The sequence below is a fragment of the Cannabis sativa genome, chromosome 5 (assembly GCF_029168945.1).
Source record: "Cannabis sativa cultivar Pink pepper isolate KNU-18-1 chromosome 5, ASM2916894v1, whole genome shotgun sequence".
NCBI classification, from domain to species: domain Eukaryota; kingdom Viridiplantae; phylum Streptophyta; class Magnoliopsida; order Rosales; family Cannabaceae; genus Cannabis; species Cannabis sativa.
The window spans coordinates 70,180,380-70,252,468 of NC_083605.1; the positions used below are offsets into that span (position 1 = coordinate 70,180,380).

At 33.2% G+C, this 72,089-nt stretch overlaps 6 protein-coding genes and 1 long non-coding RNA gene across 9 annotated transcripts; 3 read left to right on the forward strand and 4 right to left on the reverse strand.

Annotated features, from left to right (window-relative positions):
- Positions 1-5,651: 5,651 nt before the first annotated feature.
- LOC115715864 (RGG repeats nuclear RNA binding protein A) lies at positions 5,652-8,764 on the forward strand. The gene is made up of 7 exons (XM_030644532.2): positions 5,652-6,147; positions 6,775-7,087; positions 7,172-7,237; positions 7,356-7,488; positions 7,869-8,024; positions 8,114-8,170; positions 8,298-8,764. Exons 1-7 carry the CDS (start codon positions 5,970-5,972, stop codon positions 8,475-8,477), a joined length of 1,083 nt encoding a protein of 360 aa, XP_030500392.2. The 5' UTR covers positions 5,652-5,969; the 3' UTR covers positions 8,478-8,764.
- A 20,448-nt stretch (positions 8,765-29,212) lies between these two features.
- LOC133038475 (uncharacterized) lies at positions 29,213-29,545 on the reverse strand. The gene has a single exon (XM_061116639.1). It carries the CDS (start codon positions 29,543-29,545, stop codon positions 29,213-29,215), a length of 333 nt encoding a protein of 110 aa, XP_060972622.1.
- Positions 29,546-30,059: 514 nt separating this feature from the next.
- On the forward strand, positions 30,060-32,528 carry LOC115715600 (pentatricopeptide repeat-containing protein At4g16835, mitochondrial). Its single transcript, XM_030644244.2, has one exon. It carries the CDS (start codon positions 30,442-30,444, stop codon positions 32,458-32,460), a length of 2,019 nt encoding a protein of 672 aa, XP_030500104.2. The 5' UTR covers positions 30,060-30,441; the 3' UTR covers positions 32,461-32,528.
- Positions 32,529-36,321: 3,793 nt separating this feature from the next.
- LOC133037998 (uncharacterized) lies at positions 36,322-40,325 on the reverse strand. 2 transcript variants are annotated; one of them, XR_009687982.1, is made up of 3 exons: positions 38,439-40,325; positions 36,863-37,029; positions 36,322-36,574 (listed from the first exon to the last, which is right to left on the reverse strand). It is a non-coding gene; the product is annotated as an uncharacterized LOC133037998 (long non-coding RNA). The 2 variants fall into 2 exon arrangements; XR_009687981.1 differs by lacking the exon at positions 36,322-36,574 and adding an exon at positions 36,607-36,781 and having other exon boundaries at positions 38,439-40,316.
- A 1,717-nt stretch (positions 40,326-42,042) lies between these two features.
- On the reverse strand, positions 42,043-44,750 carry LOC115716518 (GTP-binding protein YPTM2). The gene is made up of 8 exons (XM_030645328.2): positions 44,489-44,750; positions 43,698-43,770; positions 43,407-43,454; positions 43,261-43,308; positions 42,959-43,030; positions 42,691-42,846; positions 42,507-42,610; positions 42,043-42,422 (listed from the first exon to the last, which is right to left on the reverse strand). The coding sequence occupies exons 1-8, from the start codon at positions 44,500-44,502 to the stop codon at positions 42,329-42,331; spliced, it is 609 nt and encodes a 202-aa protein (XP_030501188.1). The 5' UTR covers positions 44,503-44,750; the 3' UTR covers positions 42,043-42,328.
- Positions 44,751-49,690: 4,940 nt separating this feature from the next.
- On the reverse strand, positions 49,691-51,334 carry LOC133038060 (protein ALP1-like). The gene has a single exon (XM_061116072.1). It carries the CDS (start codon positions 51,154-51,156, stop codon positions 49,840-49,842), a length of 1,317 nt encoding a protein of 438 aa, XP_060972055.1. The 5' UTR covers positions 51,157-51,334; the 3' UTR covers positions 49,691-49,839.
- A 651-nt stretch (positions 51,335-51,985) lies between these two features.
- Positions 51,986-53,540, forward strand: LOC115694982 (glutathione S-transferase T3-like). Of its 2 annotated transcripts, XM_061116074.1 has the most exons (3): positions 51,986-52,488; positions 52,573-52,783; positions 53,030-53,540. In XM_061116074.1, exons 1-3 carry the CDS (start codon positions 52,198-52,200, stop codon positions 53,134-53,136), a joined length of 609 nt encoding a protein of 202 aa, XP_060972057.1. In that variant the 5' UTR covers positions 51,986-52,197; the 3' UTR covers positions 53,137-53,540. The 2 variants fall into 2 exon arrangements, with proteins under 2 accessions (XP_060972057.1, XP_060972056.1); XM_061116073.1 differs by having other exon boundaries at positions 52,573-53,540.
- Positions 53,541-72,089: the final 18,549 nt, after the last annotated feature.

A 72,089-nucleotide genomic window follows, 5' to 3' on the forward strand; every position in this document is an offset into this window, starting at 1 on the left:
CTGGACCGTCCGTTTACCAATCGTGCGGCTGAGGATGGCGAGTGTAACTCACCCCAGACAGGCGCAAGTGAAGCCTGCAGCGTGGTCCCCAGCATCAGCTCCCTCTTCTCCTTCCTTCCACGCGGGTCCCAGCCATCAGCTGCCTCCTTCCCAGCTGGCACCACTTCCGTCAGCGCCCAACCAATCAGCAAGCGCCACGCAACCGCCTCGTCAGCTTCTCCTCCAATCACAGCTCGCCAGCTGCCACCTGCTGAGAACAAAGAAAAAAAGCTGTTAAATTAATTGCTTTATTCTTATTTTCTCATACACATAAAAGCCAAAAATCCATATTTTTCTCCCATAACTTACACCTAAATACCTATTCACTCTTTTCTACTTATTTCACCTAAATAAACATTCCTATTTTATTTTTACCCTATCTTTCACTACTTTTACATCCTTACAAAACATTTATTTTTTCCAATACTCTTACACATACTCTATTTATCCATTCTCTTCCCAACACTAATTAAATTAATCATTTTATTTATTTATTTTGAATAATTTAATTCTCTAATTTTGCCTATAAATATGGTGTTGGAAGACCATTTCAAAAGACATCTCTTCACCCCCTAAACATCTCTTCACCCCCAAGACATCTTTTCACCCCCTAAACACCTCTTCAACCCAAAACACTTCTCCATTCCACACTCTTCATTTTTACCATTTACTTTCTACCATTTTTACACTTTGAAGAGCATGTCAAGTATGTTTATCTTTTGTAATTTTTATCTAGTTATGAGCTTCTAATCTTTTTTCAAGATTATTAAGATGATGATGAAGCAAAATGTAACTAGATAGTGTTTATGTTTGTATGTTGATTTCCCATTTGTGCTATAAAGTTCATGGATTTTTCTATCAAAAATATGTCTTTTTAATCTTCAATATCATGTATTTTTGATTGTTAAAGCATATTTCTACTTAGTTCTTCATTATGCAAAAAATATAATACTCTTTGATTAAATGTCTTTCATTAAATTGTTTACATCTAATTCTTAGAATATAAGTGTTATATTTTGCCTAAACATAGTTTCTTTGATTTTGTGTAGTTTCATTAAATTGTAACACATTTAATGCTTAGAAATTATACATTTTATAAGTGAAGAAAAATCCTACCTTTTTGAAAATAACTTGTACTTAAATGAAAAATATATTTTGGAAAATATGGTGAGATTTATTTCAACTATATCTAAAACTTGGGAATCAATATACTTATAAATATTATTGAACTTGCATTTTGTGGATTCTAATATCTTAATAATCTTATTTTACACATCTTATTTGAAAATCATTTTCATACTCACTCATCTTTAATCTTAAGTATTTTAGTTACTTGTCTTTTATTTTATTTTGCAAAACCAAAATCCTATCAAATATTTGGAGCTAGGTTAGAATATTCTTATTTTGTTTGAAATAGTTTCTTTTGATGTTAGTCAACTCCCATGGGTTCGACCTTGCACTTACATGAACACTATATTCCGAAACGATTCGTGCACTTGCGAGTATAAATATTAAAACACTCACTTTTGAGGACAACATATACACGTGGTACAATTTTATTGGTCCACTTAAATAATTATATTAAAAACAATTAAAAAATTAAAATAAAATTAATTTAAAATTAAAAAAAATTAAAAAAAATTATAAATATTTTTTTTTTCTTTCTTATTCTTTCTTTTTCTTTCATTTTTTTTTCTTTCTTTTTGGTTTTCTTTTTTGTTGAGACTTAAGATATAGTCTCTCTCTCTCTCTCTCTCTCTCTCTCTCTCTCTCTCTCTCTCTCTCTCTCACAATGCAGGTACACACCCACGGCCGGTGCCGTCGCCGATGACCACCTGCCAGTCGCACGACGTTGCTGAAGCTTACCCGAGCCCTCTTCTCTTTCTTTCTCTCTCAGCCCTCTTCTCTGTCTCTGTCTCTGTCTCTGTCTCATCCCTCTTCTCTCTCTCTCTCTCTCTCTCTCGATGATGCAGAAAAGTCTAGTTGCAGTCGACGAGGACCACCGAGCCGGCCACGAGGACCCCAACCTAGGTATTGATCACCGATACCTCTCTCTTTCTCATTTAGGGTTTTTCATAATTTTTCTTTGCAATAGATCTGTGTATAAATGTTTTGGGTATTATTGTGATTTTTATTTTTCAGATCTGTAGAAAGATAATGGTTGTGGAGAAATAAATTTAGGGTTTTAAGGTTTGTGTTTTTTGACTGAAATTTTGTGTATATATATGTGTGTTTGTTTATTTGTTGGATTTGGATTTATTTAAATTGGTTTGTTTTGTGTATATATGTGTATATCGGGGTGGTGTTTTGTTTTGATTTTTTTTTTTGTGATTTGGATTTGAAAATAGGCAGTGGTGGTGGTTTTGGCACCAGTAGGTGGTGGTGATTTTAGAGATGGTGGGTGGTGGTTTCGGTGGCTGTGAATGGTAGTGGTGGTGGTGGGCATCTGTGGTGGATGATGGTGGTGGTGGTGATGATATTTTTGAAGAGGAGTAATGGTGGTGGTGAGATAGACAAAGAGATGAAGGAGTAACAGAGGAGAGACAAAAAAAGAAAGAAAAGAAAAAGAAAAATAAAAAAAAGAAAAAAAAATTATTTAATATTTTATTTAATTTTAAATTAATTTTATTTTAATTTTATTTTTTTAATATAATTATTTACGTGGACCAATAAAATTGTGCCACGTGTATATTGTGTTCACGTGGACAAGCCAACTTGGCACTTAACAGCTAAATTTGGACGGAAAGGGTAAATTGCTAACAGAATAGTGGTTTTGGGGGTTTACCCGCAAAAATTTGGGTTGTGGGGGTTTAATGAAACCAAAACAAAAGTATTGGGGGTTTTGCCGCCATTTACCCTAAAATTAATCCAAAAATAATACTAAAAATAACCCAACAAATTCTCCCAAACTAAACATTTACTTGACCTCGAGTAAAACACTAAATGAAAAACAAATTAAACAAGTCAATCTCCAGAATATGAGTAATTTTCAAATAAACTCCATAACATGATTGTGAAAATTTTTACTTATGCATACAATCCAGAATTTCAGTTCAATTACGCCCTTGACACACTTCAATTTATTTTCATTTAGCTCACGAAACCATAGAACGCAATTAACTAACAATTGAACCACTTTATGCATGCCAATTACAATCATCAATCCACTAACCCAAAATTCCATATGCTTGCAATTCTTACTATTCTCCACTAATATAAATTAATGCACAATCAAGAATCAGAAGGTCTTTCTAGGCTTGTAGTGTTAGACTTAGGTAAGGGTAGTTGAAATGGTCATTTAGGCTTGTCTATACCATAAGCTTCTCCAATCATGTCACCCAAAAATATTTTTGACACAATCCCAATACCTTTTTTTTTTCTTTCTAATTACCTGAGATAATTTTTTTGACAAGATTGCAACAACTTTATATTGATTTTTTTTTCTTCTGAATTTGACATTGGTTGTTAGATTTTTTTTTTTTCTCAAGTTGTTGCCAATCAATTTTTTTTTATATTCTCTCAATTTTCACACTTATTCCCACACACACAATAAACTTTCCATCTAAATTCTCACAAACTAAATATCTACTTATGGTACAATATGGGTTAAATTTTGGATATTCATGTGTTTATCTTTTCTAGGCTTAGAATGTATAGAAACAAAGAATAGGTTAAGGCTCAAAAAAAGTAACTAGGATAAAATTACAGGGATGACTTGAAAGGCACAATCGATCCAAAAAATGCATAAATCACTTTCCCAGTCATGCATTATTTATTATTTCGTCTCAAATGGCAATCAAGCAAGTTCAAGAATTTTTCAAATAATTTTCCACATTTCACAATTAGCATACATAAACCACTTCAATTATTAGAAAATTACTTAATATGATTCCATGCTCTTCTAAAACAAAAATTGAAATTAGTCAAGAGTGTAATATCACCAAGCACACGGATTTTTCGAAAAATAAATAAACTTTTCAAATCATGCTATCTACCTACTTTCAGATTGACTCATAATTTGCAAATTGACTCAAAACAATAAAAACTAAAAAACAAAAATTAAAAGACTTAAAAAAATATGTTAAAACTAGCAAAATAAAAACTTAAGTTTACCCCCTCCCAAACTAAAGTGACACATTATCCCCAATGTGACATTAAAGAGAGAGAAAAGGGAACTTACCTGTGCGCCACATCAGTATGGCGACGGTGGTGGTGGTGGCTGGTATGGGTACCATGGCGGTGGCTGTGAGAAGTGGTCTGGAGCATGAGGGTTCATCCTCCACATAGAGAAAGCACAATTCAACTCCTAGACTTGCGTTTGAGCAAATTCATGCTGCTGCTGAAAATAGGAGTTATAATAAGCAACTTGGGCCTGGTTGGATTGGATAATATACTGATTTTGCCTTATAATGTAGTCTAGTCTATCGTAGGTGCCCTGAGTCTGGGAGCCCAGTGGCGGTTCAGTCTGAAGAAGAGGCGACACCATCTCACGACACTTGCTTCTGCTTGCTCTTCTTCCTCATCATCATCATCATCATCATCACCCTTCTGGCATTTTCTTGCTTCTTCTGAGGGTGTCAACGAAGTTGGAGGAAAATAATATTAATGTCGTCGTAGGATGAGTTGCATGGGTGGCTTAAAAATGTTTCCTTCTATCATTAGCACACCCTGCTTCAAGCAGAATGCTGTAATCAGGGCACTATGAGTCGTACCCGCTGTGGTCTTCATTTTAGAGACATAGTTTATATTTCTCAAAATTACTCACCAAATATCGAATGTCATCTTGGTCATGATAGCATAAACCATGACGCAACGCTCATAGTCTAGTGATGAAGCATGCGACGTCGGCATAATTCTGAAGTTGACAAAATAGACCTAAGCTTTGGCCTCCGGATTGAGTTGTCACTGGTATAGAAACTTTTGGTCCGATTCCCCTCAACATGCCATCTGGTCCCTTCTTGCCCCAGAACTGTTGTAATGGCTTGCATTTTGTTCATTTTTATAAACAATTTCAATGGTCTGTAACTCGATAGTTTACGTAAAAATCAAATAATATTACTCTAACCACAAATTTGATATCGTGTCTCCGTATTTTTAGTGTTAATGTTTAAATATTTAAGATCATTATACTTAGTTCGAGCTACTTTTTAAGAAATTTGTGGTATAAATAAATATTTAAAGCACCCTATAGCTAAAACTATAAAAATAGTGTTAAGAGGTAAAAAAAAAAAGAGAATACTTAGGCGCACCGCCTTTAGTTCCAGCTACATTAACTTACTTAAATATATCCTCATACTATAATTAATTATTCGCGTATTTTTCTCAAAATATTCACGAAATACAACCAAAAAAAGAAAATTTGTAAATACTTTTTTTTAATTTTATATTTTTTTACAAAACAATAATTCAAAGCAAAACCCTACCAATATCATAGATATGGAAACATTTAAAAAAAAATCTATTTATTAAAAATTAATTAATTAATATATAATAAAAGAACATAACACAAAAACTCAAATTGAAACACCAACACAAAACCATTATTTGTATTACTTACGTTAGATAAAAATAATAATAAAAAAAAAATAAGGCAGTTAAAGTGTACCCTGCCGTAACCTAAAATTGCCCACGAGTAGGGTTTTTTCTTTTTTTTTTTTAAGATTAGGTTAAGCCACTTCCTTATTTCTCTGCCGCTTTGGCTAGGGTTTTGTGAGACTACCATTATTTTCTTTCTTTGCTACACTTCACTCTCTCTTCTCTCTCTACTTTCCTTCTCTTTTCTCATCTCCCAAACACCCTTTTCCACCCTCTCAATCGCAGATTCATGGATTCGAATAAGCAATAAGGGTTCCGTGGTTGCTGTTTTAGGTTGGTGGTGAGGGCTTTTCAAGGGGTTTTTCGGATCGGATTCTTTTTCGGGACTCTAAGAAATGGCAACCGCGAACCCTTTTGACCTTTTGGGTGATGATGATAACGATGACCTTTCTCAACTCATCGCCGCTAAGCTTCCTGTTGTTGCTGCTGACACCAAGAAGCCTGTCTTTCCGGCTGCTCAGCCAGCTAAGCCTGCCAAGCTTCCCTCAAAGCCTCTTCCTCCTGCCCAATCTGGTGAGCCTTGCTTTTCTTTTCTTTACTTTTTTGCATTTCAGACCTGTATTTTTCTGATGAACTTGTTCTCTGTTTGCTTACACAAAAAAAATGTATTTTTTATTGCTTTTTAGCGCATTTCGTATTGGGTTTATATATATTTTTATTATTTTCTCGAAAAATACTAGGTTTTTATGGCTCGCGATTGATTTTCGTTATTTTTTTTATCTTCTAAATCTATGAGATTATGTATGTATTTATCAAGATGGTATTGCTTTTTTTAGTGGGAGTGATCATTTTTATGTTCATTGTTTTCTTTCTATCTTTATTTATTTGTGTCGAGAGTAAAATACTTTCAATATTTTTAGATAGATGATAAAAGAATGTACATATTCTTGGCTATAATTTTTCTCAGTTTCCAGAGTGATTATTGTTTTTGGTGTTCTTATTTTGTTTTAAAGGAGTTTCATATTTTTTTATCTGTATCTCACCTTTATTAGCCTCTTTTCTTATGCTTGAGGCTTTTTTATTCTTGAGAGATGCATTCAAAGGATTGAAAACATTTAAATTGTGTTGTGTGACTAATGTACTGCACTGTTGATTTGCCTTTGGCATTTTGTTTTAATCTTTGGTTGTTTACTTTTGTAGTGAAGGAGTCCAGGAATGAAGTTGGCCGTGGAGGTGGACGTGGTGGGGGACGTGCATATGGACGAGGTCGCGGTGGTGCTGGCGGTTTCAATCGGGATTCTAATGAGAATTCCTTTGGCAACAATGGGTTTTCTGGAGGATACAACAGACCATCTGAAGAGGGAGAATCAGGGAAAACCTCTGAAAGGCGTGGCTATGGTGCTCCCCGCGGTGCATTCCGTGGTGGACGCCGTGGTGGTTTTAGCAACGGTGAGGCTGGTGAAGGAGAACGTCCTCGAAGATCTTATGAACGTCGCAGTGGAACTGGACGTGGGTTAGTATTTTACTTCAGCATTTTTTTGTTGACTGATCATTGTCTATTAGTTTTATTTTAAAATTCATTCTATCATTTGTGTAGAAATGAGCTTAAGCGGGAAGGTGCTGGGCGTGGGAACTGGGGAACACCCACAGATGAAATTGCTCCGTAAGTTTTGAACTTTATTTTTGTTTTTGATATCTTGAATGTTGGACTCGTAATTAGGGAGGTAGTACTACTTTATGCTTCATTACTATCTGTGACATTTATTTCCCCTCTCAAACAGGGAGGCTGAGGAGCCTGTTGCTGAAACTGAGAAGAATGTTGATGCTGAGAAGCCATTGGGAGAAGAGGAATCTCCTGATGCCAACAAGGATAGTCCTGTAGCTGAGCCAGAAGAGAAGGAGCCTGAGGACAAGGTTGCTTTCATTATTCTTTTTTTATTCGTATTTAATTATTTTTAATGCTATAAGAGAGTTTATCGAGCAAGTGTTCTTAATTCTTTATTTTTGACTACTTCATGTTAATTTTGAGGTTTTAAAGATAAGATCAAACAATCAAACTTTTAATTTAATGTTGGGAGATATGTTTTTGCCTGTTAGGTTGATTAATGCTTAACGCAATCCAAATCAGAGTGTTGTTTGAGTAATGATTCTTTTGTTTTTGTTGATGAAAATCTAGTAATGAACTTGTTTGTGCATTGAGTTATTTTTCGGTATTGTATATTAATTTATTACTTGAAAAGGTAAGCCTTTATTGTTAATACCTGATCATGATTCCATGCTGTATATCTTGTCAGGAAATGACCCTGGAGGAGTATGAGAAGGTACTCGAGGAGAAGAGAAAGGCTCTGGTTGCTTTGAAGACAGAGGAAAGGAAGGTTGATGTTAAAGAGTTTGAATCGATGCAGCAGATCTCATGTAAAAAGGAGAATCATGACATCTTTATCAAATTGGTATGACTTTGCTGCTCTTTTTTATTAATTAAATGCCTTGTATAGCCAGCTTAAACTGTATTTGTATTTACTGGGTATTTACATTTCAGGGATCTGAGAAGGATAAGCGCAAAGAAGCAGCTGAAAAGGAAGAGAAAGCTAAGAAGGTTTCTTCAGTCTCGTCCTATTTATTGGGTTTTTGTTTTAAAAATATTCAAACGCAAATGCAGGGTAGTTCTATTTCATTTTTTCTCTTGTTACAAACATAACATTTGGATTATTATTTGGATGCAGTCTCTTACCATAAATGAGTTCCTGAAGCCAGCTGAAGGTGAGAGGTTCTATTCTGGAGGCCGTGGACGTGGTCGTGGCCGTGGTTCAAGAGGTGGATATGGTGGTGGATACACTCCTAGCAACGTGGCAGCCCCATCCATTGAAGATCCCGGACAGTTCCCAACCCTTGGCGGTAAATGAGATTCTACTAGTTTCTCCCATCAGCTCTAAGTTTCATTCGTTTGGTTACTGATGTTGCATGAAAGATTTTGAGTGGGTCTGCCATCCGGGGCTTACCCCCACATGATGAACTTTAAACCTCTTTATTGCTGTCGTTTTTGTTTGAGTGTAAATTTTAGATCTTTATGTCTTGAACCAAAGATGTCATGGAATCAGTTTTGATTTTAAAATAGGTTGAGAATACATTCAGTTATTTTAATATTTAGTATTGTTTTGCTCCTTTATTTATTCATGATTCTGTTCTCTCATTCTCAGAGTATTCCATTTAAGTATTGGCTTTTTATATTTTTCACTTTAACGTACCTAATTTTAATTGGGGCAATGCAATGGCAATATGTGATGATACGATTATTGAATTTCTATATTTATTTTATTTGTAAATTAAATTCGATGGATCATCTTACAATCCAAGTAGTTTTGTCTATTATTATAACAAAGAGTTGACACTTTTTGCAAATTGCTAATGATCAAATGTTCTAACTAAGTTTGCATAAGAAGATGGTGTTATAACAGTTGCATCCTCAAATAGATGTACCGGATCTCATCAAAATTTGTGCATGTTTGATGAACTCTCTTTGACGGTGGTTGACTTTGTGCAAATCTAGTCCTACTACGAATCTTTAATTGTGCTTCTTGTTGTTTGTTAAGGTTAATTATAGGGTAAATACTTGCAAAAATTATTAATTAGATGTTTTGTTAAATGACACAATAAGTTTTAATAGGATTTTGAGTTCAATTTTTAATAATTTTATTTTTTAATATAACTAAAGATAATTTTTAACTCGAATAAATATATGAAATAATTCAATTAGTAATTTTTTCAAAATAAATGGTCTAAAATGTTTTTTTACCCTTTATTCCTTTGGCCTTAGTGCCGTGTCTGTCTCTCGAGTTCTTTACTCTTTTTGTAATCGACGTGGTTAGATGTTTGGTCATCTCTATGAGAACTGTACAGTTATATTTTGCATAATCATCTTAGATTTTACCATGAATAAAATTTACCCTTAAAAAGAAAAAAAAAGTGCATAAATTTCAGCGTTATACACTTAAAAAAATCAGAAGGGATGATTATACATAAACATTTTTTATACACTCTAGTTCGAGTGTTTAATATTTTTATATTAATAATAACTTCGCAGCAATAAAAAATAGATCAAACCTTGACACATCTTTTTTAATGTAACTATGTAAAAAGTTAAAAAAAAGATGTCTAAATTTCATTTTCCTTTAAATAAAATTTAAAATTATTTTATATCTAATTCTTTTCATATATATAAATTATATATATTATTTATATTTTTGAATAGGTGACACATACTTTTAAGGTTCTAAAATTAATCAAGATATGTTTATTCACAGACTCAATTTAACTAGTAGATCAGCTCATGATGAAGTCTAATCACAGTTTCGAATCTAACTGCAAACCAACTCTAATCTTTATAAGGTTGGGTCCTTTTGGTCCCAGAAGGGCAACTCATCCAGAGAAGAAAAGACTTGATGGGACATATTCGGATGCCTTCATGGGGTATTCCAAAACAGGCAATCGAAGAGGTGTCCAGTCTTACGTGGCACCCTTCTAACACTGAATCCCACATAATTAAGGGGTTGTCCCTTACGTTAGACATGGGAAAGGCGCACAACATAAAAGCTACATACTTTTTGTCCAACGTCCATTGCACTGACATTTACTATACACCATCGGCGGCTGTGACAGTCAGAGTCCTGTGATCCGTAAGGGTAAAGACTAGGAGTTGTGCAATCCCACATCGTCTGGGGAAGGTTAAGTGTGATGATTCTGAGACTGTGTAGGTAAGAGACTACACAACAAAAAAAGGTTTAAATGGATTGATTTGTACAACCTATATCAACAAGATGTCTCTTCTTTTCAGGGTAATTTCAGGATGGGTACCAAAAGTGGCGTACTCGTGTATAACAGTTATAAGTCTCTGGAATTTCCAAAAATATAAGTAAACAATATATCTAATATATAATAAGACTCTTAATCACCTCCTGCTTGTTTTCCCTTTATGCCCTCAATATTCAAACTTTTTAAAACCTTTTAATGTCTTTTCATCCTTTGTCAACTTAATTAATAAAAATTTTTTAGTCTCAATTTTTTCAATTACTCTTAAATTGACACCCATCCATACACTCTGTCGTTTTATCTTTTCACCGCCTCATGAGAAATTTAACAATTATTTTTTTTTTGCTTTTTGAATTAGATCATTCATGACATCCTTTATACTACACCATATTTTATCATTTTAATGTTTAACTTGTCTTACTATTTTTATCCTAACTTAAAACCTTACATATGTAATATATTATATTTACATAAGTTGTTCACACCTAGATAAGTCTTACATAGTGGTGCCAGAATTGTTAGTAGTCTGTCTTTTATTGTTTTTGCAGGGTACAATTTCAAGTATGATGGCTCATCATTAAAAAAATAAGTTCTTAATTAGTCTTTAAAGAATATTATCCTATTTTGCATAAAATAAAGAAGCTGAAAATTTTATACATGTAATAAAGACCTTAGGCCATATGATCTTCTTTCTGTCCCTTTGTCTCTAAAGCTCTTTCTCCTCAAAGCTCAAACTCAAGATGAGGCTTATCTTTTGGTAAGCTCTCTCTTCTCATCTTGTGAATTTTAATTATTACCATATCTATTAAGTAGCTCTTTATTATTTTCATAATGTAGTAGCTTTTATTTTTGTTTTATTGGCTCAATTGAACTTCAAATGGGAAGAAAATTCTCTACCTCAGGCTGACTGGGACTAATGTCATTCCTTGACTATGGAGTGGCTTCTAAATATTTGTCTTGGTCTCCTTTATTCTACTTCTTGTTCTAGGGTTATGTAATGTAGTTTCCCATATAACTATTGTGTGCAGTTTAATTTGAAACATTAAATGAATGTCACATTATACATTAACTTTACATTTAAAAGAGCAAGTTATAGTTTACATTGAAAATAGCGCGCATGCAATGTGTGAGCCTTATATCTATATATATATATATATATGATAATATTTTTTTAAGATTCAGAAAAAACTTGCTGGACCTAACTAAATAAAATTGGCTTGTTAAGGAAAAATCACACTCATCTTATTAAGTGAATCAAGTATAAATTTTAATATAAAATAAAAAACTGTTGGATAAATTTCCATACTATTGTCCCATAAATAAGTTACAAGGAAAATAAATTAGACCTCTTTATAAAGCCTCAACAGACCATTATAACTCATAGAGTTGTCGGTTCTGTTTTCCTAGGCTTAGGTCTTTTATTTCTTAACAATAAAAGAAAGCAAATAAATATCTCAAGACTCTAACAACTTTCAGCTTTACAAGGAAAATATCTCAACAGATTACAACAAACTTTCTCATATCAGAAACAAACACAACAACAACAACAACATTATAAATAAGTGGTTCAACCTTCCACTTTGAGCAACACACCATTTCGGCCAGCAGAAATAAAAGGCAGCGGCCTTTGTTTTTCTTTGTGTAACCCACCTCAGAAACAAGAGAGAAAAAATAGAGAGAGTTAGTGAGAGATATTGTAAAGAAAACTAAGAGAAATAAAGTGAAGAGAAAGAGATTACCTGCTGGGTTTTGTAGCATGGAATCTCCATGAACTTGTAACCGGTTTTGACAATCATAGTGAAGAATCAAGCGTCTTTGAGGGAAGCTTGACGGAGATGTACTCTTGATTTCAAGGGGAACTCCGAAATCAAATTTTGTTGTGTTCTCCTTTATTTTCTGTAGTGTTTTTCGGGTTTCTATCTTCTAAACCAACAAAGATCATTTTAGATCTTTGTTGCTACTGTTTCTCTCTCTCTCTCTCTCGGTTTGTTTGTGTTGCAGGTGTGAAGGAGCAGTAGGTTCGGCCATTGAACCTACTGCTATTGCTCGAAGAAGAAGGTTAGAAGAAGAAAGGGGGGCTGGACTGGTGTCGGCTGCAGCAAGAAGAAAACCTGCTGCGTTTTTTCAGCAAGGGAGAAGGAAGGAAGGAGAAGAGGCTTGGCTGGGTTTGGTCTGCTGTTCAAAGAAAAGTTTGCTGTTCAAAGAAAATAGAAGAAGGAGAGGAGAATAGGAGGCCGGCTGTGTTATGTGTTGTGCTAGGGTTTTTTCAATCAAAGAAAAGAAAGCATTTATATTGAAATAAATGGTTGTAGGGTTTTGAACAAATTAGATCTGATTTAAAAAGGGAATATTCCCTTGAGATCCGCATAAAACCAAAAGTCGGTTTTGCCCTTAATTTGTGACTGTTGGGGTGTTGGGTGTAGGGACAATCTAGGCATTTCGGATTGCCAGCTGTGATTTCCTACAGTGGTATCAGAGCTCGGGGAAGCAAGAAGATTCAACAACACCTGGAAACAACGTCAAGAAACAAGAAAGATCATCAAAACATTGAAGAAGCCAAATCTGAAATTATCAAGAAGTTGATAAAAAGGAAAACTCTAACCTAAACTTTGTCTTGTTACATTCTTGCTTTTATTATCTTGTTATAACAATTAAACATGAGTAATATTAGAGTGGATGTTGACAAGTTTGATGGATCGGGGGACTATAGGATTTGGAGGAAGAAGATTAGAGCTCTTCTTGCTCATAACAAATTACTTAGGGTTCTTAGTGAACCCATAGAATGGCCAGAAAATACTTCTAAATCTACACAAGAAGAACTTCTTGAAACTGCTACTGGTTTAATCATTTTTAATTTGTCTGATGCTATTATCAGGTTAGTTGATAAAGAAGATACACCAGCAAAAATATGGAAAAAGCTTGAAGATCAGTTTCAAAAGAAATCTTTAATCAACAAGATCTTTCTTAAAGAAAGGATCTTTGGTTTCAAGATGAGCACTAAGACTCTTGATGAAAACCTAGATGAATTTCTAAGGTTACATATTGAATTGGCTAATTCTGGTGAAAATGAGGCTTTAAGTGATGAGAACCAAGCCATCATCATCTTAAACTCATTACCCGAATCCTACAAAGAAGTGAAGAATGCCATTAAATATGGTAGGACAGAAATTACTTTAGAAGAAGTAATTTCAACCTTGAAGTCAAAAGACTTGGAGATCAAGAATGAGAAGCATGGAGGTTCTAATGGAGAAGTAAACTTCAGTAGAGGGAGACCCAATCAAAGAAAACATGGACACTACAAGAGTAAAAGTCACAGCAGAGATCACCACAAAGGAAAGAGTCACAACAAGGGAAGATCAAACTCAAAAGAACCAACTGATCCTACAGGATGCTACAACTGTGGCAAGCCATGGCATTTCAAGAGAGATTGCTATTTTCTAAACAAAGGCAAACCAAATAAATATAAAGGACAAGGAGAAAATTCTAATTCTAAACCTAATTTTCATAAAAATAACCAAGCTAATTATGGTGATGGTTATGAGAGTGTTGATAGTGGTGAAGTATACATTGCTGCATCATCTTTTAAAGATGATTGGATTTTAGATTCAGGTTGTACTTTTCATATGACTAATGACAAGAGTTATATGTTTGATTATAGGGAATCTAAAGGAGGAAAAGTAATCCTTGGAAACAATCAGACTTGTGAGATTAAAGGCTCGGGATCTATCAGATTTAAAATGTATGATGGGATAGTAAGAACCCTAACAATAGTGAGGTATGTGCCTAATCTTTCTAGAAATTTAATTTCTATTAGTGTGCTTGATGATTTGGGTGTTGTGAGTAAAGTAGAGGCAGGTCATATGAAACTTAGTAGAGGAGCATTAACAATCATGAAAGGAATCAAAAATGGTGGACTTTACTACCTACAAGGCTCTCCTATTTCAAGCTGTAATATTACAACTCACAACGACAAAGAAGAAGAGATAGCTACTCTATGGCACAGAAGATTAGGGCATATAAGTGAGCGAGGCTTGCAACTCATGAGTGAGCAACAACTGTTGGGTAAGGATAAAGTGAGTAAACTAGACTTTTGTGAACATTGCATACTTGGAAAGCATCACAGATTAAAGTTCACAGCAGGTACTCACAACTCTAAAAGAATACTTGAGTATGTACATTCTGATTTATGGGGTCCTGAAAAAATCAGCACTCATGGTGGTTGTTCTTATTTTTTATCTATAGTAGATGATTATTCTAGGAAAGTATGGATATATCTACTTAAGAATAAAAATGATGCTTTTACAAAATTTAAACATTGGAAATTATTGGTTGAGAACTTAACTAATGAAAAGCTGAAAACTTTAAGAACTGATAATGGTTTGGAATTTTGTAATAATGAATTTGACCTCTATTGTAAAGAAAATGGCTTGCAGCGACATATAACAGTGAGGATTACACCTCAGCAAAACGGGGTGGCTGAAAGAATGAACCGCACCATACTAAACAAAGTAAGGTGTATGCTACTTCAGTCAGGATTATCTCAAGGGTTTTGGGGAGAAGCTGCCTTGACAGTTGTTCACCTAATAAATAGAAGCCCATCAAGAGCAACCGAAGGTAAAACTCCCGAGGAGAAATGGTCAGGTAAACCTCCAAACCTTTCTCATTTGAAAGTTTTTGGATGTGCAGCTTATGCACATCAAAGCATAGGAAAACTTGAACCTAGGGCTTTAAAGTGTGTTTTCTTAGGGTACCCCGAAGGGGTAAAAGGGTATAGACTTTGGGTAAAGGAAAAAGGGGGATTTAAAACTATGAATAGTAGAGATGTTATATTCCAAGAAAATATTTTTCCTTGTTTACCTAATGAAAAGTCTAGTGCAGGAATGGAAGATACTAACCCTGCAGGTACAAACCTAGAAGTTAAAACTGGTTCTAATCAGGTGGAACAAAACGAAGACACACTGGGAATGGTTCAGGTGGAACCTAACCAAAGTCAGCAGCCCATGAACAATGGTCAAGGGGGAGGAACTGATGCTCAACAAGAGATCAGGGATGAAGACACCGAAGAGGACCTTACAAACTATCAGTTGACAAGGGATAGATCTAAGAGGACTCCGAAGCCAAATCAGAAATTCAGCTACAACATTTGGAGTGAAGAATTGGCTTATGCTCTTCTAACAGATTTGGAAATGGATGATATGGAACCCAAGACTTATAATGAGGCAGTAAATGGAAAGAATTCTAAGGAGTTGAATAAGGCCATGGATGATGAGATGGGATCTCTCAATAAGAATAAGACTTGGGTTGTGGTACCAAAACCCGAGAGTAAAAGTATTGTGTCTTGTAAGTGGTTGTTCAAGCAAAAGGAAGGAAGATCTAAAGATGAGCCTATAAGGTTCAAGGCTATGCTAGTAGCTAAAGGTTTCACACAAAAGGAAGGTATTGACTTCAATGAGATTTTCTCTCCGGTGGTGAAGTATAAAACGATTAGAGTGGTCCTAAGCTTAGCTACTCAGTTTGACATGGAGATAAATCAGATGGATGTTACCACTGCCTTTCTCCATGGGGAATTGGAAGAAGAAATATACATGACCCAGCCAGAAGGGTATGTAGAGAAGGGAAAACCTAACCATGTTTGTAAACTGGTTAAGTCCTTGTATGGACTCAAGCAATCCCCTAGGCAGTGGAATAAAAGGTTTGACACCTTTATGATGAAACAAGGTTTCTCAAGGAGTTACTATGATGCATGTTTCTATCACAAAGGAACTGACATCAACACGGTCATCTACTTGTTACTTTATGTAGATGACATGCTTATCATAAGCAAAGAAAGATCTCAAGTGGATGAGATGAAGAAGCAACTCAAGGCTGAGTTTGAGATGAAAGACTTGGGGATAGCATCTAAGATACTGGGTATCACTATAAAGAGGGACAGAAAGTTGGGCAAGTTATTCTTGACACAAGAGGACTACATTCAAAAGATTATAGAGAAGTTTTCAATGAAAGATTCAAAGAAAACTTCTCAGCCAATAACTAGCCAGTACACTTTAACAAAGGAACAATGTCCTAAGACTGAAGCAGAGAAGGAAGCAATGAGTAAAGTGCCTTACTCAAGTGCTGTTGGGACTATTATGTACTTAATGGTTTGTACAAGGCCAGATCTGGCCTTTGCCATAAGTACCTTGAGCAAATACATGGCAAACCCAGGAAAGATTCATTGGCTTGCAATAAAATGGGTTTTCAGGTACCTAGTAGGGACACCTAAGGTTGGACTCATCTACAAGCAACAGAAGTTCAACACCAACATAGAAGGATACAGCGATGCCGACTATGCCGGGGACAGAGACAGCAGAAAGTCTACTTCATCTTACATGTTCCTACTTGGAGGAAACTGTGTGAGTTGGAAAGCCCAACTCCAACCTGTGGTTGCACTTTCAACAACAGAATCAGAGTACTTATCAACCACAGAAGCTATTAAAGAAGCCATATGGATGAAAAGACTTTTGACAGAGATCAAGTTACTTAAAGAGGTTCCTAGAGTGTACTCAGAAAGTCAAAGCTGTGTACACTTATGTAGGAACCCTGTGTTCCATGACCGAACTAAACATATAGAGATTAAATACCACTTTATAAGGGACAAGGTGACTCAAGGTGAAATACAAGTGGAAAAAGTTCCTACTGAGGAGAACCCAACAGATATGGGAACTAAGGTGGTCACTCTCAACAAGTTCAAACATTGTATGAACCTGTTGGGAGTTGACACAGGATGGTAAATGGACACATATTCAAGCAATGACCCTCAAAGACAGCAACAAGTAAATAAAGCAAAGGCAGAAACTTTTTTGGACTGCTAGTATGGAAATTTAGGTGGAATTTGTTGGATAAATTCCCATACTATTGTCCCATAAATAAGTTACAAGAAAAATAAATTAGACCTCTTTATAAAGCCTCAACAGACCATTATAACTCATAGAGTTGTCGGTTCTGTTTTCCTAGGCTTAGGTCTTTTATTTCTTAACAATAAAAGGAAGCAAATAAATATCTCAAGACTATAACAACTTTCAGCTTTACAAGGAAAATATCTCAACAGATTACAACAAACATTCTCAGATCAGAAACAAACACAACAACAACAACAACATTATAAATAAGTGGTTCAACCTTCCACTTTGAGCAACACACCATTTCGGCCAGCAGAAATAAAAGGCAGCAGCCTTTGTTTTTCTTTGTGTAACTCACCTCAGAAACAAGAGAGAAAAAATAGAGAGAGTTAGTGAGAGATATGTTGGAAATTATTTTACCAGGATCTAGATTTACTAACAAGTATGTTGGATTAAAAACCTAATATGAATTCTAAAACAATGAAAATAAACACATATAAAGTTAGAAAAACCTTACAGTGGGTGCAGCGGAATAATATGACTCCTTCCGTTCAGATCTCTAGCCCTTGATTCCTTTCTGTAGCAGAGCATCACCAAGATCTGAACCTGGATCTTCTTTTCTCCTCCTTTGATGCAGAAATTCCATAGTCTTCCATACTATGATTGAGATACCACTTGATGTGTGTGGGCACTACTCATCTCACAAGGATTTCGAAATTTCTCTCTATTTTTCTCTCTCAATTTCGTGGCTTTTCATGCATACAAGAGAAGAGAGCAAGGTTGCTTTATATAGGGAAAAGGGAGAGCACAACTTTCCAAATAAAACAGTTTCCTTAATTACTGTGTAATCAATTAACTGCCTTATTTAGTGTGATCCACCACTTTCCTATTATAACTAGGCTTTGATTAGCAATTACATGGCAATTAAAAAATAAAAATAATAACTGGGAAACACAAAGGGAGTGCTCGGCCATAGAGGGAAATGGGCCTCACTTGGATTTTGCAGTTTCCTCAATTTTATTTCAATTTCTCCAAAAATGCCATTTTTCCAATTCTAATCATTTAAATGCCAAAACTAATTATTTAATAACTAAAATAGATTATTAAATAATATTTTCATTTAAAATAATTATTAATTAGACATACAAAGTCTCTTAATTAATAATTAAACCTAGAAACCCTTTTCTTTACGATTTCATCCTTAAACTGTGAGAATTCATAAAGTAGACATAGTCTAACTTTTAGAATTATAATTGATTAATTAAAATCAATCAACTGAGTCTTACAAGCAGTATGGCCTCAACTAGTATGGGGACCATGGGTCTATATAACCAAGCTTCCAATAAGTCGAACCGAATTTACCAAGTAAATTCCCTAACTTATTAATTCCTCATTGAATCCACACTTAGAACTTGGAATTGCACTCTCAGTCATATAGAAACGCTCTATTTGTTCCACGATATAGACACGTCATTAGTTATCCATTGTTATAACTCTAATGTGATCAATGATCCTCTATATACATGATTTACACTGTACAGGATTAAATTACCGTAACACCCTACAATGTATTTTATCCTTAAAACACTTAACCCTGTATAAATGATATTTCACCTAAGTGAAATGAGATCTCCACCATTTATCTTCGTTTGGTTAAGCTCAAAGGAAATCATCCTTTACTTCTATTTGCCAAATAGAAGCTATAGATTCCATATTTATGTTAGCGCTCCCCCACTCAATTGCATTACCGTGTTCCCAAAATGTACGTATCACCCTGATACAAAACTAGGCTTAACTAACAAATCAAAGAACACGAATAACACTCTTGAAATTGAGCCTAACCATATCAGGATTTCGATCATGTGATCTAGGATCAACATGTGATATTGAATTGAATAGATATTACGGTAAATTTTAACATCTAATTCAAAGTTCAATATCAGTCCCTTCCGATGTATACTCCATACATCCGATACTGGTAAACTTTGCCAATGTCCTGGAAAGGACATAACACTTTTCCAAGGTGTAAGAATACCTATCGCTGATTATACCATGTCAGTCTAAATCCAGTGTTCTGACAAATCAGGGAATCAACTTTTGAACGTATAATAAAGATTATATTCCACTGTGCTGACAACACTATAATCTTTAACCAACTCATATGTTCTGGACTTAAAAAGAATTCATACATTATATACATATAATCATGAAATAAATCATGTGAACCATGCAACATAAAATGTTATTTCTGATCTTTATTAATAAGTAAATCTGATTATATGAAATGAGTTTTATTTAGAGCATAAAACCCAACAAACTCCCACTTGCACTAATATAAAACAAAAAGTGCATTTCAAATAATCATTAACACCTTGATATACCAATCAAGTGTAATAGTAGTAAACTCCTCGTAATGGGATCTGACAGGTTGAATTAAACACAACCTCTTCTCCACCATTACTCTTCCTTAATCACAAAATCCTTGATAATGTGAAATTCCTCTCTATATGTCTACTCTTTTGGGATACTGGATTCTATACTTTTGGGCAACTACTCTTTTGTTATACAGGAAGTAACCCTAGTAGTTAAGGCAAGTTGGAACACTGCCACAAATGTATAGAACTTTCCTTAGACGGAAAAAGTATCTTTCCTGCAACTTTTAACATTCAGTCTCTCTCTGGTAGACCAAGAGATTTCAGATAGGTTTTTACACTTCTCCAAAATCGCTACTCCACCCCCAAAGTAATCACCATCTCATCAGCAGACTTTCTAGCACAAAGGCAAGTCTTGAAATCTGATGTGGTGTAGTCTAAGAGTTTCAAAACCACCCTTATTGACTAACATATAGTTCCTCTTCTTAATCTTAAGATTTACTTGATTGTCTTCCAATGTTCCTCTCCTGGATTAATCTGATACTTACTCATTACTCCCACTCAACAACAGGTGTCTGGTCTAAGACATACTAAAGCATATCTGAGACCTCTCACTGTTAATTTAAGAAATTCTTTCATGGCTTTATCTTCTCTGGAATAGTTGAGACTTTTCCTTAGATAAATAAAATCTATATCTAAGAAGTTGTGAAGCTTCTATAGATTGCCATTGGATAGAAAAATGCTCCAGCATCTTACTAAAGTAAGTTGCTTGCATTAGAGTAAGTAATTACCAGGTATACCATAAGCCATAGGTTTAGATAAACTCAAACCTACAATACTAGGAACAGGAAGTTTTGTTAAGTCCATTGAATAGACTTATGAACGAAAATTTCCTTTCATGTCCTTGTAATAGAAAACTTAAGGTTACTCCATGTGAATGGATCAAACCATAGTTCTCTTGGCTTTCTTCTTAGTTTCTTATCTTGACAATCCATTACTTGTTTAAACTCACAATGGATTTTAGTCACTAGTGTCTTCCAAGTTATAACAAGGTGAGTTCCTAGAAACTCTCCCACTACAACAAGGTACCGTGAACTATGTCTAAGAAAACTAAATGGTATAGACCTCTTCAGTTGTGTTAAGACAACAGAGGCAGTGGGATCATCTTGTAATGAATAAGATGATAGAACACTTATGGAATCAAGAAAAAAAATATCTCCTTTATTTGCTACTTTATTTTCAGACTTAGTCATTTTCTTAGAAAAGTAGTATTTGTTTAAACAAACACTTTCTTATCTAATGACTATGGGATGCTCCACCCCTAATCACTTAGAATAGCTAACAAACATGCAAACCAGGGTTAGCAGTTCTAGCTTTTCTTAAGATTTCGATTAGGTCATCCATGAATCTAGTAATGATTTACATTAAGTATACAACCATTACATCATTCTGAAATTTTATTACCATATAAAGATTTAGGCAACAACTAGTAACTAATCATCAATATGCAACTCGATTTTCTGGGGAGGTAAGTTTGGATATAATTCAAAATCAAATTAATGATCTTTGAACTGCATATCTACTAACTTTTTCTCCACCCCTATCAGTTCGCAAGATCTTTAACCACTTACCTTCACCATTGCTAGAAATTCATGAAATTTTTCAAACATTTCAAATTTCTTTTGCATAAGGTAAAATCTAGAGTGATCGTTTTAAGAATACAACGAAAACTCATATCCACCCCTGAATGTACATCCATCTGCGAATGAGATGAAATTACTTTCAATGGATATAGGCATATTAACTCTTTGCAGAGAATGATCTTGTCAAAACCACTATGAACAAGATACAAATGCCATAGATTTATAAAATATGTGGTTGAATCTTTTGATGACTTAAGTTTAGTTACAACAAAGAGTTCTTAGAATAGTGCAAGTGGATTCTGGTCACAGAATACTAAACTCATACAGTTTAAATCCATTGAAAGAAAATGGTTATTAAACACTTGTGAAAGTGTAACTGTATAATTAGTAATTCTTTCTTGGACCACCACTACTAATCTAACTCTATGATTTGCCTATACAAGTAGGAGATATCTAAGATTGAGGATTTATATCATTTAGGGATAGAATTCCGGGAATATAATCATATGCGTCATCTAATTTCTTAAGAGAAAATAAGACTTTATATGATTTATAGACCATTCATCCAATGATATGTCATTAAGCTAATTCGAAATGAATAAGCTAGGAGGAATTAGGATAATTTCGTTTTAAATAAGAATCCAACGATGCTCCGATTAGCGAGAGTCAAAGTAATCTTATTTATACAATCTTCTTGTTTCATATTGTAAAACACTAGTCTAAGATGTCATCAATTGATGAACAACTAGACCTTGCATATACAATATTTATCTTTCGAGATCTAACACTATTATGTTAGTCTAATGGTGAAAATCCATTAGGGATTTATCTCATTAGAAAAACAAATCAAGTTAGACCAACAATGAAGATTCGAAATTAAACTACAATTTAATAACAGAAAATAACATGGTTCAATATAAATTCATACACAATTCAGAAATTATGAAGCACATAGCAAGTAGGAATGACAAGTGAAAATACTAAAACATACAATCCTAAATAATTTCTAAGGTTTTCAACAAACTGATATCAGTGTTCCGTTTAGGCGAGAGTCAAAGATATCATTCATTGAATAGAGTTGTCAACTCATCTAAAATGTCAAACATTCTAGCAACCTTTTATTCGATCAAGATGTGAATCTGCGTTGTCCCGTTTAGGCGAGAGTCAAGGCTATTCTATCTTATGAGCTTCCACCATTGTTTCATATTCTTGCAAGTCTTATACAGTCGCCACCATTAGGGTGGTCATAAACTATATAAAAAAAAAACTTACAAGATTACTTATCTTTCGAGATTAAACGGTGCTAACTTGCTAATGAACGTTCCTCCATTAGGGAGGATTACTCACTAAAACAATAGCTATGTAAAACCAACAATGGAGATCGAATATCCTTATCATAATAAAGCTCATTATTTAATGAAGGGTTGTATTTTCTTCTAATATTTATTTTAATCCATTTATTTTAAATATATATTTATTTAATTAAAATTTCCAATTTAGAATGAAAAATTCCAAATATAAATTTTAATTTTAATATTTATAAATTATACTTAGATAGATAAATAACGTGAATTATTTCCATCTTAATAATAATTTCCATAAATATTTAGAAAATTATTCAATTTAAGTTGTTTCAAAATTAATTTGAATTAATTTACAACTCAAATTTAATTTTCTATAAATATATATTGCATTTCGAAAATGCTTTAAAATAAAATAAAATAAATCCTGGAAAATTACTCTAATTTTATGTTGGTTTCAACAAAAAATATAATTTTCCTATTTAATTAAATATCTAAGAAAAATTTCAAATATTTAAGTATCATGATTAAAAAATCAACTTAAATATTAATTTTCTATTTAATTAAATATCACTAGAAAAATACTTCAAGCAAAACAGATAATATCTATCTAGACTTTCATAGACTAATTAATCCAATTTCTAATTATAATATATTTTAGTTCATTTATTTTAATTAACCATTTAATGAAAAAGTCAGTGATTTAAGTTGGTCCAAAATTAAATAAATAATTTTCAACTTTAATCTATTTTTCAAATAAAATTCGAAATTTCTGCATTAAAGAAATGCAATTTCAAAATTTTGGGAAATAATTAATAAAATAAAATAAAATATATTTTGAAAATTATTCAAACTTAAGTTATTCAGAAATAAGATTCCAAACTTAAAATAATTTTCAACTTTAATTAAATAACATGAAAATAACAATATTAAAGTATCATGATGAAAATCAACTTAGATATTGAAATTTTCAATTTAATTAAATGTATTAAATTCAAGAAATAAATAATTAAGTAAAGAGGAAGCTTAATTATTAATTCTAGTTTAATACTAGGAAAATATTCTAAACTTAGATTGTACCAAAATTAATTAGGAAACAATTAATTTCACAATATATGATATTTTTCTATTTAATATTAGAAATAATAACTAGTACTAGAAATAACTATCTAGAATATATCAAAATTTATTTTAGCAACCTAGTCCATTTACTTAGTAAAAACTTAATGAGCTCCCTATATGCATCTAAGCCCAAAAGCAAACATATAGGCTCACACAGGTCAAATGATTTGGATGGACCCTATCATGTTACTAGGTTTACACAGATGAAAGAAGTACAAAATTTACCTGTTACAAATTATTTATAAGATCTATCGTCAATTGGACTATGATTAAAATCAAATCATTGGATCATGATCTGTCAACAAGTTAATCATAGCAATTTAGATCAGATAAATAATAAGTTTGTTAAAAAGTTTTGAATAAACAATATAAACAAACAAACATTGTCCATGTAACAGATGTGAATCAAGATATTAATATAATTAAATTATTATTCTAAACTAACCAAATAAAGGAAACTAATTTTAAAATATCTAGGTTTATTTGAATCAAAATTAAATTAAATATCTAATAAGATCAATGATTTGAAAGGAAAGAATCTTCAATATCACTTTCAGATCTTATAATTTAATAAAATAAACTAATTTTAAAATATATTTGGTTAGATAATTATTATTTTAGGAATAAAATAATAAATGAATAATAATTACCATAATTATATGTCAAAATATCTCAAATTAAGCAATATTCAAATCTCTACAAAAATATCTATGTTATTTAAATATTTAAGATATGATTTATAAATTTCTAATAAGGAAAAAATGATATATATATATATATAGAAAAAATATCATTTTTAAACTTATAATTTATAAATAATTAAATATTTAACAAAATAACAAATTTTTGAATTTGAAAAACATTATGGTAAGTATATTTATAAAAATATCTATGTTAATTTCAAATTTATTAATTATTTGATTTACCATATAAGATAATTTTAATATAATATTTTAAATAAAAAGACAAAGTTATCTTTTAATTTAAAATATCTTAAATATCAAAATATCTAATCTTATAATTAAATAATAAATAAATATTAAAGAACTTAACAAATTTTTAAATCTGACCATAATAGGAAATATTTAAAAATTGGAAACAATCCAAAATAGAAATATTTAAAATTGGAAAAATTCAAAATTGAAAATATTTAAAATTGGAAACATTTCAATTTAGAAATATTTAAAATTGGAAAAATGAATTTTGGGAAACAATCCCATGAAAAAAATTGGATTTTTGGGGAAAAAACCACAAAAATTCGCAATTTGTGATAGGCTGCATGCAGCAGCCATGATTTCCAAACTTCCAAAATTCATATCTTTCTCAATTTTTATCGGAATCAAGTTCCGTAAAAACTAAAATTGCTTAATTTTTCACAAGGAATCCAAATAAAATATTTTCAAAAATTGAAAAAAATATTTTTCATGGAAAACGAAACTGTACAACATCAACATTCATCAAACAACAGATAAACCAACATGAAGCCATCCAAATCAACACAGAAACATGCAATCATCGTTTTAATTTATATTACATGAAAGTAAATCATTACCATGGCTCTGGTGCAAGTTGTTGGAAATTATTTTACCAGGATCTAGATTTACTAACAAGTATGTTGGATTAACAACCTAATATGAATTCTAAAACAATGAAAATAAACACATATAAAGTTAGAAAAACCTTACAGTGGGTGCAGCGGAATAATATGACTCCTTCCGTTCAGATCTCTAGCCCTTGATTCCTTTCTGTAGCAGAGCATCACCAAGATCTGAACCTGGATCTTCTTTTCTCCTCCTTTGATGCAGAAATTCCATAGTCTTCCATACTATGATTGAGATACCACTTGATGTGTGTGGGCACTACTCATCTCACAAGGATTTCGAAATTTCTCTCTATTTTTCTCTCTCAATTTCGTGGCTTTTCATGCAAACAAGAGAAGAGAGCAAGGTTGCTTTATATAGGGAAAAGGGAGAGCACAACTTTCCAAATAAAACAGTTTCCTTAATTACTGTGTAATCAATTAACTGCCTTATTTAGTGTGATCCACCACTTTCCTATTATAGCTAGGCTTTGATTAGCAATTACATGGCAATTAAAAAATAAAAATAATAATTGGGAAACACAAAGGGAGTGCTCGGCCATAGAGGAAAATGGGCCTCACTTGGATTTTGTAGTTTCCTCAATTTTATTTCAATTTCTCCAAAAATGCCATTTTTCCAATTCTAATCATTTAAATGCCAAAAATAATTATTTAATAACTAAAATAGATTATTAAATAATATTGTTATTTAAAATAATTATTAATTAGACATACAAAGTCTCTTAATTAATAATTAAACCTAGAAACCCTTTTCTTTACGATTTCATCCTTAAACTGTGAGAATTCATAAAGTAGACATAGTCTTACTTTTAGAATTATAATTGATTAATTAAAATCAATTAACTGAGTCTTACAAGCAGTATGGCCTCAACTAGTATGGGGACCATGGGTCTATATAACCGAGCTTCCAATAAGTCGAACCGAATTTACCAAGTAAATTCCCTAACTTATTAATTCCTCATTGAATCCACACTTAGAACTTGGAATTGCACTCTCAGTCATATAGACACGCTCTATATGTTCCACGATATAGACACGTCATTAGTTATCCATTGTTATAACCCTAATGTGATCAATGATCCTCTATATAGATGATTTACACTGTACAAGATTAAATTACCGTAACACCCTACAATGTATTTTATCCTTAAAACACTTAACCCTGTATAAATGATATTTCACCTAAGTGAAATGAGATCTCCACCATTTATCTTCGTTTGGTTAAGCTCGAAGGAAATCATCCTTTACTTCTATTTGCCAAATAGAAGCTATAGATTCCATATTTATGTTAGCGCTCCCCCACTCAATTGCATTACCGTGTTCCCAAAATGTACGTATCACCCTGATACAAAACTAGGCTTAACTAACAAATCAAAGAACACGAATAACACTCTTGAAATTGAGCCTAACCATATCAGGATTTCGATCATGTGATCTAGGATCAACATGTGATATTGAATTGAATAGATATTACGGTAAATTTCAACATCTAATTCAAAGTTCAATATCGGTCCCTTCCGATGTATACTCCATACATCCGATACTGGTAAACTTTGCCAATGTCCTGGAAAGAACATAACACTTTTCCAAGGTGTAAGAATACCTATCGCTGATTATACCATGTCAGTCTAAATCCAGTGTTCTGACAAATCAGGGAATCAACTTTTGAACGTATAATAAAGATTATATTCCACTGTGCTGACAACACTATAATCTTTAACCAACTCATATGTTCTGGACTTAAAAAGAATTCATACATTATATACATATAATCATGAAATAAATCATGTGAACCATGCAACATAAAATGTTATTTCTGATCTTTATTAATAAGTAAATCTGATTATATGAAATGAGTTTTATTTAGGGCATAAAACCCAACAAGATATTGTAAAGAAAACTAAGAGAAATAAAGTGAAGAGAAAGAGATTACCTGCTGGGTTTTGTTGCACGGAATCTCCATGAACTTGTAACCGGTTTTGACAATCATAGTAAAGAATCAAGCGTCTTTGAGGGAAGCTTGACAGAGATGTACTCTTGATTTCAAGGGGAACTCCGAAATCAAATTTTGTTGTGTTCCCCTTTATTTTCTGTAGTGTTTTTCGGGTTTCTATCTTCTAAACCAACAAAGATCATTTTAGATCTTTGTTGCTACTGTTTCTCTCTCTCACTCTCTCGGTTTGTTTGTGTTGCAGGTGTGAAGGAGCAGTAGGTTCGGCCATTGAACCTACTGCTATTGCTCGAAGAAGAAGGTTAGAAGAAGAAAGGGGGGCTGGACTGGTGTCGGCTGCAGCAAGAAGAAAACCTGCTGCGTTTTTCAGCAAGGGAGAAGGAAGGAAGGAGAAGAGGCTTGGCTAGGTTTGGTCTGCTGTTCAAAGAAAAGTCTGCTGTTCAAAGAAAATAGAAGAAGGAGAGGAGAATAGGAGGCCGACTGTGTTATGTTTGTGCTAGGGTTTTTTCAATCAAAGAAAAGAAAGCATTTATATTGAAATAAATGGTTGTAGGGTTTTGAACAAATCAGATCTGATTTAAAAAGGGAATATTCCCTTGAGATCCGCATAAAACCAAAAGTCGGTTTTGCCCTTAATTTGTGACTGTTGGGGTGTTGGGTGTAGGGACAATCTAAGCATTTCGGATTGCCAGCTGTGATTTCCTACAAAAACTTTTTAAATAAGATACTAAAAAAGACTCGAAGTGGTCTATGCGTTGAGAGTTGTTTAATCTTTCTTGTAGTGCAGATATAGTGCAATGACTTTTTAATCATCTATGTCAAAGTGATATAATTGATACTAGTACACAGAATTGACTTAACCATAAGGTAATTTGAGGCAATTGCTTAAGGCCTCACAATATTTAAGGTCTACATTTTAACAGTATACATTTTTTATTTGTTTAATAATATGTGTGATACATTAAATTCAAATTTGAACATTTTTTTTTATTTAAGCGTTTATATATTACAACTATATTTTACTTGGGATTCGAACCCACGACCTCCAGCACACACACCCACCTATGGTCACTTGAGCTAGCCTCAAGTGGTTCAAATTTGAACATTAATATATACTACTAAATGCCAACATTATATTTCAATTAATTTAATAATTTGAAACTATCAATTAATAATTAATGATTTTTTTAATGAAAAATTTTATATATAAATTACCTTTAAATAATATCGTACTATTTTTTTTTTCATAATTATTGATTATTGGTTTATTTTTTTTTTATGAAAACTTCTTATAAACGCATTGAAATTCATCCATGAAAGAATTTTTCACTTATACTTTTATTATTAATTTTTTATTCGTTTATAAAAATAAAAATAATACATGTAAAAAAAATAATATAATTTTAAAATAGAAACAATAGAACTTGAAATGGAAACAACTTTTATAAAATAGAAATAATATAACTTTAAAATAAAAATAATTTTTATAAAAATAAACGTAAAAGTGAAAATAAAAATACATATAAATAGCAATTTTTTTTTTTTGAGAATAAAAATTATTGTTATAAATTAATATGAGAGATCATTTACAAGAACAAAATGTATAGGCGAGGAATACAATCTGAACAAATTCTATATTTTCCATCCATTAACTAATGATCAAAATATACATAACATAATAAGAATTGAATAGTTACTTAAATTGGATTTCTTTTCTATGATGTTACAAGAAAAAACAATTACAACAAAGTAATTCTATAAAATCATGAATATCGTAATTAGTTTTTGAAGTAACCACCAAAATAAAAAATAATATACTCACTGAACAAAACGGATCATAAAACATAAAACTTTATTAATGAATTCCTTCAAGATGTCTATATAATACACTTTATATATAAGAAAAATGGTCCAAACATAGCTTATATATATGAGTAAAAATTTGTTAAGTACACTACATGATTATTAAACTATCTCAACTCTACAATTTGGACAAAATTTACTAACTTGTAGCCACTCGCATGGTAACTTCGCAACTTCCAAACCAACAGAAACATTCTCCAAACAAATCGAACAAAAAATTGGATTATCTTTAACCCAAACTTTTTCAAATTTCTCGATTGACTCCTCACTTGCCGCCACAAAACGAATAGGAACATCATTCATATCATAGTCCTCATCATCGTCGTCATCGTCATCATCATCCCAATCAAGTTGAGGTAGTTCATCAACAAAAACTTCAATGGAAACATTAACACCGACTTCTTCATTCAAATTATTGTCATAATTGTTCATCATTCTTCTACCGCAATCAATAATGCTAGGGCTTCAGTAACATCGCTCTTCATCAAAGTCTCATACGAAATTCGTCCAATATTTTCTAAAAAAGCAATTGAATTTCCCGTGTCATCATCGAATAAAGATTCTTCATCTTCGACTTCCATAGTAGATGGGTGTGGAGCAAGAATAAATTTAACATTTAAGTTAATGGTAAAGAAACAAACATTATGTGTGGCTCTTCTTCTATTGTGTTAGGTTGGTTTGTATAACTATGTCTATGAGGTGATATATGGTAATGAGGATCACCAATTACTTGTGGAGAAGTCATAATTAATCACTCAAAAGAAATGATTAATTTTGGGTTTTTAACAAAGTTTAAGAACAATTTGAGCTTTAGAAGTTTCGAAATTAGGGTGATCAAATGAATTAAATCAGCTAAGGAAAGAGGAAAAGGGTGAGAAGAAAAACGATATGAAGCACTTAAACGGCGGCTATTTAATATAATTTTAGATTCTATTAGGAGTAGGATTAATATGGGCCGTTGGATTTTGTCGGTTGATTGGCATTGCTTTGAATTATTAATTTTGATTTTTCATTGTAAGGTCATTTTTACCCCTGTCACGTTTTTTATTTTATTTTATTCCCACATTCTTCTCAACCAACTGGTTACAAATGGCGAATTCATCCACTCCTTCCAACGATGGGATTCCTTACAGTTTCTTTTCCGTTCCTATGTTCAAATACTTCATTAATTTCCACAAACAGATATGGCGACTGGATTATACACTGTGGAGATAAGATAAAACGTACCATTTTGATGTCATCTGTAACGCTTCTTTAGTCGGGTGTCTTTGCTACCATTAAAACTGTTTGTTGAAGCTTCTTCTTCTTCTTCCTCCCAGAAATCATGATAAATGAACTATCTTAGAACAAATAACAAAACCCAATTACCTTTCTTAGCATCGTTCAATATTTTCTCTCAACCCAAACATCAAATCCATTTTCTCTCCACTTATTTCAAAGTAAAGAATGGTGGAGGTGCCAGTTTTCCAACCCAACTGGTTTACCCCAATTACGTGAACAAGAAAATCACAACCGTTCAGTTGAATCAATCTCCATCGTTGGCTCATTTTGGTTCTGGTGATGTAGTCTCGTCAAATAAGTTAATCACGAATTATATTCGATTCGGGGATTTGGGTTCTGCTCTTAATGTGTTTGAGAGAATGCCCGTGAGGACTACAGTTACTTGGAATTCAATCTTATCTGGATTTGCGAAGAAGCCTGGGAAAATGAAAGAAGCCCATGAACTGTTTGATAGAATTCCTGAACCGGATACTGTTTCGTATAACACTATGTTGGCTTGTTATCTGCACAATTCTGGCGTTGAATCCGCCATGGGGTTCTTTAACAAGATGCCTTTCAGGGATTCTGCGTCTTGGAATACGATGATATCGGGTTTTATCCGAAATGGGAAGATGGAGAGGGCTCGTGAATTGTTTCTTGAAATGCCAGAGCAGAACAGTGTTTCTTGGAGTGCTATGATTTCAGGGTACGTGGAGTTTGGGGATTTGGACTCTGCAATTGAGTTTTTTGAGTTAGCACCTGTTAAGAGCGTTGTGGCTTGGACTGCCATGGTTACTGGTTATATGAAGTTTGGGAAGATTGAATTAGCAGAGAAAATGTTTCATCATATGCCTGTGAAGAATGTAGTGAGCTGGAATACTATGATCTCGGGTTATGTTGAAAATGGTCGAGCAGAGGAAAGTTTGAAGCTTTTTCGGGCAATGATTCAATCCGGTATTAAGTCGAATTCATCGACTTTGAGTAGTGTTCTATTGGCTTGCAGTAACCTATCGACCCTGCAGATGGGAAAGCAAGTACACCAGTTGATTTATAAATCTCTGTTGTATGATGACACAACTGCAGGGACTTCATTAATCAGCATGTATTGTAAATGTGGAGATTTGAAGGATGCTTTGAAATTGTTTCATGAAATTCCTAGAAAAGATGTTGTTTCATGGAATGCAATGATTACTGGTTATGCTCAACATGGAGCAGGTCATGAAGCTCTTAATCTGTTCAATGAAATGAAAAGAGAAGGAGCAAAGCCAGATTGGATCACTTTTGTAGCTGTCTTATCAGCTTGCAACCATTCGGGATTAGTTGATATCGGTATGCAATATTTTGACACAATGATTAGGGACTATGGAGTTGAACTTAAGCCAGAGCACTATACTTGCATGGTTGATCTCCTTGGGAGAGCTGGTAGGCTCATTGAAGCTGTGGATTTGATAAAGAAAATGCCATTCAAACCCCACCTAGCCATTTTCGGGACCCTTTTGGGTGCTTGTAGGATCCACAAGAACTTAGAACTGGCAGAGTATGCTGCGAAAAACCTCCTTTCTCTTGATCCATCAAGCGCAGCTGGCTACGTTCAACTCGCTAATGTTTATGCTGTGACAAAAAGATGGGATTGTGTTTCAAAAGTTTGGCGATCGATGAAAGAAAATAATGTAGTTAAGACACCCGGGTATAGTTGGATTGAGGTGAAAGGTGAGATTCACGAGTTCAGATCAGGAGACAGGGTTCATCCTGAACTTGCCTGTATACACAAAAAACTAGTCGAATTGGATAAGAAAATGAGGTTTGCAGGCTATGTTCCTGATCTTGAATTTGCACTACATGATGTGGGAAAGAAGCAAAAAGAGCAGCTTCTGTTGTGGCACAGCGAAAAGCTAGCAATTGCTTTCGGCCTCCTCAGATTGCCCGAAGGGATTCCAATTCGAGTATTTAAGAACTTGAGAGTCTGTGGGGATTGTCACCGGGCCACCATGTTCATCTCAGCCTTAGAAAAACGGGAAATCATTGTTAGAGATACTACTCGATTTCACCATTTCAAGAATGGGGTTTGCTCTTGTAGTGGATATTGGTGATTACTGATTCATCTAAATTTTAACTGAATAATGTTTTGTTGATACTATCAAGATTACCAATTTACCTAGAACTAGTTATAGAGACTCATTTAGGAATGGGTTTTTTTCAATTTTAACAAAAAAAAAAAAATAACAATATTACAAAAATACTTCCAACTGGCCAAATAAACAAATATACAGCTTAAATAAAAAAAAATTACACAAATACTACTTACACACACCTTCAACCCAGGATCTATGTTTCCTCGGCAACTATCGCGCAACCATGGTGCAACTACGCAGCAACCCAACACAACCGAAACGAAAAATTCAATCAGAAAGAGAACCACCATAATTCCAGCGATTTCACCATAGAAAACGACCAGAATCAATCGAAACAGGGGCTACTTCGAATTCATAAAAAAAAGTGTAGAAAAACTACTATGAAATTAAAATTCAACTGGAAATCCAGTTTAATTTACATAAAACTAATGTCCTGACTTCAATTTTTAGATCCATGAAAGAGAGATCTCAAAAAGTTGAACTGGAGTTCCCAAACAATCCAACTCAAAGTATAATTAAAAAAAAATACATCAATACTATAGTAAAATATTTATCCTGGTGTATTTTTGTTGTTTTCTAAATTTTTAATGGTGAATTTATTCATATTAAATCATTAAAAGACATTTAGATAGAGTTACGTACGAGGAAACAATGTTCTAATTTTTAATGTTTCACAATAGTTGCATTACAGTTGCCTAAACATTTTGCTAATAGTTATTTCGTCTGATTGAAACTTTCGTCTGATGCAACCTTTAGCCAACCACCCAAAAATTTTCGTTTGATTGAAACCTTCGTCTGATGCAACCTTCGGCCAACCACCTAGCAACCACTATGCAACCATCGTCTTATTGAAACCTTTGTCTGATGCAACCACTGCACAACCACGCAGCAACCAACTCTGCAACAAAAGCAAGGCCTCATTATATTTATTGATTAATTCATGGGTGAAAATAGACTTTTTTATAAACTCATTTTGGAGATAGTTTTCAAAAATTTATCAAACAAGATTATTGTGTAAAATATCTCTGAAAAGGTCTTGGTAGGATTTTAAATTACTTTCTCACGGAGTAAACTAATTTTATACTCAATTAGCATTTTTAGACATAAAAAAACAAAAACATACTCATAGCAAATATGATAATATTAAAGACAACATTCCTCATGCAAAAATGACCTCATATCAAATAGCATGATGTTATACTATTGGCCAAGAGGGTAAAATTCACTATTAATGTCGTGGATGAATTGACCAAGCAAATTTTGATACATTGAATATTGGAAATTTAGATGAATTACAATTACCTCTAACGAAATTTCAATAATTTGGCACTAACCAAATCCGTTAACTATTAAAAAGAAAAAAGAAAAAAGATAAAAATAGTGAATGAGAGATGCAATGGTAGAAGTGTTGTGAAGATTAAGGGACGTCGGCTTGATTGACTTGGACTACCGAATTGAAGAATATAGCAAGTTGGGTTTCTCAATACAAATTTGTACCAGATTCAGATTGGGCTAAAATTATTTGACAAATTTTTTAGGATTATTTATACCTGAAAATTTTATTTTTTTTTTACTTTTTTACTGTGGGGAGGATTTTTTTTAGAAAATATTTTGTATTTTTTTAAAAAAATAATATGTAAGTTTTATACTGTGTACTGCGTTAAATTTTTACTCTTGTTCTTAGGGGTGTTCATAAAATAGCCGATCCAGTCCAATCCGCACGATTCAATCCAATCCAATCCGCAAAGTGCGGATATCCGCACTTGTGCGGATTGGATTGGATTGGAAAATTCAAAATCCGCACTTGTACGAATTGGATGTTAATTGACATGTAAAAGTAACCGATCCAATCCAATCCACACATATTTATAACAAAATTAAAAAAAATATATATACAAATAACATTTTAATATAAAGAAGATAGTAATTTAAAAGTCTAATATATATAATACAATTATATTACAAAACTTAATAGATAAAATGTATATTCTATTCTTATATATTTTTTTCTACATACAATTTAAAATAATATTAAATATTTTTTTTTATAAATATATTTTTTTTTTCTTCCTTTGAATTTGTTATTTGTTATTTTATTTATTTAATGTGTTGTTAGAGACATAAAATAACTATAATTTGTTTTATTTTGTTGCTAGATATGTGAAAAAAAAAATATATTTTTTCATAAATATTAAATAATTTAATATTAAAAAGTAACCAATCTAAAGTAACCGATCCAATCCGCACTTTTGCGGATTGGATTGGATTAGATTTGAGCTATTATGCGGATTGGATTGGATCCAAAAAATGAAATACGCACTTAGTGCGCATTGGATGTTGTTTGACCAAAAAAGTGCGGATAGGATCGGATGAATAGCCTATACGCTTGTTTTTTAGTTGTTCCATTGTTGTTTTTAGTGATTCTGTCACTGTTGTTTTATAAAACCACAGTATTTTTGAAAAAAATTCTGTGTAACAGTATTTTTATAAAAATGTACTCAAATTCCATATTTTTGTAAGTTTCTCAACTTTATATTACAAGAAGACAAGATTGTATAATATATATTTATATAGAAAAATTCTACTGTGTATCTCTATTTTTTTTTATGAAAAAATTCATTATCTTTATTAATTGCAATACATAGTGATTACATGATTAAAATCTGGAGTAACATCACTACTCCTGATAACACGATCAGCAACTAAATAGGATGCTCGAGCTAAGAAATGAGCAACACTATTTGTAGAACGTCTAATAAAATTGACATAAACATCTCGCAAGTCATTTAACAACATCTTACAATCAGAAATAATACTCCCAAAGTATGAAACCATAGGAATAGAGCTACGTAACGCTTGCACCACAGTAAGACTACCAGTTTCAATGACAATCTTCCTCTAATCTTTCTGTTTAACCCAACTCAGTGCCTCCTCCTTAACACCCAAAGCTTCCACCATTTCGGGTTGCAACACCCCTGACTGACAGCAGGTAAAAGCTTCAACCAATGCGCCAGTTTCATCCCTAATCACCCTTGCAAAGCTATAAGTTGCAGTTCCTGAAAAAATAGCAGCATCTATATTAATCTTCAAGGTGTTTTCAACTGGTTTGGACCAAGTTTCAGCACCATCGACATTAGTAATGAATGCAGCTGTAGGATTAAATGTTGAATCTTGAGCCCGAGTCCAATCCGCGAGTAAAGCTTGAGCTAAGTGAGCAACACTCGCAACAGTAGGAAACTTATCGGACCATACAAGCTCATTTCGATGTTTCCAAATTTAGAGTTTAAAAATATTATAACTAAAATTTTCATATATATATTTAAATATATATATTATAGTAGATATTCTACATGTTTTAGAAATTTTTTAAAAATAGAATGATTTATATATAAATTATTTAATTTCTTTTTTTTAAAAAAAAAATAAATAAATAGATCATCATATGAAAAAAAATATATAATTTTTTAAAATACCAAAAACGTAAATCTCTACCGATAGGGACAAAGTGGTGTCCATTTATTTATATATATTGTTAATTGACAATATATCTATATTTATATCTATACTAGTTAGAAATTACGTGCCGAGGCACGTAAATATTAATTTTTTTTAGATTTTAGCTCTTTGTTGTTTTATTTAGATATATGATCATGCGAATGATTTATTTTATTAAAGTAATATGTGTGCTATCATATTTGGTTAGTAAAATATAATTGGATATATTAAAGTCATAACAAAATAATACTTGTTATTTACTTATAGAAAATTTAAAGGAATAAGATATAAGTTCTGCAAAATTTAAAACAAACATTATGTAACTAAAATTAAAGAAAATGTTCGATCTTAAAATAGAAGAAAAAATATTAAAAAAGTCTTAATATATGGAATATTATTTGAAAAACTAAAAAGAGTATAGTGAAACTTTTCCCTAATCTTCTATTGGTTCAGCTGCTTGAATGGTGTATTGATTGTACTTTGAACTCATCATTCGTTTTGGATCTACATACAACTGAACTCTCCATTTTTTGACCGATAATTTCTCTGTAGTTTTTTGGACAAACAACCTATGTTTCTGTAAAAATAATTAGTAATAAGATTTAATACTTTTCTATTTATGAAAAGGTATAAATTTTATATATTTATTTTTTTATATTTATCTCGTTTGAATATGACTTTAATTGAACTGCAATACATGAGAATATGTTTTTGCAACATCTTCGAACATCACAGCATCTAACAACTCGGTACCATCGTCGAGTTGTACATAGGTCCTTTTGCACTAATAATTTATACAAAATATATAACGATTAATATGAATATCAAATAAGTTCATATATTAATTTAGTGATGATGTGTTTACCGTGGTGTGGGAAGACATCTTTTTCTGCATTTTGGATTCTCACAATCTGTTTCTTCATTGTCGTTGTAGAACATAAGTTTCTTATTACATAAATCACACGACATGTAATAAAAATCTTGGTTGATGTTATTAAATATGATTTCAGCTTCAATCCAATAGGACGCTTTCTGAAAAGAAAAAAAAAAACTATATATGTTAAACAAATTAATATTATATTAATTATAAAAAATTAATGATATTTAATTAAGAAGCACAATATATCAACATATTGCAAAGAGAAGGAAGATTACAAGAATTTCTACCATTGATGTTGTTGGATCAATGTGATGAAACCAATAACAAACACAATAAGGATGAAGCATACTCTATCACAACCACAACAACATCTTGAAGCATACTCTATCACAACCACAACAACATCAAGTGCCGCAAACTAATGATAATGCATATAATAGTCTAAATGAATTAGTAGAAGAATGGAAAAAAAGTATTGGCATTACTCTAGATGATGATGATTAAAATGCAACTACACTAACTAAACAAGACTATGCATGTATTCCTAGTAGTGGTGGCGTAGGTTGCTATATACCAAGCCTTCCTCTATCACAACTACAACAACAACAACAAGTGCCGCAAACCAATGATAATACATATAGTAGTGAAATTAAATCAGTAGAAGAATGAGAAAAGAGTATGGGCATTACTGTTTAGAGGCATATTGTACTCTAAACAGTGAAATTATGTATATTCTGTACACAATAAAAGGCTAAAGGCCAGAGGAAATATGATTTTCCACCAATAAATGTACCACTTTAACTCTTGTACAATGTAAGAATACCACTGTATGCACCAATATATACATTACATATAAATAAATACAATGTGTAATGTAGTCAAGATATAGTGATTACATATATTAAATTCATATGGGCTTAAAAATTAAAATACATGTGACTGGTTTGACCCTACTCAGTCACCAAACAGTTCAATACCCAATGCAATGTAAACAAGAATGAAACTACACTACTCCAATACAAATAAATAAACGATCGGGCTCCACCATGACTTTAGTCTATGTTATTTCAATATTTAACGAAAAAAAAGTTGAAAAGCATGATTCAGCATCAAATTGCATAACTTGTTGTTTTCCTAAATATATAATAATTCAAATCTATACTATCTTCTCTTGAACATAACCAAAATTTTTGAAATGAAGAAACCAATCACTGGAAATTTTAAACCTTGCTATACAAGGAAGACAAACATATTTATGTTTAATCGATATGTAATAACCACAAACAAGAAGTTAAAAAAGAGTTCCAATACAGCTCCAAGAATAAACAACACCATGAAGCTTTTTCAAATAAATTATCTAATAACAATAAGAAAACGAAATGGAGCCAAATTCATGTGAAAATCTACATGTTGAGCTCTGTTCGATTCCCGAGTTTTAAATTCGGGAACAAGAGCATAATAAAATAAACAACAAAGAGTATAAAAACAAAATCAAGATAGTAATTAGTAAGCAATATATTCATTTAAAAGTAGTAAGTAGTACCATATTTCTTATATATACCTGAGTTGGTTTCAATTGCTTTACCAAATCAGTAATTTCATTGTTCTTATATATTTCTTGTGCCTCATTGTACTCAAAGATGCAATCAGTAGCGATAATTCATCATTAGGAGGCCATGCTCTCGCACAGATCTACGAGAGTTTCATCGGTAGGAGATCCTGCTCTTGCACACATCTGCAATCAGTATGATAATCTAGTTTAATTAATAGTATTTGATTCTAAGGGAGCGTTGGGAGGGTTGTCACACCTATTATGACAAAATACAAGCTTTAGTGATAAAAATTATAAATACATCAATCAATATAAGATTAGATTTATTTCACTTTTAAAAAACCAAGTAAACGTTGGTGGTTTTGGTTCTTCGTTTACATGAACAATTCATATTGTGCAATCAAATAGTTTGAAAGTATAAACAAAAATGATGTCTTTCTAGAAAAGGAAGAAAAATAAATCTTAGCGAAGTTTGTAATAGTTGATACGTGGGTCTAAAACGCTCCTACCTAAAAATAGGTATCATATATTCAAATGGTCTTAATTGCTAGAAGAATTAACAAGTAAACAACTCAATAAAATAGTGAAGATGTTACTTCTTATTGGGTTCAAAGAGAGAATTTGGTTTCAACTCTACAGTCTTTTCACCAACTTCCTGCAATACAATATTGTCTGATGAAAATTTCTTATGAACATTTCAAAACAATATTCTATACATGATGATATAATCATTGAATTAAGCAATAAAAATAAGGTCTCATTATTTGTTTATCTAGCAAGGAATAAATGATGAACATACTCGATAACTCTAAAACCTGTAATTCTAACTACCTATACAACTCTTCTAATGTCAATTTTCCACCTATAACATACCTACAAAATATATTATTTCAATTAAGTTCATACCCCATTGCTAATATTCCATGCTTTTATGAAGTAGATTAAGTTCCAAACCTGATCATCTTGGTGGAATTTACAGACTTTCAAGAACATTACGCATACAAATAAGGAAGTAATAAATCTTTTATCCTGCAATTAAAAGGGGAAAAATAATAATTACGAAATTAAATATCAAAGACAAACTATTTTGAATAAGGACTAATAAGCCAAAACCCGTATTCCATTGATTATTATTTTTTGAAGAAAAAAAAGAGAGCCTGTTGATTAAATGCTTAGCGATAAGAACTTTTTGGGTATTGGCTTCTTGATTTTGTGGAATTGCTGGTAACAACACAGCTTCTAATCATGAGGGAAAGCTCAATTTTAGGGGTGCTCTTTCACAAAGTGGCATTGTGCATTTGTTTTTGTTTGAAAAATCGCAATATTATTGGAGAAGAAAAGTCTGGGCCAGAGAAATCTCGATTGGCAAATAGCGACTGAAAACCTAAATCGTTCTTGCAAGGAAAGCTCGTTCTTTGACTGAAAACCAAAGCCATTCTCAAATAGCTCGCCGACAACCAAAACCTCGACCCCACAGATGTCGTCGCCCTCTCAGGCGGCCACACCATCAGAATTTCCCAATGCGGATCCTTCGACAACCGTCTCTACCCCCAAGACCGAATCATGGACCAAACTTTCACTAAGAATCTCAAATCCATATGCCCAACCAAAGACTTCGACGCCTTCACCTTCCAAGATCTTCGAACACCTAACATCTTCGACAATACATACTACATCGATCTCATGAATCGTCAGGGAATTTTCACCTCCGATCAAAATCTTCAAAATTCTGCGATTGGAAACTCTGATGTAGGGAGTGTTGAAAGGGTATATCAATTGATGTGGAATGGGTAAAAGTTGTTTGGGATTGAGATTGGGATTTAGAGTGAGATTCTGGCTAGCTTTAGGGCCATTTGAAAAGAATCTGTGAAGAATGGGATGGTAACGGCGTTAAAAGAAAATGGTAGATGGTTTTGGGGTTAAATTTAACAGAATATTCTTTTATTTGTAAAGTATATTCTGTTAAACCAAGAATTGCCGTTAGATAGGCACTTTTAATATATAAAGATATGTAGCTATATAATAGAATTCTTAATTTATGAAAAATTATTGGGTGACTTTTTTTTAAATAAAAAAAAATAACAAAGGGTTAGCATCTATGTAGTTAGTTAAACCTAAATATAATTAATCCAGTTGCAATTAATAATAAATTTGTTTATATTGTTTATTTTTTTATTAAAATTTATTTTCAAATTTTGATCTTTAGAATTAGTTAAATTTTAAATATTATTTTAAATTAAATTTGAATGTTTTGATAGTTTAACCAAATGAACATTTTCATTAATTGCGAAGATAAATTTGACGAATAATAATTTTTTTTAAATTACTATTACAAAGTATAATAGTATTTTTTTGTTTTTATTTAAATCAATATTATGTTTTCAAATTTCAATGATTATCACTACATTAAATATTATTAATTTTAAAATTATGATATTAAAAAAAACTAAAAACTAAGGTGGCGTTTGATAACACTTTTTTAATCAGTTTTCTGTTTTTAAAAGTAGAAAAGTGAAAATATTTTTCAAAAACATGTTCTATAAAACTGTTTTTACTTTTCAATTTTATAATTACAATCAAAATTTTAAAAACAACAAAAATCACTTTTAATATTTTTTTAAACAGTTTTTTTTTTCTTAATCAATCTTTTGGATTACGACCAGATCCTAACCCAAAACCCCTCCCCACGGCCCTGGCGCTGAACCCGACTTTTGACTTGAACCCGAATCCGACCCCGGATATAGACCCGACTTAAATAAAATCAAAAAATAAAAATAAAAATGAACTTTACAGAACACACTTTTGTTTTCTGTTTTTAAAATTGAAAAACAAAAGTAGTTACAGAACACATTTTTGTTTTTCAAAAATAAATTTTTTAAAAACAAAAATTTTACTTTCATTTTTTGATTAAAAAATTAAAAAAATAAAAATATTACCAAACGGCACTTAAAATAAAATTGGCACGTAACAAATATCTAGTATATATAAAAAAGAATATAGCTTAAGAGTTCTTGAACATTTTTTTATTGCGCCCATTTTGGTACCCATTTTTTTATTGCCCCCAGTTTGTTTTAAGAATTTTTATTTTTTGAGAAACCTAATGACCCTGACCCAAAGAACTAATTTTTAACTCTAATCAATTTTTTTATTGTAAGTAGCATATTATATTGTTAATTAACTGTGTGAATAGAATGTCTACGAATGATGTAATGATATATAACTATATTTTAATTGTTCCAATTTTATTGTGCATTATTACCATATGTGAAACTTACGAGTTACGAGTTACAACATGAATTAATATATACTATAATCTTTCAAAACAACTTAAGATTAATGAGAAGCAATACAAAAAAGTATTTTTTTTAAAAAATAATATATAAATTTTAAATCAATCATAAATAATAGTTTACTTTAAAATAAATAGCTCAATCCTGACGTACACGAAACACAATACTATTAACAACACTCCTTAATTATACGAATCGGATCCATAGTGCCTTTGGATAGATAACTATTGGGAGATACTAATAATATTATAGATTAGATCGATTTATTTAATGAAACAATTCGAAATTAGGCAAGTAAAGACAAATGTAAATTAGAACACTGATTTGGATAAAATGTGACAAATAATAGGAGCATAATAAGAGAGGGGGGCAAATACTGCTATCCACCAATTTGTACAGAAATGTTTTACCAAAATCAAAATACATTGAAAAGAATGGTAGATTTAACAAAGTACTGACAACTGAGAAAGGAAAAGAAGTAAAAAAAAGAGAAATCATGAGAGACAATTATCTTTTATATCAAAGCATTTAAGATAAGGAACTAGTTTTACATGCCATGGAAACACGAATTAACATCATTCCCACCACCACCACCACCACTATTTCCATTTAAGACGAGCAGCAACCGGACTTCTGGTTCACGGGCTGTCCTCGGATCTGGACCGTTGGTGGCCTCGCATTGTTAACGGGCTGGCTAGCCATCCTGTATGATAATGATATGTAAGAACAGTTGAGTTGGAAGAGAAAAAGAAAATGGGACAAAAGGCAAAATATCAATCATGATTACCTGTTCTTAATTTCAGCAGCCATGGCCATGAAAGCTTGCTCTACATTTGTTGCATTCTTGGCACTAGTTTCCATGAATGGGATTCCAATTTCATCAGCGAATGCCTGAACAATGATTAAATGGTCAATGTCTGTTCTCGACCACCACTCACAGCATAATATAACAAAATCTTATTTAGATTTACCTTAGCAGTCTCATAGGATACTACTTTGTTTGCTGTAAGATCGCTCTTGTTTCCAACTAGAAGCTTGTTCACATTTTCACTTGCGTAGCGATCAATTTCATTCAACCATTGCTTGACATTATTGAAGCTCTCTTGGTCTGTGACATCATAGACAACCTGAACAAAAGCAGCCAATTAACATAAAATAAAGTTGTACAGGGGAATACCAACATGGGCCATATCTAGAAAGGCACACACAAAATAACAAAAAGAGAAATAATGTACTTACAATAATGCCATGAGCCCCACGGTAGTAACTGCTGGTGATTGTCCTGAAACGTTCTTGGCCAGCAGTGTCCCACTGCATATCCAAACGGCAGGAATGACAATTAGCAATCGCAACAGAGAAATGCATCACAAATTCATAAAAGAATATTGGATGAAGGAATGTGATTACATTACAACAAAAGTAACAGATATATTATTCTTTAAAACATTTGACAAGCTTTAAACATCAGGCAAATGCAGTGAGATAGATAATAGCATCATGATCATAAAAGCAACACGCAATGAGGAAATTCGTTTACTTACAATTTGAAGTTTAATGGTCTTCCCATCCTGTTCCACAGTTCTGATTTTCTAGGAAAGGAAAAAGAAATAGAGAGGTTAGAGACGCCTATATTAAAGATATTAGTATTAGATATGTAACATAGTATTGTACAGAAATAACAACTTACAAAATCAACCCCAATAGTGCTGATGTAGCTGTCCAGGTATGAATCATCCTATAATGCCAAAACATGAAAGTCAGATAAGAACTATACTGAATGATCTTCCATATAATATTTATAAGAACACCAGACGTTCATCAACAACGCAAAAACCAAATGACCGTGAACTATACTAACTTCAAACAAATAGCTTAGCACATGTTCGACCATCACGGAGCATTTGCCAAATATATCTCCTTTTTAAATGCAACACAAATAAGTTTTATATCCCAAAAGAGAAAAGGCAAAGAAACTTACAGCAAACCTCAGAAGTAGACATGATTTACCGACACCAGAATCTCCAATAAGCAAAAGCTTAAACAGATAGTCACTGCATGTATGAGATCACCAGAGGTAAGAAATAAGAATTTTACGTCAAAAGGTCCACAACTAATGATCATTAAATCTGACAAATGATTTCGCAGTGGTTAAGCACCACAAACAGCTTAAGTTCCATAACCCATAGGTGACTTCGTCCAGAGCATCGCAAATAAGGGAGCTAAAGTAATCTAAAATACTTATCCCCAAATTCTAAAAAACAACATACCAATTCGGGCAATCATCCGAAGCAATTCCCCTAAAGTAAGTATCTAAACTTCGTAAATCTTTTACGCTTTGAAGATTTGAACCAGATTCTTCCAATTAACAGACATATATAATAATTGTTCCACCGAATTTTATCAAAATTCTGATTCTCATCCAGAAATTTGTTACCCTAATTTTGACCCAAAACCGGTCAACGGATCTAAACCGAAAGCAAATAGATCTTAATCCACAACCTAAGTTAAAAGTAACTTTTCAATCCAAACAATATATCAAAGAATCATAGCCTAATTACACTAAATCGAAAGCACAAACAGTTAACGTTTTTCAGATAATACATAAATTAAAAAAACAAAAACAAAATTAAAATACATAACGAAATCATAGCAGATCTAACCAAATTCGATAAGAAAAAAATAAACATAAAAGATAGATAACTCCATGGCCCTAAGATCACAAACCAAAATAAAAAAGAAAGGAAAAAGATGTGATAAAATAGAGCTTACTATTCGGGATTCATGGCTGTGATGAAAAAGAAGAAGAAGAGATCAAATAAATGAGTGGAATTGAGGATGGATTGAATTGAATATTGGCACCGGAGAAAATTGAGAGAGCGAGATTTGAGATCTTCACCGGAAAAAGAAAGAGAAGAAATAATAATAATGAAAATAAAAAAGAGGTTGGGTTGATGAAGATGGTGCGTGTATTTAAAGCCCACCCCCAAATCGTCGGGAACGAAGGGGTGACTTGCTAACTGGTTCGACCCTTTGCCACGTGTTTTGTCTCTTTCTCTATTTACCATTTTACCCTTACTGTCAAAAATGCTAAATTATTTTTCAAACTGAGTTTTCTCCGCAACATCATCTATCATTGTCACCTTACCAAAGCGCTTAGAAACGCGTGAGTCTCACTCTCTCTCTAAAGCTAATGTTAAACATTCTCACATTTACACATATTTTTTCTTTGAATAATACACTTTTTTTTTCTTATTTATTCTCTTATATGATATGATGATATCTCTAAAGTATTTAATATAATTAGTAAGAATAATTATATATCTTTATCTAATCAACTCTCCCATTATTTATTTTCTTTCTTGTGATTTTTCTTTTATTTTCTATGTTTGTAACTTTGTTAGCGTAGCTAGATGGACTTCCACTTAAAATTTAATAGGTGTTATGGATTCATCCTGCATACCTCTATTTATCTTTTGTAATGACCGCGATGTTTAACTTTCTATTTATTTAACGCCTCAAACTGTTATACTAAATTGGTTTACGAGATTATAGATCGTTGTCATAGTTTATTTTACAAGTATATAAAATAAAATAAACACGAGTACATTACACTAGTTTAAATTTTGTTTTGGCACAAGAAATTATTTTAAATTTTTCTAGAATATTTTAAATTACTATAAAGTATGAAATTATAACTATTTAGATGATATCAAAGTAGCAAAGAAATGTATTGATATATCTATTTTTAGAAGTTAGATTATAAAATTTTTCATATACATACAATTTATTTCAAAAGTAGTGGTATAAATTAACTATTTTTTGTAATTCTAGCATTAATCGTTAAGTAATTAATAATTTTTCCAACATTATTGTAGGTTGGTTAATAGTGTTGCACATTCTATAGTTCAATGGCCTAAAGAGCCGGCACTGACCCTCCTGTGCTTATAGTTCGTACTTAAAAGTGCCCTAATTTTTTAGAAAAATACCATTTTTTTCATTTTTCATACAAAACGCCCATTTGTATTTGGCCCACAAAATTACCACAAAATAAATATTTCAATCAAACTCTTTTTTGTCTCAAATTTTTTTTTTTTTCTTTTTCTTTAGCAGCCCATATAATATAAAAATATAATAATTTTTTAATAAAATAAAAAAATTAAGTATAGAAGTTAAATTTTTTTATTACCATCCATAGGTAATATCATTAAGAATAAGATAGGATAAACTTGAAAAGATTAATGAACTAGCCCAAAATTATTACAAGTTAAAAAGCTCCATAATATTTTTTTTTTTTTTTGAAGAACACTATTATTATTATTGAATAGAATCCATAACAATAACAAAGTGGATTGGAGAAGGAATTTTCCCCAACCAAGAATAAATATTATCCAATCGAAGAGCGAATCTCGTTAAGTCATGTGCTGCTTTATTAGCATCATGCTTCACATACCAAATTGAAACTCTAGGAAAAGAGGATAATAAAAGAGAAATGTCATCAATAAGATCATAAAAAAGAGAAACTTGGCCTACCAGATCCTTTGTTGATGGCATTAAACTCTTATATAATATATTTTTTTTTAATTTTTATATATAATTTAAATTATTGGAAAATACAAAGCCAAAACTAAATTAATTTAATTTTAGATTTTTGAGTTTAAAATTCGGGTATCTGTTAATTTTTTTTTTAATTGTACCCTTAAACTGATCCAATAAAACAAATGAAAAAGATTAAGTATTGTGGTAGGCAACTGTGTCATAATCCATTTTGGTTTTAATAATTACTATACCTTATTAGTGGAAGCTACTTTAATTAATTTCCACTTGATTGAAACTACGAAAGGCCTAAAATCTCCCATTTATTTAGAGGATTGCTATTAAGTACTAGTGGTGCATAGCACATTCTCGACATGTTGTGTTGCGATTGGCTAGCGATACTCCCTATAAGTTATTATATTAAATTATATGAGACCCGATATTTAATTAGACCAATAGCGATATTAACACATAAAAAAGTGTTAAAGCACTAGTGACCTTTATCATTTCTCATTTATTTAATATATATATAAAATTAATGATTGATTGATTCATATTGTAACCAATAACCATAGTTTTAAAGAAACTCATTACTTTAAAACTCGTCTATTTAGTCGAAAATACTTCTTTCATGTGCAAACAACTTTCTAGATACCCACTTTTTTATTATGAGTAATTTGGTTGTTTGTTTTCTCCTTCTTTTAATTACCTTTAAAGAAATTGATTAATGCTACTAGTGCTTGGTTTGCTGTGTTATTGGAAGAATTTAAACAATATCAAAATTTGCGCGAGTATTTAATACTATTAAATAATTTGGATAAAACGTTCGAGTACTCATTTAGAGTAGCGAGTATTCAACAAGCTACTAACAAACTGGACAAAAATTGGAAATAATAAGAACACAGAAAGTATAGTAGTTCGGTCAGATCTCGGTTTGCTTAATTCACTGTTGCCAAGATTTCAGCTTAGTCTATTTGATTTGGATCACTCCTTTATATAGAAAATAAGTGTCCTTTTAGTTTTAATAACTGGTCTGTTTTAGAATCGTTTCACAATAAATGACAGCATTAAATCAAGATAAATGTTAAAGAATAAATTTAATCTGTTCATGTATTAAGTGTAGCAACGTATGCGACTTGACAAGTACGAGTTGCCTATTCATACCCTCGCACAAGCTCGTAGCTTTAGGTGTGCTTTGCATTTGCTAAATAGCTAATGAGCCTATTGTTTGGATGTCTGCATTTCTAATATATCGCATAAACGGACATCTCACGTGTTGATAATGTGGGACATGCAAGTCCTTGATGAGTCATCAAATACAATTAGTCATTAGGACCAACCTTTATGTAAAAAAGCGATCTTCACTAGTCGTAGGAGGGGACTACCTAGTCATCACATATATTTCGTTATACACACGACTTGTATTAAATCCTTTCGGTCCTATATTTGTCTTTGATTGTGCAAGGCATAGTATGCGACTAGACCATGTCAATGTCACATCATCTTGTGAGTTTAGATCAAGCGAGACTAACTCTTTGAGAGTCGTTAATTAACAGGTCGTCCTTTCCTTGGGGATTGGATCCACATGTCAATTTTATAGGAGACTGCTCTCGAGTTTCTAGACAAAAAATTCGCACTATAACACATGCCCCTAGAATTTCGCAATTGACAACTGTCATATAGGAAAATTGTTAAAGAGAAGCAAGCGAGTTATTGTCACAAGATGGTGACCTTTGATTGTCTTGTCGAGGGTTTTAAAAATGGTTGTAATATTTTTTTTTAATTTCCCAAGATGCCACGTCATCAAAACCCTTTGGGGTATATGTAGGCGTGCTCGTTGCGGACCGTCGGATTGAAAAAACTTTGGCATACTTCTGCCACGTGTCTGTATCCCAATAAATAAGGGATGTTGTATTTAACCCCTTCAAATACAAATCGATCCCACTTCATTTTCCTCCCATTCCTCAATTTCTCATTCTTTCTTCTCTGAGAATTTTTCAAACTTCAGAAACTCTCCAAAGTTTTGAATTTTCAATTTTCAAAGACAAATTCTCAAAGGTTGAAGAACCTTTCAAGGTGATTATCGAACCCAAGAAAGAATCCTCGTATAGAAGGTTAGTATTTCCTTCTCATTGCTTCTGTAAACTTATTTTTCTGAATGTTCGCATGCCTTCTGAGATTTTAGGGACAAAAATTGCATAGGATCAATAAGGCTTATTAAGATAATCAAAATTTAGGACAAAACAAGACAAAGTACAGAATTTTCTCTGGAAAATTTTTACCTGAAACTTGAATACTCACATGTTTAATAATGAACTTTGAATATTTGCATCTTTATAGCAGAACCCTCTTACATTCTCGCATATTTAGGTTCATTTGTCTTCAAGTCAAAAATTGGCAGTGGTTGAGTGTTTTGTAGAAATTTAATGCTTATTTCTTTTGGTAACCCTTAGGTCATTGTGAAACACTCAACCACTCTGTGTCATCTTTTATGGCTAGAGGAAACACTACGGGCCATCTTTCACTCTCATGTACTACATCAAAGCACCTCTTCCACCAATGATCCCGATTTCAATGCATGCACAAGCTTTTTGCCCAAAACAACCGAGTCTTCGAGTGCAACACTAGCTCCTTGTCCTATATTGGGAGACTGGGAGTCATTGGATAAGCGTCACCTACCACCACAACTCTTCCAGAATAAGTCAATGGGTTAAGCCCAGGCCACAACCATATCTGTCAGTCATGGGTGCTCTGATGATAGTGTCATCTAGAGTATGATCTACAATGTGTAGAAGTATCTCGGCTTGAGGCCACCCTTGCACTTGCTCTCTCGCTTGCTTTCTCAATTCCTCCGGGTCAGTGATTTTAGGACCTAATGCGAAAAATATTTTTGGTACAACATTATACACCATCATGTTACCGAAAAGATATATATATAGGTACGTACCTGGAGAGTGGAGAGTAAAGGTCATATTCCAGTATACTTTAGAAGAAGAGATAGGATACTATACACCATTTCCATTAATGTTGGTGATTGTGGGTGGATATGGCTGACCATTAGGAAAGTATGCAAGCCCACGAATACTACAATACCCAACATATTTAGGCTCACCGAACCCCATCCACTCAGCTATGGCAGATCCAATCCCTTCACAATCAATTACAACCTGCGCCATATCCATATAATAAAATGATCATAATAACATAAGAGCATCTCCAAAGAGACACCAAATTTGGTGTTACACTATCACCAAATTTGGTGTCAAAAATTATTTCTACTCCAACCACAACACCAAAAATTACACTAAAAAAAATATTTCTTATTATTATATTAATTTTTTAATAAATTAAAAAAATAATATCATATTAATTAACAAAAATTACCACAATTGTTATATTTAAATAAACTTACTAATGTGATTAAAGACAATAATACTGTAAAATCGGCGAAATTCGATAAATTAAAATATCATATTGCAATAACATAAATATTACATTACTAGAGAACAAACATTACATTCATGACAAAAAAATTACATTAAATTAAATTAAACTTGAAACACACACTTAAAATTAATTAAATTATATTAATTTTGTGAGTTACCATATTCGTCCCACAAGTGTTCGATTAATGCATTTCGAAGCTCAATGTGAGCATCTTTATCTTTAATTTTTCTATGTCTGGCAAGAAATTCTTGAAACCGAGCATTATCATCTTCTACCATCTCAACTTCTGGACTTGGCACTTCGACACGCTCTTCAATTGGTGCATTTAGATCACGTTCATCTTCTATTATCATATTATGCATAATAATACATGAAGTCATTATATCATGTAAAACCGTTTTATTCCAAAGACGTGCCGGTCCAGCAATAATTGCAAATCTAGATTGCAATACTCCAAATGCACGTTCAACATCTTTTCTACATGCTTCTTGTTTCATTGCAAATAGTTTCTTTTTTGGACCACGTGGATCATGGATAGTTTGAACAAGAGTGGACCATTTTGGATATATACCATCGGCTAAATAATAACCCATATTGTACTCTTTTCCTTTAATAACATAATTAGCGGGTGGAGCAAATCCTTCAGCCAGATTAGCAAAAAGATGGGATGCCTCTAACACATTAATGTCATTATTAGATCCTGGTAAGCCAAAATATGCATGCCATATCCAGAGATCATAGTCAGCTACTGCTTCAAGAATAATAGTCGGGGACCCACTACGACCGGCATATTGTCCTCCCCAAGCAGTTGGACAATTTTTCCATTTCCAATGCATACAATCCAAACTTCCCAACATTCCTGGAAAACCTCGACGTTCACCAATGTGGAGTAGTCTTGCAACATCATGAGCGTTGGGTGATCGGAGATAGTGGGCTCCAAACACCTCAACAACAGCACGACAAAATCGCTTCAAGCTTTCTAAAGTTGTAGATTCTCCTATTTTGATGTATTCATCGGTAGCATCTGCCGGCATACCATATGCTAGCATACGAAATACAGCTGTAACTTTTTGCAAGCCTGATAACCCGAGTTTTCCCATTCTATCCCTTCGCTGGAGAAAGTAATTGTCATGTCTTTGTATAGCATCCAAAATACGAAGGAATAAAGGACGACCCATTCGAAATCTTCGGCGAAACATCAAATCGGTAAATCGAGGATTCTCTGCAAAATAGTCGTTGAAAAGATTACGATCAGCATTTTCCCGGTCACGGTTAATAACTATATGACCAGGAATCGAGCCTCGACGTGAGCTTTGATTTTGTTGGTGTTGAGCGATACAAAAATTATTGTTAGCAGTGATTTGACCTACCACTTGCATTTCTATATCATCATAATATTCATCATCTGAAGAAGACGATGATGATAAATACGATGAACTACCAGGATAAGAATTCATATTTTTTTCAAAGTTAAATTGTATATATTTTTGGTGTGCCTCATATCATGTATCATATCCATATTTTATAGTGTAAACATTCTTATCTTCTGATTCCAAAATTAAAAGATAAGAAATCTAGTGATTTAATCTTGGCCGCTGAAATTATTTCACCACGATCTCAACCGTTGCAGTGTGTTGTCACATCACAACCTTATCTTCTGATTCCAAAATTAAAAGATAAGAAATCTAGTGATTTAATCTTGGCCGCTGAAATTATTTGACCACGATCTCAACCGTTGCAGTGTGTTGTCACATCACATCCTTATCTTCTGATTCCAAAATTACAAGACAAAAAATCTCACAGTTTAATCTTGGCCGCTGAAATTATATGACCACGATCTCAACCGTTGCAGTGTGTTGTCACATCACAACCTTATCTTCTGATTCCAAAATTAAAAGATAAGAAATCTAGTGATTTAATCTTGGCCGCTGAAATTATTTGACCACGATCTCAACCGTTGCAGTGTGTTGTCACATCACATTATTATCTTCTGATTCCAAAATTACAAGACAAAAAATCTCACAGTTTAATCTTGGCCGCTGAAATTATTTCACCACGATCTCAACCGTTGCAGTGTGTTGTCACATCACAACCTTATCTTCTGATTCCAAAATTACAAGACAAAAAATCTCAGTTTAATCTTGGCCGCTGAAATTATTTCACCACGATCTCAACCGTTGCAGTGTGTTGTCACATCACAACCTTATCTTCTGATTCCAAAATTAAAAGATAAGAAATCTAGTGATTTAATCTTGGCCGCTGAAATTATTTGACCACGATCTCAACCGTTGCAGTGTGTTGTCACATCACATCCTTATCTTCTGATTCCAAAAGTAAAAGACAAGAAATCTCACAGTTTAATCTTGGCCGCTGATATCATTTCACCACGATCTCAACCGTTGCAATGTATTTTCCTTTCCTATATAATCTCACACTTCTCATTCAATTTGATCACATCTCTTCAACATATTTCCTAAATAGCTATATTTTCTTCAAAAATGTCTTCCATTCGCGGTTCTTCTTACTCAGTAGAGGAAGATGTGCACTTGTGTCATGTCTATGTTGACATTTCTCAAGATCCAATCGTAGGAAGAAACCAATCAGGTAATAATTTTTGGGCAAGAGTTCAATCAGAGTACCACAAAGATGGAAAATTTAGTAATAAACCTCGCCCAGTAAGATCTTTGCAAACTCGAATGTCTACTATTAATAGTGCAGTTGCAAAATTAAGGGGATGTATCAACCAAATTGAAAATAAAAATCCAAGTGGTGCTTCAGCAGAAGACATTGTAAGTGTTATTATAATTTATTTATTATTACTATCTTATTTTTCATTTTTCATTAACGTTATTACTTAATTTATATTGCAACAGTTAATTCAAGCGAAGATGTTATTAGCCCAAGATAAAAAGTACGATAAAGGCTTTAAATTTGATCATGTGTGGCACATCCTCAAAGGTATTCAAAATTTTTCAAATGATGAAAACATCAATGCACCACGTAGATTCCAACACGAAGGTCCTAGTTTCACTTCATCGAAATCATCATCTCACAATTTTGAGTCTCCAACATCGGCATCCACTGGTATGAGTTCATTTGATCTAAACATGAATAATGAGGAAATGAATACTTATCCAACAGAAAGACCATGTGGTGTAAAAAAAGCAAAGGAAAAACAATTAGGTAATGATCAATTCAACAAACTAATGGAACAAAATAAAGAACTCATTAAAGTTATTGAAAAGAGTAACAAGGATAGAAATGAACGTCACAGAAGAAAGGCTGACGAAAAAATTTTATTCACGGATTTGAATTCTATATCCGATCTAGAGTTTCATAAGTACATTCAAAGTGAAAAAAGACGAATTTACAAAGAAAGGGCACAAACATCCGAAGTTGGAGAACAAGGAGAAGGATCTCAATATGAGGGATCTTAATATCAGGGATATCCAAATCAGGGATCTCAATATCAGGGATCACAATATGAGGGGTCACAATATCGAGCATCTCAAGATTCGGGACATGGCGTTGAAGATGAAGATCAACGATCTCAAGATCAAGGTGAAAGAGCTGAAAATGACTCACAAGTTTATAGTCCGTATTATGACTATCTTGGCGGATCAAGAAATAATCTTCCACATTATTAAATTGTTGTATCTCATTTTGTCTTTGAAGGTTCGTATCTGTGTTATTACTTTTCCGTTTAATGTTTGGTGTGTTGTATTTTAATTTTTAAATGTATGTTTAAGTCTGTAATGTTTTTATTATGTATTATTGAGTGTGCTTTAATTTTATAATGTTCTGTTGTGTAATATAAAATATGTGTACTATTGATTAATAAGAATATGATGTTTTAGTGTGTTTAATTTTAATTTTAATATGTGTTCAATTTTAAAAATTATTTTTATTGTTTAATATAAAAAAATATAATAAATTTTTACTTAAATTATAATTAAAAGAAAAAAATAATTTATGATATTCACATTTAAATTTACACAAAAATAAATATTATAAGGTGCTTTTACAATGTATTCTTCTAAATAAAAGAGTCACGCAACAGAAAGTTTGAATTTTATTTTCGGCATGTTAAATTTTTTTAAATTTTTTAAAATTTTGCAAGATGTTTTAAATAACTATAATGTACACGACCATAAAAAAAAAGACTAAACAAGTCTCCCGAATGCCGAAACAGGTAGGAGTAAATCAGTGCACCACTTTTAAAGAAGTGCTCTATTTTCGGCTTATTAAATTTTTCTAAATTTTTTTAAATTTTACAAGATGTCTTAAATAATTATAATATACACTACTATATAAAAAAAATAGACTAAAAAAGTTTGTCGGGTGCCGAAATAAATAGGAGTAGATTCGTACATCACTTTTAAAAATGTGTATTAAAAAATTTCCCAAAAAATAATTCTTAATTTTACAAATATAATAATATAAATATATATAAATATTAATTAAATTATTAAAAAAACTAAAAAAAAAAAAAAAAACATAAATGCCGTGGCTACAGTGCACGGCATATAAGCCGTGCACTGTAGACAAATCCTCATTTTGCAGTGATAGATGCTGCCTCCTTGGAGCATTAACTACTCCATTTTTCAATTTTTGCTGCCTCCTTGGAGGTGCTCTAATATTAATTTGTTTTATGCTTTCATTAATTTGCTATTATATATCTATTCTATATAAAGTGTGCCTATATAACCGAATTCTTGGTTTATGAGAAATTCGTGGGAGACTTTTTATTTATATTAAAAATAAAATGATTTATTATTAAAAATAAAATAGTTTATGAGAAATTCATGGGTCACTTTTTATTTATATTAAAAATAAAATAATTTATTATTAAAAATAAAATAGTTTATGAATTCATGGGTCACTTTTTATTTATATATAATAAAATAAATAAAATAAATCCCATTAAATCTAAAAAAAAATACGATTGGGTTTTTGTTGTTGTACATTTATGATTTTCCTCTTCTTCTTCTCTTCTTCTCTTCTAGAATTACCATTTTCCTATAAAAACACTCATTAAAAGAAAAAGTTATATTTTAGCACATACAGTATAACTAAGAAGTCATAAAATTTATAATTTCGTCTTCTGTTAAATAAAAATAATAGCAACTTGAAGCATTATTATAATTATGCTGCTTTGTACATGCTGCGACAAAAAGGAATGTCAATCTTATTAATTTCTCCATGTTCTAGCTATTAATGCAAACCAGAAAAAGAAAAACATTTACTAAAACCCACCAAAACTTATCATAATTAAACTTGAGGCATTAGATGCAAAAAATAAAAAAAAAAACAAAAAAAAAAACAAATCAGAGAGTACATTACAGCATTTTTTTTGATCACGTGCTCATAAATTAGAAGCACAATTAAATATATTAGCGAAATAGTGACTAACATCTAAATTTCAGAGTTGATGAAAAATCTGCAACTGAATGAGGTAAAGACTACTACAATATTTACTTTATAAAACTTTTGTTTCAATATCTTACTATTATTAACACCATTTAATTTGGATGTAGAAAAAATATTTTTGGATTGAGGCGGCAATAAAAATAATTGATACTGTCCAGAGTTTTTATTACATGTTATGTGACGCATGTCATAAAAAAATAGATTTATACAATCGCAATGAAAAAATTATATGTGACAAGCCATCATGCAGCCAGGAAGGATTTCTTACACCACGGTATATTACAAAAAACATATGATGTTATTGAAATTAAGTTAAAATAATAATAAAAAAAGATACTAACAATCTTATTATGCATTTTACAGTGCTATAGCATATGTTGAACTTGATGACAATACAAAGAGCCTATCTGCTGTCATGTTCGCAGATATTGTGGAAAAAATATTTTCGTGTACTGCTGCCCAACTAATGAAATATACCGCAAAGGTGTAATTTAAAAAAAAATAAAATAGTTTTACATGCCTTTCATAAGTTGATTTTTTTTAAGTAAATAAGCTATGCACACCATGTCTAATCATTTTAAATGAAAATACATCACGATTTGTAGGAACACCGCCGTTTTGTCGACACTAGCATATTTAATTTATCAATGAAAAAATGGACAATTCAGATATATGCGGACCCGGCTAGAATGGAAAGTGCAAAATACAAAAATTACACTATTGTCTCTATCGAAGCAAATGAAGATTGAAATCCACCAATGACTATCATTAGTTTTCTTATCTACAATTTTTAGACAAATGCTATCTTCAATTATCAACAATTTAGAGATTGATTTTTAATTTTCTTTCTATCTTACACCCATTTAAGTAATGTTTCTTTAAGTATTGGAACATCACCTTTTAATTTATTTTTGGATTAACTTAAGAACATATTTAAATCATCAAGCTTTCTTAAACACTAAGGTGGCGTTTGGTTGGAGGTAATGAAATAGAATGGAATGGAAAGGAAATAATTTTCATTCTATTCCTTTGTTTGGTTGCATTTTAAAGTATTGGTGGAATGACCATTCCAATGTAACAAGAAAAAAAAATTAATGATTTTTTTATAATTTTTTTTATGCATTTTAAATTTTATTCCATTCCATTTCTATTCCTATTCCCATTCCTATTCCTATATTTTCATTCCTCCCAACCAAACGCCTCCTAATATATTACATTCGGTATTCACTTTTAATTGACAGCATTATAAACTATAATATTTAAATACACATAATAATAATCTCACCTAATAACTAATAATATTTTTTCTTTAATTTTTAATTGTATCATTTTCAAATAATATAGAAAAAAACTAGCATAAAATTTAGTATACGTGCCTCGCATGTAATTTTTGCTAGTATATATATATATATGTATATATTATATATAGAATATAGTTATTAACGAGTTCCATCGGCTAGCTCCAACATGGTGTCATCTCCAATTTGTGTCCTACTAATCTTTGTCAAATTGGACGAGAAACGAATTAGTCTCGGGTAGCAAGACTGTCTAGTAGTGCTCCTCTCTCAACACCTCGCATGCACTTCTTGGCTAAACAAATAATTTAAGTTATACATATATTTGTGTATATACATCGAATTCTGTATATTATACATTTTGATTAGGCACCGTTTTGTTAGCTAAGTCTTAGAAAAGTATTGAGGTATAGTGTTAAGTTTTGCTATATATTTAACATTTGTATATCAAAATTTTCAAAGAAAATGAAGGCGTGTGCTTACAAATATGACTAATAAGTATTAAATTATGTTTACTGAATATTTCAAACCTTTAAAAATTATTTCAAAATATTGAGATTGTTAAATTTAATTTATAATTTTTGTTCAATTCTATTCAATTTTTCATAATGTAGCGATTGTTTATATACTAAATTGTACTCCTAAACTTTGATCGATGTACCAAATCATACTCCCGAATTTTGACATATATCAAATCGTCGTACTCTTTGAACTTTTCCCACGTTAAGCTTCTGTTAGTAAAATTGGACAAAAATTTTAAATTTAACAATCTTAATAATTTGAAAAAACTTTTAACAGTCTAAAAAGTTTAGACAAAAATTTTAATTAGCTTTTTTATATTTTTTATTGGTTTTGTATATTTTTTACTAATTAATTTTTCAAACTTATTTCTTTTAACAAAGTATTAAATAACCTCCTAACCTAATTTTAATCAAAATATGACTACAAATAGTTATTATTATTTTTTGAATAATGAATAACCATGAGATATTACAAAGTTACTTATTGACAGAATAACTTTAAACAGAAAATTATTGAAAAATATAGTATTCTTTCAATAAATTTTTTTAGAAAATAATATATATCGACAAGAATATTATATATATTAATGTATCATAATTATTAGCATTACTATAATAAACCTTTCGTCCTCATCTTTGAAATTGAAGGACCGGAGTAGTACTTCCATCTTTTGATTGTACTATCAACCTGCCCAGTTTCATACAATAAAATAATTTTATGTATTGAACCAAAGACACAATAATTAATTAGCTTTTTTTATATATATATATAAATATATTAAGGTAGGTAGGTACCCTTGAAGCTGAATATATAAATTGGAATCTGATATGAGACCCAACTCCAATATTGCATATATATCCAACACCCGCCACCCATTCTTGTAAAGACACAGTGCGATTCCACCAGTTCCAAGTGATTCTGCTTGCTTAACCCACTAAGGCTAGCTTAGTAGCGAGGGAGGGATGGGAAAAAAAGAGAGGTTATGGGTTTGAACCTAGGACCTTTAAACTATTAAGCTAATATATAATTATAAAATCCCATTACGCTACACTAAAAAAAAAAAAAGTGATTCTGCTTGCTCAACCACTAATAATCCAACCCCTAATCTGATTAATTTAAATATATATATAATATATTATATATTAATTATGTTTCTATAATATGTATATATTTGTTAAAAATTAAGGTATATATATATGTACCTGTGGAGGGATACGGCAGTGGCAAGGCCAGCAATTCCACCACCCACCCAAACGCACTTTGCTGTTATTGTTATTATTATTATTAATTCGAGCTTTGACGATTAATATCGGAAATTTCGGCTGGATTTGGACCCTTTAATAATCCAGTGCTAGTGCTACCCCAACCACGCACCATATTGGCTCTCAAAAATTGCTTGATGATGATGAGAACACCAAAGCTACGGCCAGGGGCGGAGCCAGAATTAAATAGTTGGGGGGCCAATATCGGACAACGCAGTATACAACAAATTTAAATTTTGGTGACTAAAATATCTTTTAAGGATGTATGTCAATTGTAGAAAATATTATGATTTTTAAATTTTATAAATATTTTGTACAATATTTTAAAAAATAATCAAATAATTAAATTAAATATAAAATACGAGTGATACTTTAAAATTTGACGGAGTTCAATTTAATATTACCAAAATTAATAATGATATGTAGTTTCTTCAGGAAAAACAAATCATATTGATTTTAAGAATAATATAATTGGTTAATTTTATTACTATTAATTAAACAATTTATTAAATATATTTTTAAAATTAATACAAATCAAATTAAGTATAGAAAAAGAATAATATAATTATTATATATAATTATGATACTTAAATTCATATATAATAAAATTATATATATTATAAAAAATGGTGTATTTATATATATAATTATGTCTTAGTATAAATTTTTAAAAATTTCTGGGGGGGCCACAGCCCCTGTTGGGGTGCATGTGGCTCTGCCCCTGGCTACGGCCATGGCACTTGTTCAGATTTGCTTAATCTCTTAATCTTAATGTAATTAGTAATAACGTAGAATACTCTTTGGCATGAAATTATTAGTTGTATCTTACTATTATATCTATTAATCATTAGGTACAAGTACTATATTGTGAGAGCTAAGATATAGGTAGGTCGGCTTAAGTATCTTCGGAAGAGCTCTTTTTCTTTTTGATTGATTTAATTATGATAGGTTACAAGGCTTGGTAGTTTTATACTTTTATTTTTGGAATGTATAATGTTGTATATTAAGGGTAGTAACACTTTTTATATGTGCATTAGCATGAAAAAAATTCTATAGTCAGAAATATACATTAGTGATATAAGTTCTCAATTACGGAGATTTTATTAAATTTTAGGTGTGCCATACGCGTTATATATAGAATTTGACATTTTCATATTTTATGCACGATAACAGTGGAAATTCAATGTTTTGGCCAGAAACATTGTCACGGCTTTAATACAGTTTAATATTTTAGATTTAACGGGGCAAGATTTATTGACATCTAGAATATCGGGGTTATGCAAGGTATTTGGTTATGACTATTTTACCCCTAGCTATGGAGATTGTGTTATTGGTAAAGTAAGGATATTATGTTAATTTTCTAAATAAATTTTAATTGATTGATTGTAGTGGATTACTATTGATTTATGTGGAATATTAGAGATATACTTAGATTCTAAAGCTAGAAAACATTAGATTATTCAAGAGAAATAACAAAACATCATTCCCTCTCCAAACCTTTACTTTCGGCCCTAGCTCACCCAAGGACAAACCAATTGTTCAGACAAAATTCAAGTTGTTTCAGCAAGGGTTATCAGTTAGAACTTTAATTCAAGGTATGCGTGAGCCTCTTCTTCTTCTTTCAATTTCTAAAGGAAGTATCTTGTTTTTTTGTGAATTTGGAAAATAGGGTTTTGTAGCTTGTGCATGGATTTTAAAATTATTTTTAAATCAGATTATGGTTGAATTAAGGCTGTTGTAGCTTTTGTAGCTATTGGAACCAAGTTTTGAGTTTAGAAACTCAAACCTTAGTCTCCAATGGTGGATTTTATTTCAGGAGGTTTTCAATGTGTTTAAGTGTTGGAATATGTTTAGAACATGATTATAAGGATTCTGAAAATTTTGAGTAAGTTTGGGGTAGAAATGAGATAAAAAAAGATTGAGTTTTTGAGCTCTACATAGAAATGGTACACCGTTTATGGAGAAACGGTTCATTGTTTCTTCTACCAAGGCTTGGGTAAACGGGTTACCGTTTGGGGATCTGGTTACCCATTTGGGGTGATTTTTGGGTATCCCAATTTTCATGTTTTTTCAATATTTATGGTATTGCCACATTATTTATCGATTGAGAAACTTCAAAATATGAATTTTAAGTCTTTGAAAGTGTCTTAGTGAGACACTTACCAATTGTTCATTAATTGACTTAGGATCTTTGATTATCTAGCGGCTTTTCCACTCAGGTTGATTGACACACCTGATTATAAATTGAGGTAAGATTAGTATAACAAATGCACTGTTTAGCGTACATGTTTTATGTTTGTCAATTAGATAACATATCAGCATGAGCAAAATTTGTGTACATAGAGTTGCACCTGGATATCGACAAATATATGTTTTGCAATAGCAGAGTATTAGCAGAGGGGCCATTTTGTCTTACTGTTACTCCAAGAATGTAGGAGTGCTGATGTAATAGAATCTTTGATGATTTTGTGTCCTTTTACCGTTAGCATAGGGATATACAATATTCCTTTTTTCTGCTTTAACAAACTCATACGTGTAGGCCTTCAATTGGCCCTTGTAATATTTTCTCCCCTGCCTTTTGGCTATATAATATACTGGTGCATCACTCAGTCTTTTGAGCTGAGATTTACATATTTGCTTCCCTGCTATTTTGTTTTCTTGGTATCAGAGCATCTCCGGCGAATGCCATGGCAGATCCAAACTCGACTCCACAGCAGCAGGTCGAAGGCTCAGGAACTCCAACCTCAGAGACATCGCACCAGTACCAACCGAGACCATCAACACAAACGATGAGTCCCATACTAGTGACTACTCCTTTCAGTAGAACCTTAAGCCAACCGTTCACAATGAAGCTCGACAGAAACAACTTCCCTTTGTGGAAGACGATGGTGTTCACAATCATTCGAGGTCACAGACTCGAAGGCTTTATCAATGGCAAAAAGGCTTGTCCAGAGGAATTCATCACTTCAGGTATCCCTGATTCCCCTGATTACATTATCTCCATTAATCCTGACTATGAGAACTGGCTTGTTCATGACCAGTTGTTAATGGGTTGGCTTTACGGTTGTTACGAATATTATGTTTATACGCAAGTGTACGCAATCAAGTAGTATCTCACGCAAGTGAGGTCGAACCACAGGGAATTGGATTAAGTACTACTAAAATAACCCAGAAATTAACCCAGAAATTAAAGAGAAAATAAACGAAGATTAATCAAGATGAGAGATTAGGGAGGTGAATCCTGTTGATAAGCTACATATGTTAATACCTAATTGCTATCCTTGTCTCAATGTGAATGACAGATTATAAATTAACCTAACTCTTTTCAGATCTTTTAGGTTCTAAATAATATGTTCTCTAATTAACTTCTTAATTAAATCAACACAAAATCAGCATTAAGCAATAATCTTTTAGTCACTGAGGCTATGTAAATACTTTCGTTTTACATCAGAACCTAGACTATCCAAATTTTAGCATTCTCAATTCTCACTTTTCAGATTTCGAATTGAGATCATTAAACATGTAAAAGGTGATCAAGCTTGCACATGGAATTAAACACAAATAAAGATAGTATTCACACATAAGATGAAGGAATGGCAATTATTTATTAACTAGGCATAAACTTAAACAACAATCATCATCCTCCCTTATTGGGAAATTTAGTTCATAATAACTCTGAAAACATCCATGATTAATTCAGAAATAAAAACAAACATAAACAAGAATTAAAAGGGTAAAAGAAAGAAACTAGAAGGTGATATCGCTCCGGGTCTTCAAGATAGCTTCCTCTCCACTTGCCTCCACTATTAGGTCTGTTTTTGCTTGCCTCTGACCTTCAATGTCGTATTCCTTATATAGGGATGAGTGGTGTGCCTCCAATTGAGAGAAAAATCAAAATTAGGTCAAATCTGCGATTTCCGTACCTAGTCGCGACTAGCATTTAAGCTGGTCGCGACTGCAGGCAAAACTCGAAAAACTGAGTTTCTGCCAATTCTCGAAGTCGCGACCAAGGTCGCGACCAGGAAAAAGGGTCGCGACCTGGCTCTCTGGAGGTCGCGACTACTGATGCGTCTGGAGCCGAATTTTCCAATTTTTTCCAAGTTTGTCCCAGTTTTCCGCCATTTGACTGAATTCAAACTTTAACACCCCGGGAACCTGAAATAATGAAAATCAAGCGTAAAACTGCTCCAAAAGACACCAATAGACGAGATAATGCTAACTTTAAAGACCTGAAACATAGGCTAATTATAACCTAACAACGGTTCCATGACGGAAAGCATCGCATCCGAAGTTATGGGCTGTCAATCTGCCTATGCCATCTGGACAGCACTTGAGAACCTCTACGGAGCCTATTCGCGTGCTCACACTGATGATCTTCGCACCAGACTACAGACAACTAGAAAGGGCTCGACTACCATGACCGAGTACCTCAAACAGAAGCGTATGTGGGCTGATTCACTCGCACTCGCTGGTGAACCATACCCAGAAAGGCACCTTGTGTCTAATGTCCTCTCTGGCTTAGAGATCGAGTATCTCTCAATCGTCTCTCTACTCGAGTCCAGATCTGAAACTACCTGACAGGAACTACAAAGCATACTCCTCAGCTTTGACAATAAGCTGGAACGATTGTCTGCTACGCCTCCGAGCCACAAAAATCTGAACTCTCCCTCAGCTAACTTGGCACACAGACCCACTAGTCACTATGGCTCAAGAAACACAAACCAGCAACACCAACAGGGGCGTGGGTCGTCAAATAACTCGGGTTCCCGTGGAAGGAATGGAAACCGTGGCAGGGGGCGTGGAGGTCGCTTTGGAGGACCCAAGCCGACTTGCCAAGTCTGTGGTAAGTACGGCCATTCAGCAGCTATTTGTTACAATAGATACGACGAAAGCTACATGGGACAACAGCCATCAACAGACCAAAATCAGGACAAGCAACTCAATGCTCTTGTGGCTACTCCACAGGTTCTAAATGATGATAGTTGGTATGTGGATAGTGGAGCAAGCAATCATCTAACCATTGAGGATGGACAGATGAGTAACAAGACTGTGTATGGTGGTAAGGAGAAGATTACTATTGGTGATGGTAATAAACTGACTATATCTCATATTGGCTCTGGCCAACTTAAAACTACTTCCCATTCACCTTTAATCCTAAAGAACTTGCTCCATGTCCCAAATATTACCAAGAATTTAATTAGTGTCTCTCAACTTACTTCTGATAATGATATATCTATTGAATTCTTTCCTTTTTCTTGTTGTGTGAAGGATCGGGAGACAGGGAGAGTGGTTCTGCAAGGAGCTCTTAGACACGGCCTCTATAAGCTCAACACATCTCTCATCTCGCAGGAAAACAAATCTAATGTTCAGCCTTTAAATTCCGAGTCAGTTCCCTTTACGGGTGTTGCTACTGCAACTTCAGTGTCAAATAAAACTAGTGCTAGTGAGTCTGTCTTAAATCTGTGGCATAGAAGGCTTGGTCACCCTTCTCATGCTGTGTTGAGTCAAGTTTTAAAAACTACGGTTGTAAGGCCTATTATGAATGAAAAACTAGAATTTTGTGATGCCTGTCAATATGGGAAGTCTCATTGCTTGCCTTTCAAAAACTCAACCAGCCGTGCCAATGGTATCTTAGATCTCGTGCATACGGATCTATGGGGGTGTAACGCCCTAATGCTAAGGCACGCTACAGTGTTTCTTTCAATTATTGTGCAATCTTTGCTAATCAAAGAAATTTCTCGAAAAACGTGTTAAATTAAAACTTTTGCTTTAAATATTAAACTTTGTAATATAATATAATATTTACAAATTCCGGGATCCCGATTTTAAACTTTGTAAAATTTACTGTTTAAACTTTACATTTCAAAATACATAATTTTCAGGTCGCACAGCGACTTTCAAAATATAACTCCCAGATGTCCCGAGATCGAACACTCCAGGTCGCGCCGCTTGACATGTACAACCTCACCCGAGCTCAGGTTCACTCCTGTTCAGCCTTCGCCTTTCCTTTACCTACACATAGAAGCAGAAACTGTGAGTCAACAGACTCAGTAAAAAATGCATATAACATACCATATAATTTCCAACCTGTAAATAGGCACCCATACACCTATTTACAGAGCTTAACAGATGAGTATGAACGTTCAATACCAGGGTACAACCACTATACCACATACACATCGTACCTCACTGTACGAGTGTTGGTAGGGTTTACCCCGATCACTGAGTAACACTAAGTGATGTACCACACACCTTAGCATTTTCCCATGCTTATGTTGGTATCACTGTATCGTACTCACAATCACAATAGTCACTATACCAATGCACTCTATAACTTATTCATACAAGTGTTGGTAGTGCTTAACATAATTCAAGCATGCATATATAAACACATATACACACATTCAGATAATCACATCATACATTATACACAGTTCTTACCTGTTTTCCGAATTCAAGTGTGCTGGCCGACCTGAACGGAATTCACGTGCTAGATGGATGCCCTAATCACAACAATTGCAACACAGACGAGTGACTCGCTAAATCACTTTTCGGGACTTAAACTTGAAACTAAAAGTTTCCCTATCGATAAATCTCATGGCAATACCCTAAATATCTCAAAATTGGCCAAAACTAGGGTTCTGGAAATTCCCCAAACAGGTAGACCGGTTCCCAACCGGCAATCCGGTTCTGGGTCACCAACCGGTCGACCGGTTGGTACTGGTCTCCCAGAACCGGAATTCCGGTTCTGCTGCTGGGAACCAAAAATCATCCCCCTTGATTCAATTCAATCCCAAACCTTACCAAACTCTCCAGTATACCTATACAATGCATAAACAATAGAATCCAAGCAGTAATTCACAGAACAAACCAATAAATCCAATTATGCCATTAAAGCTCAAAGCTTTGAACTTTAAACCTAAAATTGCATAAAACCATCAAAGACCTTACTAAAACCAAAGCTTAGGACTTAGAATCAACTCAACTAAACCCTAAAATTCGAACCCTAGGCACTTCAAACCTTCATAGCCCCTAACTTACAATTTCACAAACTCAAATCAAAGAAAAAGCTTAAAAACACAACAATCAAAGGTCTAGGGTTTTACCTCACTGTACTAGCTTTGAATCCTTGCTTAAATTCAGAGAAATGGAAGGAAAAATCTGGTTTTGGTCCTTGATTTGCCTAAGCCGAAGAGAAAGAGAGAGAGAGAGAGAGTTCAAGAGGAAAGGTATTTCTTCTAATTTCTTTTCTTTTCTTTGATTTTCTAAATTGGAAAAAGGATTGATTAACCCTTAGCTGAAAATTAAATTGCTAGGTGTCAACTACTTGGGCAGCCACCTCACTCAACCTTAAATAAAAGACTAAAATGCCCTTAGACTTAAAACTAGGGTATTTCTAAAGTTAGGGGTAAAATGGTCAATTTCCATAACCCCGCTCAATCCCGATAATTTATTTCCTCTAAATTATTTCCCACTATGAAATAGGGTTCTAAACTTACCCATGTGATCAATCTAGCCATCCATCGCATTTTTCGTTGTCGCCGAGCAAAAATTACAAAATTAACATATTTCACATATTAGTTAAATAATACCCCTAGAGTTTAATAAAATCTCCGAAATTGAGAGATTATAACTCTAATATTTATTTCTAAATATTGGGGTCCACATTTAAATTAATTCACAAATAATAATAAAATAATAAAAATTAGTGCTAATTGCCTTTACTAATCCACATTACTAGAGCGGTCATTACAATTATCCCCCCGTTAATAGGATTTCGTCCCCGAAATCTAACCTGAATAGCTCTGGATGTTGAGTCCTCATATCTGACTCCAATTCCCAGGTGGCTTCTTCCACCTTATTGTTCCTCCAGAGCACCTTAACTAGTGCAATAATCTTGTTGCGAAGAACTTTTTCCTTTCTATCCAAAATCTGAACAGGTTGCTCTTCATAGGATAAGTCTGGTTGTAGTTCAAGGGCTTCATAACTCAAGACATGAGTCGGGTCTGACACGTATTTCCTTAACATAGAGATGTGAAATACGTCATGAACAGCTGATAAAGCTGGTGGTAAGGCTAGCCGATACGCTACATGCCCGACCTTCTCGAGTATCTGAAATGGCCCAATGAACCTAGGGCTTAACTTACCCTTCTTCCCGAAGCGCCTAATACCCTTCATTGGTGAAACCCGCAGGAAAACATGTTCCCCTGCCTGAAATGTAACATCTCTGCGCTTCGGATCAGCATAACTTTTCTGCCTGCTTTGAGAAGCAAGCATCCGAGCCTTGATCTTATCAATAACTTCATTGGTTCTCTGCACTAATTCTGGACCCAAGTACTTCTTTTCTCCTGTCTCGTCCCAATGAATAGGAGAACAACATTTTCTACCATATAACATCTCATAGGGAGCCATCCCTATTGTACTTTGGTAGCTGTTGTTGTAGGAGAATTCAATTAAAGGCAAGTACTTACTCCATGAACCCTCAAAGTCCATGACACAGGCTCGCAGTAAGTCTTCTAAAATCTGGATAGTTCTTTCTGACTGACCATCAGTCTGAGGATGAAAGGCTGTACTAAACTTTAAGTTGGTACCCATAGCCTTCTGAAGACTCACCCAAAATTTCGATGTGAACTTTGGATCCCTATCTGAAACAATAGATTTAGGGGTTCCGTGGAGACGAACTATCTCCTTCACATACAATTCAGCATACTGATCCACTGAATATGTAACTTTCACTGGTAGAAAGTGAGCTGATTTTGTAAATCTGTCCACGATGACCTATACAGAATCATACATCCCCGTAGTTCTAGGCAAACCAGTTACGAAATCCATTGCAATGTCCTCCCACTTCCATTCCGGAAGGACTAAAGGTTGCAATAACCCCGCCGGCCTCTGATGTTCAGCTTTAATCTGCTGACAGGTTAAGCACTTGGACACATAATCTACCACATCTCTTTTCATCCTATACCACCAGAAGTAGGGTTTCAAATCCTGATACATCTTGGTGGTTCCCGGATGCAACGAATAAGGCGTGGTGTGAGCTTCATCAAGTATCTCTTTCTTAAGCTCCTCAACACTAGGGACACAAACTCGAGCTTTATACAACAACATTCCACTGCTCGAGACTGAAAAGCCTCGAGACCGACCAGCCACTACGTCATCTCGAACTTTAACTAGCTCGGGATCTTCCAGCTGTGCTTTTCTGATTCTTTCCAACAGATCAGATTGGAGTGTTAAATTATGTAACTTCCCGACCACGAACTCAATTCCTGCACTAACCATTTCCGAGGCTAGTTGAGGGGCTATCATAACCGTAGTACACACTTGACCGGGACCTTTTCTGCTTAGAGCATCGGCCACAACATTGGCTTTCCCGGGGTGATACAGTATTTCACAATAGTAGTCTTTAACTAACTCCAACCACCTTCTCTGCCTCATATTCAGATCTTTCTGGGTGAAAAAGTATTTAAGACTCTTATGATCAGTATAAATCTCACACTTTTCACCGTAAAGATAATGTCGCCAAATCTTTAATGCAAAAACCACAGCAGCGAGCTCTAAATCATGAGTTGGGTAACACTGCTCATAATCCTTCAGTTGACGAGAGGCATAGGCTATGACTCTGTCAGCTTGCATCAGAACACATCCCAGACCCTGTCTGGATGCATCACAATAAACAACGAATTTCTCTTGATCTGATGGCAAAGCTAACACCGGAGTTGTTATCAAACGTTGCTTCAACTCCTGAAAGCTTGACTCACACTTATCTGACCACACAAATCTCTGATTTTTCTTGGTCAATTCGGTTAGGGGCATAGAAAGTTTAGAAAATCCTTCGACGAAATGTCGATAATACCCTGCTAACCCGAGAAAACTTCGAACTTCTGTCACAGACTTGGGCCTCGGCCAATTCTTCACTGATTCTACCTTGTTTGGATCGACCATAATTCCATTCTTCCCAACAATATGACCCAGAAAGGACACCTCGGACAACCAGAATTCGCACTTTTTGAACTTAGCATACAGCTTGTGATCGCTAAGTCGCTGTAACACCATTCGAAGATGATGCTCGTGCTCCTCTTCTGACTGAGAGTATACAAGAATGTCATCGATAAACACTATAACGCAGTTATCGAGGAAATCCTTGAATACCCTATTCATAAGATCCATAAAGGTCGCAGGAGCATTAGTCAATCCGAACGACATTACCAGAAACTCATAGTGCCCATATCTGGTTCTAAAAGCAGTCTTCGGTATGTCCTCCTCCCGAATTCTGAGTTGATGATAACCAGATCGTAAATCAATCTTCGAAAACACTGTCTTTCCCTGAAGCTGATCGAACAGATCATCGATCCTGGGCAACGGGTACTTGTTCTTAATCGTCAGTTTGTTTAGTTCCCGATAATCAATACACATTCTGAGGGAACCATCTTGCTTTTTCACAAAAAGAACCGGAGCTCCCCAGGGCGACACACTGGGTCGAATAAACCCAATATCAAGCATCCCCTGAAGTTGTAACTTAAGCTCCTTGAGTTCCGCTGGAGCCATCCTATATGGAGCTTTAGAAACAGGTTCGACTCCAGGTGCCAAATCAATTACAAAGTCAATCTCTCGCTGTGGCGGCAATCCCGGCAACTCCTCGGGAAACACATCAAGAAAATCTTTCACCACCCGGACTACCTCAGGCCCAAATGTTTCAGGTCTGCTGGAGTCAAATACCACTGCTAGAAATCCTACACAACCATTGCATAGTAAATCCCTAGCCCTCAGCACAGAAATAAACGGGATCCGAGACCCCTGAACTGATCCAACATAAACAAATGGATCTTCACCTTCCGGCTGAAAAGTCACCATTTTACGCCTACAATCTATACTGGCCGAATACTTGGATAGAAAATCCATTCCCAGTAACAAGCAACTCAATGCTCTTGTGGCTACTCCACAGGTTCTAAATGATGATAGTTGGTATGTGGATAGTGGAGCAAGCAATCACCTAACCACTGAGGATGGACAGATGAGTAACAAGACTGTGTATGGTGGTAAGGAGAAGATTACTATTGGTGATGGTAATAAACTGACTATATCTCATATTGGCTCTGGCCAACTTAAAACTACTTCCCATTCACCTTTAATACTAAAGAACTTGCTCCATGTCCCAAATATTACCAAGAATTTAATTAGTGTCTCTCAACTTACTGCTGATAATGATGTATCTCTTGAATTCTTTCCTTTTTCTTGTTGTGTGAAGGATCGGGAGACAGGGAGAGTGGTTCTGCAAGGAGCTCTTAGACACGGCCTCTATAAGCTCAACACATCTCTCATCTCGCAGCAAAACAAATCTAATGTTCAGCCTTTAAATTCCGAGTCAGTTCCCTTTACGGGTGTTGCTACTGCAACTTCAGTGTCAAATAAATCTAGTGCTAGTGAGTCTGTCTTAAATCTGTGGCATAGAAGGCTTGGTCACCCTTCTCATGCTGTGTTGAGTCAAGTTTTAAAAACTACTGATGTAAGGCCTATTATGAATGAAAAACTAGAATTTTGTGATGCCTGTCAATATGGGAAGTCTCATTGCTTGCCTTTCAAAATCTCAACCAGCCGTGCCAATGGTATCTTAGATCTCGTGCATACGGATCTATGGGGTTGTAACGCCCTAATGCTAAGGCACGCTACAGTGTTTCTTTCAATTATTGTGCAATCTTTGCTAATCAAAGAAATTTCTCGAAAAACGTGTTAAATTAAAACTTTTGCTTTAAATATTAAACTTTGTAATATAATATAATATTTACAAATTCCGGGATCCCGATTTTAAACTTTGTAAAATTTACTGTTTAAACTTTACATTTCAAAATACATAATTTTCAGGTCGCACAGCGACTTTCAAAATATAACTCCCAGATGTCCCGAGACCGAACACTCCAGGTCGCGCCGCTTGACATGTACAACCTCACCCGAGCTCAGGTTCACTCCTGTTCAGCCTTCGCCTTTCCTTTACCTACACATAGAAGCAGAAACTGTGAGTCAACAGACTCAGTAAAAAATGCATATAACATACCATATAATTTCCGACCTGTAAATAGGCGCCCATACACCTATTTACAGAGCTTAACAGATGAGTATGAACGTTCAATACCAGGGTACAACCACTATACCACATACACATCGTACCTCACTGTACGAGTGTTGGTAGGGTTTACCCCGATCACTGAGTAACACTAAGTGATGTACCACACACCTTAGCATTTTCCCATGCTTATGTTGGTATCACTGTATCGTACTCACAATCACAATAGTCACTATACCAATGCACTCTATAACTTATTCATACAAGTGTTGGTAGTGCTTAACATAATTCAAGCATGCATATATAAACACATATACACACATTCAGATAATCACATCATACATTATACACAGTTCTTACCTGTTTTCCGAATTCAAGTGTGCTGGCCGACCTGAACGGAATTCACGTGCTAGATGGATGCCCTAATCACAACAATTGCAACACAGATGAGTGACTCGCTAAATCACTTTCCGGGACTTAAACTTGAAACTAAAAGTTTCCCTATCGATAAATCTCATGGCAATACCCTAAATATCTCAAAATTGGCCAAAACTAGGGTTCTGGAAATTCCCCAAACAGGTAGACCGGTTCCCAACCGGCAATCCAGTTCTGGGTCACCAACTGGTCGACCGGTTGGTACTGGTCTCCCAGAACCGGAATTCCGGTTCTGCTGCTGGGAAGCAAAAATCATCCCCCTTAATTCAAATCAATCCCAAACCTTACCAAACTCTCCACTATACCTATACAATGCATAAACAATAGAATCCAAGCAGTAATTCACAGAACAAACCAATAAATCCAATTATGCCATTAAAGCTCAAAGCTTTGAACTTTAAACCTAAAATTGCATAAAACCATCAACACCCACTAAAACCAGCAGCTAGGACTTAGAATCAACTCAACTAAACCCTAAAATTCGAACCCTAGGCACTTCAAACCTTCACAGCCCCTAACTTACAATTTCACAAACTCAAATCAAAGAAAAAGCTTAAAAACACAACAATCAAAGGTCTAGGGTTTTACCTCACTGTACTAGCTTTGAATCCTTGCTTAAATTCAGAGAAATGGAAGGAAAAATCTGGTTTTGGTCCTTGATTTGCCTCAGCCGAAGAGAAAGAGAGAGAGAGAGAGAGTTCAAGAGGAAAGGTATTTCTTCTAATTTCTTTTCTTTTCTTTGATTTTCTAAATTGGAAAAAGGATTGATTAACCCTTAGCTGAAAATTAAATTGCTAGGTGTCAACTACTTGGGCAGCCACCTCACTCAACCTTAAATAAAAGACTAAAATGCCCTTAGACTTTAAACTAGGGTATTTCTAAAGTTAGGGGTAAAATGGTCAATTTCCATAACCCCGCTCAATCCCGATAATTTATTTCCTCTAAATTATTTCCCACTATGAAATAGGGTTCTAAACTTACCCATGTGATCAATCTAGCCATCCATCGCATTTTCCGTTGTCGCCGAGCAAAAATTACAAAATTAACATATTTCACATATAAGTTAAATAATACCCCTAGAGTTTAATAAAATCTCCGGAATTGAGAGATTATAACTCTAATATTTATTTCTAAATATTGGGGTCCACATTTAAATTAATTCACAAATAATAATAAAATAATAAAAATTAGTGCTAATTGCCTTCACTAATCCACATTACTAGAGCGGTCATTACAGGGGGCCAGCGCCTGTTAATTCACATACCAATTTCAGGTTCTACATCCATTTTGTGGATGACCACAGCTGCTACACCTGGCTCTTTCCCTTAAAACACAAGTCCGACGCTCTAGCGGCTTTCACTAGATTCAAAGCTTTAGTGGAAAAC

Bases quoted from the DNA above. Each gene is read 5' to 3' on its own strand.
- LOC115715864 (XM_030644532.2), top strand. From the start codon at position 5,970: ATGGCAACCGCGAACCCTTTTGACCTTTTGGGTGATGATGATAACGAT. The intron at 6,148-6,774 runs GTGAGCCTTGCT...TTACTTTTGTAG, and splicing joins TCTTCCTCCTGCCCAATCTG to TGAAGGAGTCCAGGAATGAA. The intron at 7,489-7,868 runs GTTGCTTTCATT...ATATCTTGTCAG, and splicing joins AGAAGGAGCCTGAGGACAAG to GAAATGACCCTGGAGGAGTA.
- LOC133038060 (XM_061116072.1), bottom strand. From the start codon at position 51,156: ATGAATTCTTATCCTGGTAGTTCATCGTATTTATCATCATCGTCTTCT.
- LOC133038475 (XM_061116639.1), bottom strand. From the start codon at position 29,545: ATGATGAACAATTATGACAATAATTTGAATGAAGAAGTCGGTGTTAAT.
- LOC115715600 (XM_030644244.2), top strand. From the start codon at position 30,442: ATGAACTATCTTAGAACAAATAACAAAACCCAATTACCTTTCTTAGCA.
- LOC115694982 (XM_061116073.1), top strand. From the start codon at position 52,198: ATGTCTTCCATTCGCGGTTCTTCTTACTCAGTAGAGGAAGATGTGCAC. The intron at 52,489-52,572 runs GTAAGTGTTATT...ATATTGCAACAG, and splicing joins GTGCTTCAGCAGAAGACATT to TTAATTCAAGCGAAGATGTT.
- LOC115716518 (XM_030645328.2), bottom strand. The intron at 43,309-43,406 runs GTAAGTTGTTAT...TTCCTTTCCTAG, and splicing joins GCACTATTGGGGTTGATTTT to AAAATCAGAACTGTGGAACA. The intron at 43,031-43,260 runs GTAAGTAAACGA...TTGGATATGCAG, and splicing joins AGACCATTAAACTTCAAATT to TGGGACACTGCTGGCCAAGA.